The following is a 72,089-nucleotide window of genomic DNA, read 5'->3' on the forward strand; positions in this document are numbered from 1 at the left end:
TTAGGATATTCCAACACATAGGAAATAGTTAAGTATAACTTGGTCTAGTGTAGAGTTAGGTAAAGTGTGTTTCTTTATTATGTACTTTTGTAACTTACAATCCAACAGTCACGATATGTAGTGATCTGACAGTTCATTCTCTCCTCGGTATTACCGACACTTGATCCGTGGCTTAACACCCGATTGGTCCATGATATCTATTTAAAGAGAATGGAGGGTCATTTGTAGGGTAACCGTTCATGAGACAAGCTTATGTAAATTTTCATTCTTTTATTAATAAATTCCCTGAAGTGGTCGTGTTGGCTCAGGTCGTGGACTGTTTCCCTCTTTGAGGGTTTTAACCACGTCAACAATATTGGTGTATTGATTTGTGATCTGTTTGTGAGCGGTGTCCTTTGGTGTTTTGTCTGAGGAACTTACCCTGTAAATTCCTACATGGTATCAGATCCAAGTTGAGGGCTGCATCCGTTGGTGATCCAAATCTAAAGCCGGTAAAATTGCATCTGACTGCCATTTCCTAGATCTACTATTTTTGACTGCTTTCGGGCCAAGAGGACTGCTCTATTGTGTTAGGAGCATCTGTTCCAGTGAGGAATCCCTTTCATTTCAAGCGAAAATTTTTCTGGTAGCCCTAGCTACATCATTTTTAAGATCTAGAGGTATACAGTGTTTATTTGCAGTTTTTAGTTATTTTCTCTATGTTTATTTCGATTTATTTAGCTATTTGTTTTTTTATTACCGGATCTATACCTTTCATTTCTGTGTATTCTCTTTTCCCTGTGACTCTGTGCTATATGGGCAAATCAGAAATAGAAAGGAAGGATTTTTCTCATGCGTATGCTCTTTTCCACCACGCCTTAGCGTGATCTCAGAAAATCAGAAACATTGAGAAAAATATTTAGTTTCCAGCTAAAGATAACTTCAAGCCGTAAGGTTTGTTTTTTTTTTTGTATGTCTGTGTTGGATTTTCTATTTTTTGTTTTGTAGGGAAAAAGAGCTTTCTCAAGGAAGCATGCACTCCAAAGCTTCAGTGACTAAAAAAAAAAAACCCTTCCTCTTTTCCAAAAATTACTAACATTTTAATCTAGCTCACTTGGTCCAAAGCTACTTTATGAGAATGGAGGTCTTGAGTTCAAGTATTTCTTTTTGTTGAGCTAATTATATTAAGTTTGGAAAGGGGGCATATTTTTTTAAAATATAACATTATCATTCATTTATGCACATTCCCACACTTCGTCGGCATCTTCAACAACTTTTCTTCAAAAAGCCATAACTTCTTCATCCGGAAGCCGTTTTTAGAGCCATTTTTTTTTAATCAGCCTATTTTTCAAGATTTTTCCATTGGAACACTTATTTTCAGCATCTACAGCTTCAGTTTCTATTAAAATGGAAATTCCATGCCAATTTATTCTTGACAACACCAACTACTTCCAATGGTGGTCCTACATTGTGGATTTACTTAGAAGTAAAGGTCTTTACAGAATAGCCTCAGGCCAAGAAACCAAACTAAAAGATGAAGATAAGGCAACCAAATGAGAAAATAGGCAAGATCAAGCACGTGGGTTGATAGGGATGTCTATTTCTCCAAACCTTAGATTCCATATCGCAGAACTTGATACTCCTAATGAAGCAATGAAACATATCACTAAATTTTTTGGAATAAAAAATGAACTTAGAGCCCATCAACTTGAAAATGAGTTGCTTAATTGGACCCCAATAATTTTTCTTCCATTGAAGATTTTCTGTCCAAGTTCAAGACCCTTAGACTTCTCTTGGAAGGTGTTAAGGTTAAGAAAGAATATGGTAACCTTATCTATTCCATTCTTACTAAGTTGGGACCAACCTACTCTGTGTTTGTTTCCACCTTCCATTCTACAAGAGAAGTCTTCATTTCTCAAGGACAAGACTACAAGTCCCCTTCCTTTGATGCCTTTTGTGATTCTTTAATAAGAGAACAAGAAAAACTCTTACACCTTGGTATTCTTAATCTTGGAAACTCTTCTAAGAAAGCCTTAGCTGCCCAGCAGTAACCAAATTCAAAGAATCCTAAGAAGCCGTATCCTAAAAAGAATGGTCTTAAACCAAACAAGGGTCCTAAGCAATTTCAGCCTCAAAATGAGAAATCATTTCAACAAAATGATAAGGCAAATAAAAACAAAGGGAAGAAGACTGATAGACATTGCCACCTTTGTAATCGAGATGGCCACTTAGAATCCAAATGCTTTAAGAAGATGGAAGCCTTGGAAACAGCAATGAAGAAGCATAACATCCATTTGGAGCACTCTTCAACTTCAACTTCATCTTCAGGAATAGCACTTTCTGCATGTGGTTGTCAAACATCTCAGTCTGGATATGCATTAAATGTATCTTCTTCTTCTAATTCTCATGAGTGGCTCATTGATTCTGGAGCTTCTTATCACATGGCCAAAAACAAAGCCATGTTTTCTTCTTTAAATGATTGTAACACCAAAAATATATATGTTGGTGATGATAGATCTCTTAGTGTTGTAGGGACTGGAACTGTTCATATAGACAATGGTCAATTTAATGATGTATTATGTGTTCCAACCTTATCCTGCAACCTTCTATCTGTATATCAGATAACTCATTCAGGTGAAGGTAAAATCATTGAATTTTCACCTCACGATTTTGTAATTAAGGACCTAAGAGATCCTAGACAGATTTTAGCTATTGGAATTGTTGATGATTCTACAAGGTTGTATAAGTTTAACAAATTTGGGTCATTAAATCTTCCCTCGGTATTTGTTCCTCATAATGATGAAGTGAGCAAACTTTGGCATGAGCGAGTTGGTCACTTAAACTATCACTCCCTTCACAGTCTATGTAAAGAAAAAATGGTGACAGGTCTTCCAATGGTATCTTGCAGAGATGGTGTTTGTTCCAGATGTGTACTCGAAAAACATCATCAGGATATTTTTGAAAAACGTGCCTCTTGGCACGCCTCAGCCCCTTTACAGCTTGTGCATAGTGATTTATGTGGTCCACTTCCAGTTGTTTCATTCTCTGGCTACAAGTATTTCTTAACTTTCATTGATGATTTCTCCAGACACACTTGGGTAAACTTCTTAAAACTTAAGAGTGAAGTATTTAACATGTTCTTGGCTTTTAAGGCCTTTGTTGAAAAACAATATGGACATCAAATTCTTAAGCTAAGATCTGATGATGGCGGAGAATATGTTAACAACAAATTCATCAACTTTTGCACTAAGAATGGAATTCAAATGCAATATATTGTTCCATATACTCCACAACAAAATGGTGTAGCTGAAAGGAAGAATCGCACCTTAAAGGAAATGGCTAATTTTATGCTTCAATCTAAAGGACTTAGTCTTAATTTTTGGGTAGAAGCAATTAACTATGCAAATTACATAATAAATTGCACTCCTACTAAGGATTTTAAAAATATCACTCTAGAAGAAGCATGGAGCTCAATTAAACCAGATGTAAGTCACTTTCGTGTTTTTGGAAGTGAAGCATGGGCCCATATTCCAGACGAGAAACATAAAGCTTTAGAACCTAAGAGTGAAAAATGTATTTTTGTTGGATATTTTGAAGATGTCAAAGGATATAGACTTATTCCACTTAAGTCCAAAAATGTTATCATTAGAAGAGATGTAAGGTTTGCTGAAAATATATCGGCCTACGAGCCTAGTTCGGCAGATGTGCCACCTCTCTCTATCTCTTCTACTTTTGAAAATATTTCTTCTTCAGATGATGAAAGCGAGGATGACAATCCTCCCCCACCTTCTCAGGATCCTCCTTCAGCTCCTCAGCTTCCAAAATGGGTCTGTGCTACTCAGGATGTAGCAGGCACTCTTGCCGGTGATCCTACAGATCAGCGACATACACGTTCTCAGTTCAATAGAGCCTCTTCTTTACTAGCTCAAGCTTCAGCGAATTATGATCCTGACACCTTTACAGAAGCTTCAGGCCATCCAGATTGGGACACAGCTATGAACGAAGAATATCGCTCATTATTGGAAAATGATACATGGGATCTTGTTCCTCCACCAAAGGGATGAAAACTTGTTAGATGCAAATGGGTTTACAGAACCAAGTATGGACCAGATGGAAAAGTTGATAAACATAAAGCCTGTCTTGTTGCTAAGGGTTTTTCACAAGTTGAAGGCATTAACTATACTGAAACCTTCTCCCATGCTGCCAAAATGAACTCTATTTGCCTTGTTCTTTCCCTTGCTGCCTCTTTCAAATGGGAAGTCCATCAAATGGATGTTAAATCTGCCTTCTTGCATGGGGACTTGCATGAAGAAATCCATATGGAACAACCTACTGGATTTATACAAACAAACTCCAGCCTTGTATGTTAGCTTAATAAATCCTTTTATGGTCTCAAGAAAGCTCCTCAGGCTTGGTATGCTAAAATGGATAGCTTTCTTTTAGAAACTAGCTTTTCTAGGTGTCATTCTGACAACACTGTCTACACCAAGAAAGCGGGCAAATATCTTATCATTCTTGTTCTTTATATTGATGATCTTATCCTTACTGGTAATGATCCCAACCTTATAAACCATGTGAAGTCCAGCCTTAAAAATAAGTTTGAAATGACAGACTTAGGACACTTGCATTATTTTCTTGGTCTTCAAGTCTTGCAATCCAAGGAAGGTATTTCCCTTTCCCAGTCCATGTATGCCTGTGATCTTCTATGCCATTTTCACATGGAAGACTGTAAGCCAGTCCCTTCTCCCTTTCAGTCTGGAGCCAAACTTTCAGTCACTTATACTTCCCCTGAAGTTGATGCTACCTTATACTGTCAACTTGTAGGAAAACTTTTGTATCTGACCCATACTCATCCTGACCTTTCCTTTGTTGTTGTCCTTATTGCTCGGTTTATGAAAAACCCACATGAAATTCATTGGAAAGCAACTAAAAGAATGCTTTGTTATGTTCGAGGTACAGTTCAGTTTGGTATTCATTACAGTGCAGAATAATCTCCTCTATTGTTTGGTTTCATTCATTTTGATTGGGTTGGTGACCCTGATGATCAGAAGTCTACTGCAGGTTATGTGTTCACTCTTAGTTCAGGACCTATTACATGGGCTTGCAAGAAACAAAGTGCCATTTCTCTTTCTTCAACAGAAGCAGAGTATCGTGGTGTCATAGAAGCTAGTAAGGAAGCCCTGTGGCTTCGTCAGTCATCCAAATTGGATCCTAGAACACTCTCTAAGTTTTCATGAACTCTTTAAAAAATCATGTCAAGGATAAAAAGTCTTACAAAGATCAAGCTTATCGGAGATATCCTCGTAACAGTTGCAATTTGTGATCAACACGGAGCAACAAGGACCTTCGGTCAATTGCGCAGACCGTTGACCCATGGTAACACGTGTTGTCGCAAATTAGCAAAGGTATAGGCCATTTCAAGAAATGGGGGTAGTTTCTGATATTCGATTAGCCCCTAATTGCATATCCTAGGGAAAACCCCTCAGAGAAGGAAAGGTCGCAAGCACCCGGACCCGAAAAATCATAAGATGTAACAGATATCGTCCTGATTCCGTCAGAAGCAGGGTCCCACAAAAAACCGGCAGAATATCAGAAGGGCTTTGAGCAGTAAGCGGTTTCAACTGAGTCGCGCCCGATGCCACACAATGGGTGCCACGCTTCCAGCAGAAGAGAGAGAAAACCGCTCACATCGGACAGGTAAACATCATGTTACTTACCCGCCCAATATGGACGATGATCGTAGGATTTGGAGGCTCCAGATCAACGGTGGAGACGCAATCCGATAGATGACCGATTTGACGGGGTCAACAGGCAGAGTTGTATAGGATTTGAAGTCCGACGTGGACGATGCATTGGTGGAAGGTCGTGTTTCATGGGCATTCTTGGAGTTAACGGAATAAACAATCGTTTCAAGTATGTCCAAGAGAACTGACACTTAGTTCGTTATGAAATAGGTGGGCACCTCCCTGTGAGGTGTTATACAGTGATGATTACATAGAACAGAGGAATTCAAATGGACAAAGGCAGGGGAAGCGGAAAGCTGGGAAGCAAAAACGAACAGTCAGAAAGCAGATTGGTGTTAAAGCCAAGAACTGACAGAGAAAGAAGAAGGAAAGTTAAGAAATCTAAGAGCGGAGAGCAGAAACAAGAAGTCGAGCTGACTTGCTGAAGCAAAGGCAACATCGAGCCAGAGTTAAGACAGAGCCAGAGAGAGCTAGAGAGTCTGTGTACTCCAGAGAAGGCTTAAGAGGTTCAAGCGAACTCCTCTGTATATCCCTGTCATGTATTGAGTCTCAGATTGGACTCATACCATTGTGACCAATAGAGGTCAAGATTAAGTAAGGAGAGTCTGTATACTCCAGAGACGTGGGGGATCCAAGTATAGTCTTGCTGATTTATATCTGTTGTGTAAGACTCAAATTGAGCTCACTATTGTAAAAACTCTGCTTGAAAGCGTAATAGAGAGGCCACCACTGAAGGCTGGACCAGGAGACATAGCCCAGGAGTATTGGGTGAACTCCTTATTAAACTTGTTGTGTTTATATGTGTTGCATGTTATGTTTTCTTTAACTGCTTCATTTCCTGTGTATTTCGCAATCTTATTGATCAGTTGTACAAAATAACATAGGCACATCCATGCACATGAGTTTGTAGTACCTTATTTTTTGTCTTAGATCAATTACAGATCAAGTGGTATCAGAGCATCTAGGTTGTTGAGGTTAGACAATCTTGTGCTGGATTCTTTTGTTGAATGTTAACTAGATCAAAGCTTAAACTAGGAGGAGGAGAATTGGCCGAATTTAATCCAGAAATTGGTAGAGTCTATACTAGGGGGAAAATGTGAGAAGAAATTCCCTTAGAATCAGAACCTCAGTTCATGGACAATTTCTTGACCATGAGAGCCATGGTAGAGGAAATGTATAGAGAATTTAAGAAAGGTAGAGATGAAGATTCATCAAACTCCAAACAAGATAAAGGAGCAGAAGAATCTCTCCTCAATGACCATTCTAAAGGCAAAGGGAAAGAAGAAAAGCTTCCCACACCTCTTAATAGCCCTAAAAATAAAAAGAAGACATATTTGATTAAATTAGATGTTAAATTTGATTTTCCGATATATGATGGAGAGTTGAATGCAGAGAAGCTGGATAATTGGATTAGACAGATTGATGTGTATTGCAAGGTGCAGAGCATTGATTCAGACAGAAGTAAGATTCAGCTGGCTAGCCTATGCCTTGGAGGCACTGCCTTGGTATGGTGGGAAGGCAGGACACAAGCTGACATGAAGAAGCATGGTAAAATCCTTTCTGTCTGGAGTGAATTTGTTTCTGCAATTAAAAAACAATTCTATCCACTAGCTTATATGCAGCAAGCTATGATGAGTTGGCAAACTCTTCGCCAATTGAAAGGGAAAAGTGTACAAAGTTACACCCAAGAATTTAGAAAAAGAGCTTTGATTCTAGGCATTTCTTTAGACTCACCTGAAACTCTGTTGAAGTATATAGGTGGTCTACATAGTTATTTGAGACATACCATTCTCATGTTTAATCCTACTAGCATAGATGAGGTATCTGTTCAGGCTACACATCTAGAGGCTAGGGGCAAGAATGTGAACCCAGAAGTTGGGGGATCATCAAAACCCACTGCAAGCAAAAAAAGGAAAAGAGAAAGTATAAATGGAAAGAGAGGAAGGAAAATTTTGTACAAAAGACCAAACATTCGTGCACTCACTGCAATAAGGATGGGCATGATGACGAACACTGTTGGATTCTGCATCCAGAGCTAAAACCCAAGAAATATGATGGCAAAAAGAAGAAGACTGTTGCAGCTATTCAAAAGGATTTGGGGTCAGACTCAGGGGATGAAACAACAATCACAGCCACAGATATAAAAGGTTATCTACTTTAGGGAATGCATAAATCAAGAAGCAGGTACAGGAGCTGCTCGAGAAAGGGTTCATAAGACCTAACATCACCATGTGGGTCTCCAATTGTTTTGGTGAGAAAGAAATATGGCTCATGGAGAATTTGCATTGATTATCGAGCACTAAATAAGATAACGATCAAAAACCATTATCTCCTTCCTCGCATAGATGATCTGTTAGATCAGTTGAAAGAAGTAGTTTACTTTTCCAAGTTGGACTTGCATAGTGGCTACCATCAGGTCAGAGTTGCAGAGCAAGATGCATGGAAGACTGCTTTCAAAACAATGCAGGGACTGTATGAGTGGTTAGTTATGCCTTTTGGCTTAACTAATGCTCCTGCTACTTTCATGAGAGTAATGAATGATGTACTCGGGCCTTTTATTGATAATTTTGTCATTGTATATCTAGATGACATTCTTATATTTAGTAAAACATGGGAAGAACATTTGAAGCATGTAAAGCAGACTCTAGATGTTTTGAAAAGAGAAAATCTTTGTGTTAAGCTATCAAAATATGAATTTGGAAAAACATCTTTGAATTATTTGGGTCATATTGTAGGGGGTGGTGAATTGAAGATAGATCCCTCTAAGGTTACAGTCATTATAAACTAGCCTAAACCCAAATCTGCTAAAGTTAGAAGCTTCCTAGGAGCAGCATAGTATTGGAGAAAGTTTATTGCTAACTTTTCCTTGATTGCAGCTCCCATACATGCTTTAACAAGATTGAACAGGGTGTTTCAGTGGGGAGGCAAACAACAAAAAGCCTTCGACACCTTAAAAGAAAAGATTAGTATAGCACTAGTACTAGCATTGCCTGATCTTCAAAGACCATTTAAGATTGAAACCGATGCCAGTGACTATGCCATGGGAGCAGTGTTGATGCAGCACGGTAAACCCATATGTTATCATTCTGAGACATTTAATTCTGCAGTAATTAATTATCCCACATATGATAAAGAATTATATGCATTAGTACAGAGTGTGAAAAAGTGGAAACATTATCTAATGGGTAAAGAGACAGTTATACATACTGATCATCAACCACTTCAATATTTACACTCACAAACTAAGTTGCAGCAATCAAGACATTATAGGTGGATGGGTTTTCTACAACTGTTTCATCTTGTCATCAGATATAAAAAGGGCATACACAATAAAGTTGCAAATATGTTGTCCAGACTAATCATAAATGCATCTATTATACTTAAGCATAACTCAGTATTGCATAAAAGCTACATTGAACAATATGCTCAAGATATAGACTTTAAAGATGTATATGCAACTTTAAGTCATGGCAAACAAGTAGAAGAATTGGATTATCATGTTAAGGACCAACTCTTGTATCGTTTTGGAAAGTTATGCATTCCTCAAACCAAAAGAGTAAAGATAATTCAAGAAGCACACACTTCTCTAATATCAGGTCACTTTGTGTAAGTAAAACAGTTCCACAGCTGCAAAGATTTTGTTATTGGCCAAAAATGCATGAAACAGTTTCTAGATATGTAAGAGGGTGTACCATGTGTGCTAAAAGCAAGCCCAGCAATAGAAAACTAGGCTTGTACACTCCTCTACCAGTTCCTTCTCATCCTTGGGAAATTGTTTCCATGGACTTTGTTGGGGGACTGCCTAAATCTAGAAAAGGTCATGACTATTTATATGTTATTGTGGCTAGGTTCAACAAAATTTGTATTTTAATACCTTGTAACAAACAGATTACAGCTGAACAAACAACAAAGTTGTTCTTTCAGCATGTATGGGTTCATTTTGGATTACCCACTTCCATTGTATCTGATCGAGATTCCCAATTTGTTGGGAAATTTTGGTCGATTTTGTGGGAATTGGTGGACACCAGACTAAAGAAGAGCACAGCCTTTCATCCACAAACAGATGGCAAACAGAGGTGGTCAATAGGACAGTGATCCAATTTCTCAGAGGATATTGCAGCAAGCATCCCAAGCTTTTGGATGAACATTTGTGTTATGTGCAGCATGCTTATAACCGGGCTAAACATTCTTCCACACAAAGATCTCCTTTTGAGACCTGTTTTGGTTTCATACCAAGGTTTCCCTTGGATTTTGTCTTTGGTAAAGACATAGCGGTTGATGGACACAGTGATGTGGACAAGGCAACCAAGTTCATTGAACAAATCGAAGAGATTCACCAAGCAGTACAGGAACAACTCGAAAAGAGCCATGCCAAGTACAAGGCAAGGCATGATAAGCATCAGACTGAGCATAGTTTCCAAGTTGGTGATCAAGTCTGGCTGTATATTAGTAAAGACAGAATGCAAGGTGAAGGTAAGAAGTTGAAGCCAATAAGGTATGGACCTTTTAGGATACTTGAGAAAATTGGTGAAAATGCTTTTCGCCTTGATTTGCCAACTTACATGCACATCTATTCAGTAGTTAATGCAGAAAGCTTGAGACTGTTTGAACCTTCATTGATTGAAGATCCCAAAGAGCAGAGCCAATTGCCTTCTATTGATGATCTGTTGCCTGAATATCTCAATGAGTTGCAGGAAGATACAGTTCTGGACAAGAAGGTGAGAACTACGCGCAGAGGGGATGTTGAGTACCTCAGAATTGGACTCAAGGGTTCAAAACCAAGCAGTGCAAGATGGATAGAAATTGGGCAAGCGAGGAATCTATATCCTCACTTGATTGATGCTTAAAAACCAACTTTTGGTGGTCCAAAAGCTTTTTTAGTGGGAAGGCCCTGATCCAAATTATATCCTAGAAAACTCTCTAAGTTCTCATGAACTCTTTAAACATTCATGTCAAGAATTAAAAGTCTTACAAAGATCAAGCTTATCGGAGATATCCTCGTAATAGTTGCAATTTTTTATCAACGCAGAGCAACGAGGACTGTCGGTCAAGCGCGCAGACCGTCAACCCATGGTAACGCGCATTGTCGCAAATTAGCAAAGGTAGAGGCCATTTCGAGAAATGGGGGTAGTTTCTGATATGCGATTAGCCCCTAATCACATATCGTAGGGCAAACCCCTCAGAGAAGGAAAGGCCGCAAGCACCCGGACTCGTAAAATCATAAAATGTAACGGATATCGTCCTGATTCCGTCAGAAGCGGAGTCCCACAAAAAACGAAAAAACATCGGAAGGGCTTTGAGTGGTAAGCGGTTTCAACCGAGTCCCGCCCGATGCCACACAATGGGTGCCACGCGTCCAGTGGAAGAGAGAGAAAACCGCTCACATCGGATGGGTAAACATCATGTTACTTACCCGCCCGATATGGACGATGACCATAGGATTTGGAGGCTCCAGATCAATGGCGGAGACGCAATCCGATAGATGACCGGATTTGACGGGGTCAACAGGTAGAGTTGTATAGGATTTGAAGTCCGACGTGGACGATGTGTTGGCAGAAGGTCATGTTTCACGGGCATTCTTGGAGTTAATGGAATAAACGGTCATTTCGAGTATATCCAAGAGAACTGACACTCAGTTCGTTATGAAATAGGTGGCCACCTCCCTGTGAGGCGTTATACAGTGATGATTATGCATAACAGAGGAATTCAAATAGACAGAGGCAGGGGAACCGGAAAGCCGAGAAGCGAAAACGAACAGTTTGAAAGCAGATTGGCTTTAAAGCCATGAATTGATAGAGAAATAAGAAGGCAATTTAAGAAAGCTAAGAGCAGAGAGCAGAAACAAGAAGCCGAGCTGACCTATAGAAGCACAGGCAGCATCGAGCCAGAGTTAAGACAAATCTAGATAGAGCCAGAGAGTTTGTGTACTTCAGAGAAGGCTTGAGAGGTTCAAGCGAACTCCTCTGTATATGCCTATCATGTATTGAGTCTCAGATTGAACTCGTACCATTGTGACCAATAGAGGTCAAGATTCAGTGAGGAGAGTCTATGTACTCCAGAGACTTGGGGGATCCAAGTACAGTCTTTTTGATTTATATCTGTTGTGTGAGACTCAAATTGAGCTCACTATTGTAAAAACTCTGCTTGAAAACATAATATAGATGCCACCACTAAAGGCTAGACCAGGAGACGTAACCCAGGAGTATTGGGTGAACTCCTTATTAAACTTGTTGTGTTTATATGTGTTTCCTGTTATGTTTTCTTTAACTGCTTCATTGCCTATGTATTTCGCAATCTTATCAATTGGTTGCACAAAATAACATAGGCACATCCATGCACATGAGTCTGTAATACCTTATTTTTTGTCGTCGATCAATTACAGATTAGCTAGATCCTGTCAAAGTTTAGCTTTCAGCAGTAGCATCCAACTGCACTTTGGTGTGATAATCAAAGTGCCATTCAACTATGCAAAGATCCAATCCAACATCAGCGCAACAAACACATTGAACTGCACATGCACTTAATCAGAAAGCTCATTCACGACCATGTTCTTTAAGTGCAATACTGTTCAAAAGATGATCAAGTTGCAAACATCTTTACAAAGGCTCTCACAGAGGCGAAGTTTACTAAACTTCGATTTATGGTTGGAGTTCAAGAAGTTGTCACTAAGGGGGGATAGGCTCTAATGCCTCCTTCCTTCTCCTATTGTGTCATATTTGTACATCCTTCAATCCTATCCCAAGTTGTTCTTAAGGGGGAATGTTAGGATATTCCGACACATAGGAAATAGTTAAGTATAACCTGGTCTAGTGTAGAGTTAGGTAAAGTGTGTTTCTTTACCAAGTACTTTTGTAACTTACAATCCAACGGTCACGATATGTAGTGATCCGACGGTTCATTCTCTCCTTGATATTACCGACACTTGATTCATGGCTTAACACCCGATTGGTCCAAGATCTCTATTTAAAGAACATGGAGGGTCATTTGTAGGGTAACCGTTCATGAGAGAAGCTTATGTAAATTTTCATTCTTTTATTAATAAATTGCCTGAAGTGGTCACGTTGGCGCAGGTTATGGACTGTTTCCCTCTTTGAGGGTTTTAACCACATCAACAATACTAGTGTATTGATTTGTGATCTGTTTGTGAGCGGTGTCCTTTGGTGTTCTGTCTGAGGAACTTACCCTGTAAATTCCTACATTAACCTAATGATTGGTTGAATTATTTTTTAGGAACGCAGGTTTGTCACCACCGCCGATGTAATGAAAAGTCGAGCAGTCGACTCATAGTGTTGGGCGAGTCTATAAGGGCGGATTATAGAATATGAATAAATATATTCTATGACACACATTTATGAGACATATGGAACATTAACTCTTTTTTTAAATAAAATTCCTTAACATTATTTAACCAATTGGTATACTCCTTTCTCTCCTTATTTATCATGTACTCGCACAAGTAATTTGATAGACTAGGTGTGATGCCTCGCACCTCTAAGTATTTATGGAATCCATTCTACAAATTCTCATCCAAGTCATTGAAGGGAGGTCCCTCATACGGAATTGGACCAACTTCTTCTACTTCTGTCGGTTGCTTATGCTTGACAGCCATGCCCTCAATTGAAACCTTGTCAGAATATCCAGTGAAAATAAACTCAAGGAAAGGACCTCCACCTTTGGCAACAATGACTGTTAAATTCACTTGGATAGCCACTGATGTGGTATTACTTCCACTGCCTTCCTCATTGTTATTGTCACCAACATCCACGAAAAGAACTTCAACCTTGATTTCCTCATTACCATATTTCCTCCAGAGTGTAATCGTCTAAACGCCTAGCAAATCTTCTATCTCGAAGGGTATGGTGCCCTCGGGTTTGACATCTTGCGTGGGAGGGTTTGATTCAACCGTACACTGAATCTCCTCATCAAGCACTGCTAGGAGGTTTTCTTCATATTTTGACTTGGTTGTTCTTGCAGTAGTCGCTCGGCTTGGAACCCATGTTGCACCTTTCGTTATTTCTCTCCTACAACAGTTTTGAAATGCAGCCCTAAGGTCTTAATGAAATAATATTTGTTGCTTTAGGGCTCTAAAGGCCACTGATGCAAAAGATGAGGCAGCTCTGCAACCATATGGAACGTTAACTCTGTGATATGTGTAGCAACACGACTTGTATGGCTGAGATTCGTAAGGCTTGAAGCCCCTAAAATGCCATCCATCTTGGACTACTTTGAAGAAGTAAAGGTTTGGTCCTCCTCCCAGTGATTCAAGTATTCAACTAAGCACCACTATGTGACCTCATCTCTTTAAGTTGCAACTTTTGAACAAGATATTAGCGTAGACCATCAATAATTATTGCAAAATATCTTGTCACTTTGCCTTCTTATTCTTAAAATTTTTTGAAGATGTTCGGTGTTACAATTTAAGCCAGATTTATTTTGTTGTATGGCTGGTTGGCTTCACATTAAACAAGGAAGTTGTTGGTATAAATATATATACATGTATGTGCCTACACACACCTAATTGAAATGACTAAGCTATGTTAGCATTGTATCAAACATACTTTTCAAATCTTGTATAGACATACCTTGTGGAGAAAGAAAAGGCTGTGTAAATGCATTGCTTCTTGAGCAGAAGATAGATTTGGAGGTTTTCTCATTAATTTCCCAAAATTTGTGACTATCTCTGATAACTTGATATACTAATAAGGTTTGGATAAAGGTATAGGTTGTCTTTTGAAAAACAAATACTCAAGCCAATGTGATGGACAATAATATGTCTTACAAGTATCCTAGTATGATTGAGGCATTAGATTGGTAATGTGATATTCCTGCATCATAATCAACAGTATTGAAGTAGGTTGGGAAACATTATAGACCTGACAAAGGGATTCAAAGTTTGACTAGAATTACATTGGCCTTATGTTCTGGCATACTCTTGGACCATTGTTTAGTTGAAGAAGTGTACTTTGGTACAAGGACTTCTACAGATGAGGAAAAAGGCACCATTTCTCAGTTTCATTGACACGTTGACTGGTAGAAATTGAAGAGTTTTTTGAAGTTGGCTACAGTAGTGACCAGCTTGCACATCAGAGGTAATGCATCAATATTATTCTTTCAGAGTTTTCTCACAACAATGTCTTGCAGTGCTGGTATTGAGCGTCTTTGAAGCAACATTTATATATCATATGGAGAAACATTCATTTTGGAGCAATCTTCAATCTAGAGGAGCCCTAATAATCCATTTGGAGTGGCATTCATTCAATGATAATGTCAACATTATTTATGCAGAACAAGGCATTTCTAGTTATAGATCATTAATGAAATGATGACAGCTACACTAAGGACGCTTTTGCAGGCTACAAGACGTCTATAAACCCTTTCCATTGATATCAAAGGGAGATGTAAGTAGAGGTTATGGGAAAAAATGAGAAATAAATAGAGGTTATGGCGAGAAAAGATAAATTCCAGCAAGGAGAAATATTTTTCAGGACAAAAGGAGGAGGACAAATGAGTTACCATCAATGTCAAAGGGGGAGATTGTTGGTAATATTGGCATTGATGTCAAGATTAAGTTGATTGATTAATGTTGGTAAATGTTATTGATGTCACTAAGCACATTAGTGATAATTTATGTTGAATGAAAAATGTACATTAATGTTGAATGATGAATATAAAAGGTTGAAAGTGATGTGAAGTGCAAAGGCTATGCTAATCAATGTGAAAGCTAAACATTGAGACAAGAGCTGGAATACATATAATTGTTTGAATAAAAAATGTAGATAATCCAAATATGATTTGTGTTTTGTAATTATTTTTGAATGAGTTGTTAATTCAAATCTATTTTTTTTATTACAAACAATTTTCTGAACTGAAAATAAAAGGACAAGCTTGTGAGAAGTTTTGGAAGTCCAAGAGACTATGTTTCATTTCATATTCCTCCAAAGAATACAAACAGCCAAGAGGGCTTGCTTATAAAATATACAATGTGGAATGAAACTGGTGTTCTTTTTTTTTTTTATGGAAGTGGTCTACATCATAGAAAGAATGAGAAGTAGCAGAAGAGTGAAGAGAAAGAGTAGTTCAACAAAAAAATTGACATCAGAATTGGATATGAGGTAACCAACACTTATGACTTGAGAAATTTATGTTATTTTTCTATGTTGCAGCTTGAAAGATAACATGTAGCATGTTGAGGCAGGAGCCTCTTGTGGGTTGTAGCTTGCAGAAAACTAATGGGAGTTGAAGCTTCCGTTGAGGTAGAAGCCTCTTGTAGGTTGGAGCCTACAAAAATCTGATGTAAAAGAAGTAGCAACTTGCCTTCACATCACTTTCAACCTAAAGTTCGTGATTTTCTCCCTTCAGGGTTTCCACTTATATCTGGTGTCTTCATGTGTTTGATTCTTGCATGTTGTGTGAATGCTTTGAATTCTTGATAAACATATCAACAAACTGCTCTCCTTGAAATCTGCAAAAGGAATACAATAACTATTGAGCACAAACATAAATCATTAATTGCATAAGAAGAAGATTAAGTTGAGTAGAAATAAAGAATTAAATTACTAATTCACCCTCCCCCCCTCCCCCCAAGTAATTTCCCATCTTAAATATCAAAAAGTAATCCCAACAAGATGATCATAGGTTTGTATAAGGCTAGATTCAAGTGATTTTGATATTTCCTAAGGTATGTGGAAGGAAACTATGTATACATGCATGGACTCATGCGCTAATACCTGAAAGGATACGAAAAGAGGTTAGAAGGGTATTCAATCAGATGACACAACTTATGTGTTCTACATGAATTCTTTCACAACCACAGATTTACTCACCAAATGAAGTATCTTTGTGTTATTTTAAGATCATAAAATGTTAATTATTTGTTTTTTTCTAAAATATAAATATTTAGTGGCTAAAGAAAGAACTCTAATACCATATGTATTATTCCTTAACCCTTAGGCTTAAAATACAAACTAGATATATAGATATTGTAAATGCAAAAAATTAGATCCAAGAGACAAACCACATGAAATATACAATGTATACCTTGTATCAATTATTATTAGAAGAAGAAAAAATAGTTTTCACTTCCCCTTAAACTGGGATGAACATAAGTCGAAATGCAACATTACTCAATGAAAACATTTTGCAGTCTTTTTGTTCTTTAAATAGAGTCACAATAGCCAAACCTTAACTACTAGTGGTCCCATCATTAATGACTATTAACTAACTACCATAATAGTCCATGCCAAAACAAGATTACAACAATCAATTTGCTCTTTGACTATTATTAGTTACCCTTTGGCTTATAAAATGTCTTAATTTTTAACTTTAGAAACAAATATAGCCCATCGAGCTAGTCAAAGTGTGGATGTCCCGCATCTAAAGGCATTCGCCAAACAATATAAGGGGTCCTACCATGTTTGAAATTTGGTTTACTGTCTAGCAAGGTTTGTGGGTGGTTGCACCAAGTTTAGGAGTATAATGGCAATCCCATTATCTCGATCCTATGTCTCCTCAATCATAGGTGGTAGGTCTACTAATTATCTTGATGATGATGATAATAATAATAATCCTAAAAAATTATATATTAAAAAAATTACATTTTTAAAATTTTGTTAATGAATAAACTAGAAGTCTTATTACAACTTTCTCACGATATAATGTCATTTGTATTGAAGAGTACTTACCACTTTGCAATTTTAATATTTGCGTTGTGATTTATGGATACCATTTTTAATATTTTGTTGCTAATTAATAATTAATTTCATTAGTTGTGATCATTATTGTAATTTTTTTGTCAATTAATATTATTAGATGTTATTAGTTAATATGGGCACAATCTAACTAATGGACGAAATGACTTTTTTGGTTGAAATTCAACAATACTAGTATAGATCCATCTCTAGCACACTTTGAGAGGGATCAAATCTTTTTGAAACATTTTATATAATATATACATGGAATTTTTTTTTAATTATATGTAACATATACATAGTTGACATTGAAATATTTTACCTAACATGGGCAGTGAGATATTTTATTTATAAACTAGATTGTACACAATAAAATGGTTTTCAGTTATTAATATATTCATGAATACATGTTAATATGCTTTAACTTTGCATATTGAAATTTTATACTTATGACTTATATTGAATTTGTTAATTATTATTAATATTTTAAATGCAACATAATATTTTATATGAAAATTTTGAATGAAGAACGCATATCCTTTTTATTATTCTTATCAAGAAATCATTGAATATTTTTACTTTCAATTACTTTTTCAATTTGTGCATTGAAATATTTTAGTATAATCAACATTACATACACAGACACATTCTCTTTTTCTCTCTATATATAAAACCAACCTAGATCCATCTTAACTCCGGATCTATCAAGCGTCAAGAGGGATCAAATCTCTTGAGGTGCAAACCTTTTTTTTGAGTGCAAAACTTGAAGAAAGGTTTGCACCTCGAGAGATTAGATCCCTCTTGGCGCTTGATAGATCTGAAGTTAAGATGGATCTACGCTGGTTTTAGTCGTGTGCGACCAAGGAAAATATATCGGAGATATGAATAATTTTATCAATAATATGTAAATACATCTAATATTAATATAATCATTTAAAATATGTTAAAGATGTCTTTGATTAATGTGGTCATTTTAAGTTTGAATTTGCTTAGTTACCTCAGTTTGTTGAGATGATAAATATTGATAATAACTTTAATGATGAAATAAATTTTTTGAATGCAAAGTGACAATGTAATAGTATTGAATGATAGAAAATGTGAATAATAAGAATGTAGTTAATTACAAATAGTTCTCATTGTGATTAATCTCAAACTATTTTCTTATATTATTCTTATTGTCACCCTTGTTACTTTTGTCATCTTTTCATATCGATTATATGAAAAGGACAGTTGAAATCATAAACCATTAAATATTTAGCTCGAATTGTTGTAGTAAACATCATAACTTGTCTCTCTTGCTCTCCAATATTAATAGGTTGAATAACTATAACACAAAAATCAATGTACATTGTCAATAAATTTTTGTGCTTACACTGAAATCAATGCACAATGTTAATCCAGTCACTTTAAAATTAATGTATCATCGTACATCTAATTACATCAAATAAAAATCAACATCTACACTCAAATCAATGCATCTAGTGCAAGTAAGCAAATAGGATTATAAACCATCTACACTAAAATCAATGCATCTAGTGCAAGTAATCAAATAGGATTAGAAATCACCATCTACACTGAAATCAATGCATTTAGTCCAAGCAATCAAGTAGGATTAGAAATTATCTACATTGAAATCAATGCATCTAGTGCAAGCAATCAAATGTCATTAGAAATCAGCATCTACACTAAAATCAGTGCATCTAGTCCAAGCAATCAAATAGGATTAGCAATCGCCATCTATGTTAAAATCAATGCATCTAGTGCAATAAATATTCTCCCCTCTCTCCCCCTCCATCTATATCTATATCTCCCTATATCTCTCCTTCTTTGTCTCTCTATCTCACCCCCCCAAACATGCACACTCTCTCACTCCATATATCAATCTCTTTGTCCCTCTCTACCTCTCTCCCTTTCTCTCCTACCTCCCTCTCTCTTTCCCATCACTCTCTCTCTCTCTTTGCCCTCCAATCCTCTCTCTTCCCCCATCACTCTCCTCCTCTCTCTCAAGTCTTGTCTCTCGTCCTTCCTCTCTCTCCATTACTCTCCTAGTTCCCTGTCTCTTCCCCCATCACTCTCTCTCTCTCTCTTTTCCCTCCAATCCTCTCTCTCTCTCTCTCCAATCCTCTATCTTCCCCCATCATTTTCTCTCTCCTTCTGTTATGAAACCAGCTCAAGAAAAGATAGAAAAGATAGATCAACGCCTTAGAATTCAGCCTCTTCGAGGGGGCAACCTCCTTTACATTACATAAATGAACAATTCTTGGATGATACAAATGAAAAGACCTCCTTTCTATATATAGGAGTCTAAGGGGTCATAACATAATTAGAGCCGACATAACAATAATAATGTAAGGGCACAATAATAACAATAGTGGGCTTCTATGGGGCACAATAGTAACAATATGGGCACTACATGGGTACATCAATATAATAAGTGGGTTATACTAATAACAATAAGGGGTTACACTAGTAGTATAGGGGCCTAACATGCCCCTCTCCTTCAAACAATGTTGTCCTCAACGCTTGAGTAGTTCTTGGTGCTTCTGTATAAAATTCTTGTCCTCCCATGTGGAATCTTCAGCGGGTAAGTTCTTCCACTTGATGAGATACTCTGAAATTGATCGATTTCGTAGCTGTCAGGTTCTTGTTTCTGTGACTGCTCCAGGTTCCAATATGACTTTTCCTTCCTCTTCAATTGCTGGCAATATTGTTTGAATTGGGATCTTTTGCAACTTTTGAATAAGTGGCCATACTTCTTCGTCCTTCTTCCATTCATCCCTTGCTTCGTTTATCCAATCTGGTTGGATAATAGAAATAGCACAAAATAATGCTTCCACATCCTCATCCTTGAAGAGTGTTCCCATTCGGTAAGGTCACCATTTTTTAAGTGCATGTAGTATTGCCAACATTTCATTCTCATAAATAGCTTGCTTGAGATGTAGTAGTAAAGATACCCAATCACCTAAATCAAAACATTTTTTACTACGATGTTGATCTACCTGTTGTTTCATCTGATTTTGCATTGAAGTGGCGTTATCCTTTAAAAGTTGGAGAACTTGTTGTTGATGCTCGATGTGATCTTTCACTGCTTGAACCTTTTTCTTCTTGATATGTCCTTCTATATTTAGAGTTTGAGGAGTGGTAATTTCTTCCAATCCTTTACAAGATATGGTCGGATTCATTTCTTGATGCTCGATGTGATCTTTCACTTCTTGAACATTTTTCTTCTTGATATGTCCTTCTATCTTGATAGTTTGAGGAGTGGTAATTCTGACCAATGAATTACAAGATATGGTTGGATTAATTTCTTCTTTCTTGATGTGATCTTTCACTTCTTGCACCTTTTTCTTCTTGATATGTCCTATCTTGAGAGTTTAGGGAGTGGTCATTCTTGCCAATAGTTTACAAGATATGGTTTGATTCATTTCTTCTTTCTTTGGGGTGGGGTCCTGGTGTATATCTTCTTCTTTTGATGTTTCTTGATCCTTTTCTTCCTCCTCTTCATATTCTATGTAAAATAATTTCTTCTCAGCACACTTATGACCTTTAGTGCATTTGCTATCACAATTGTAACAAAGCTCTTTTTCTCTTTTTTCTTCCAATTGTTGTGGTGTAACCCTTGTAGGTTGTGGAAGGCTAGGAGAAATAACACTTCCATATTTATAGTTATGAAGGGTAGACTTCCTTGTTGCCATAATTTTACCTTCCAATATGTCACAAAGCTCTTTTACTCTTTCCAATTGTTGTGGTGTTTCTCCAAAAAATATGTTGCTCTTTGTATCCTCATAATGTGCTATCATTTCCTCCGTGAGAATTGACCACGTAACAAGTTGTTTACGAGAACAAAGCCCTTTATACCATAAAAATTGATCCGGTTCTAAATATTGAGATGAAATACATACCTTTTGTAATAGTGGTACACCATGTAGATCAAAATATTGCTCCATCTGAAGTATCCAATTTACCGGATCCTTGCCATCAAACTTCCTCATCTTGCTTTTTCTTGATTTTAGGAGCTTGATCTTGAAATGACTGTAACTTTGTACTTTCGGATCTTTAAGTTCTGAAATTAGTACTGTAGCAGCCCTCTGTGTCCTCTTTCCAATGCCACTAGTCTGATCCAAATTGGATTCTCCAAGAAAAATTTATGAACAATCTCCCAAGATGACCTGATTATAGACCTTTCCAGAAGAGCGAACTTGTATGAAGTTCCACGTGTACAATTTTCAATCTTTGGTTCTGAAAAAGATATACAAGAAACTACAGTCCGTCCTCTTTCTGTACCTTCTTACGAAATTTCAATCTGATTCCCAGAGAGAAAGTTATGACAATTTTCCCCAGGTCACCTCTTTTGAATGTAATTCAGGAGTCTGCAAAAAGACCAACTTCCTCAGATCATATCTCCTTAAATATCGCGGGAAAAGTTCTAAAATTCGGACCCAAGGTTCAGCGTGATTTCTTCTCAAATGGGATTTTTTGTGACTTCTGAAACGTCACAGAAAAAAGTTATAGCGAAAATTCCACGATGACCTGTTTGGAGCAGCGAAACCCTAGAATCCAAAGCTCTAATACCAAATGTTATGAAACCAACTCAAGAAAAAGATAGAAAAGATAAATCAACACCTTATAATTCAGCCTCTTCGAGGGGGCAACCTCCTTTACATTACATAAATGAACAATTCTTGGATGATACAAATGAAAAGACCTCCTTTCTATATATAGGAGTCTAAGGGGTCATAATATAATTAGAGCCGACATAACAATAATAATGTAAGGGCACAATAATAACAATAGTGGGCTTCTATGGGGCACAATAGTAACAATATGGGCACTACATGGGTACATCAATATAATAAGTGGGTTATACTAATAAAAATAAGGGGTTACACTAGTAGTATAGGGGCCTAACATTCTCTCCCTCTCTCCCCCCTTCTCTCCATCTCTCCTTCTTTGTCTCTTTATCTCACCTCTAAACATACACCCTCTCTCGCTATCTCTCCCTTTTCACTCCCTCTCTCTCTCCACTTCTTACTATCTATGTCTTCCTTCTTCCCTCCCTCTCCCTCCTACCCCAACTCCATATCTCTATCCCTCCCTCTCTTCCTCTCTCTCCCTTTCTCTCCTGCCTCCCTCTCTCTTCCTCCATCTCTCTCTCTCTCTCTCTCTCTGTGCGACCTGCAATCCTCTCACTATCTCCCTCCCTCTCTCCTTCTCTCTCTCCCCCCTCCATCTTTGTGTCTTCCTATCTGTCTATTACCCTTCTCTACCTCTCTCACTCCTCTCTCTCTCTCTCTTCATTCCTCCTCTCCCCTCTCCTTCAGTTTATCTTTATATCTCCCTTGTCACTCCCTCTATCTGTCCACCTCTATCACTCTATGTCTTTGTTCTTACCTTCCATATGTATCTAGAGTTAATATATATCATGATATATTATAATATAACAAATTTAATATTGTATTAATCCAAAGTTATTAAATTTAATAATATTAATATTATAATATATTAATATTAGGATCTCTGATTGTGAGAGCTTTGATAAGGAGAGATCCCATCTCCTTAATGTCTTTGTGGAGAATGGATATAGTAGGCGCCTAGGTCAGAAGGCTTTCCGTAAAGCCTCTAAAAATGTGTTAATTAAGAAAGAGCCAAAAGAGCGTCGTCTAGGTGTCCATCTTCCCTATGTCCAAGGAACCACGGACAAGATTGCTCGGATCCTTAAAAGGTATGATATTCCCTCAACCTTTAGGCCCCTCAGCACCATTTGCAATTCCCTTCGATCGGTGAAGGATCCTGTTAACCCTAAGGACATGAAGGGTGTCTACTTGATCCCTTGTTCATGTGGGACCCCCTATATTGGGGAAACAGGACGCTCCATCCATCAAAGGATCTGTGAACATGCGGCCGACCTAAGACATGGGAGATCCAAGTCTTCAGCATTGGCAGAGCACGTGGAAAAGACCAAGCATCAGGTGTGTATTGAAGAGGCCAAGGTTGTTGCCAAAGTTGCTCAGTTCCATCATCATAAATTTAGGGAAGCTATTGAGATTGAAAAGAGGCCGAGCAATCTCAATAGAGATGATGGCTGGAAAATCAGTAGGTGTTGGATTCCAACACTCTCTTCTTAGTCGGTTTTTCTGCCTCCTCCTTGTTTTTGAACTCTTATTATATATATATATATATATAATTTTTATTTTATTATTTTATTTTTATTTTTTTTAAAGACTAATTTCTATTAATATATATAATATATTACTAATATTATTAATATATTAATATCAAGACTATATTATTAATATATAATAATAAATAATTTAATTAAATTAAATAAATAACCTTTTCTAACTAACCATAAATTATTTTAGTTATTTATATATTTTGAACCCTAACTTTATGATTTTAATTAATATATATATATATATGAGATTATTAATAAATAAATTAACAAATTACTTGTATTTTTGTCCCTACATCCTATTATTATAATTTAAAATATATATGTGTATAATATTAATCACGCTAAAGCTAGATTGGTTTTCAACTTGTCCTGACGATGAACCACACTGGTTGGTTCGAAACGCGTCGACAAAAGATTCGTTATGTGATTTTGCCGAAGATTTTCTTACAATATTATGGATCACAGAAGTCTAAATTCCTCATTAACAATAATTATTAAACCATTTAAATAAATAAGTAAATTATCTTTTTAAAATTTTATTTATTATTTTTTAATCCTAACTTTTATCTTAATAACCTAATATTATAACTTTAATATATATATATATATATAATTTAAATAAATAAGTAAATTATCTTCTTAAACTAACCACTAAAAGTATTTTATTTGTTTTTAATCCTAACTTTTATCTTAAAAGCCTAATATTATAACTTTAATATATATATATATATATATATATATTTTTAAAACTAATCATTAAAAAAAATATTTTATGTATTAATATTAAAAATAATAATAATATTAAATTAATGAATAATAATTTGCCCTGGGTCCTAAAGTCAAAATTAGCCGTTGGTAGATTTAGCTGTTGGAGTCTCTGCTCAGATTATTTAACAAGCTAAGCTGCATCTATTTCTTCAACTTGTCCTAACGATGAACCACACTTGTTGGTTCGAAACGCGTGGACAAATGTCTGTCTACATGTGATTTACGCCGAAGTTATTCTTTCAACTATTATGGATCACAGAAGCCTCAATTCAACTAATAATATTAATCTTTTAATATTATATTAAAGTTAATAATGGTTTTTTTTGCATGGTATTGAATAATTTGGCCCATAGATTTCACCTAAAAAAACTCTTTTTTAAGTGTTAAGTATAAAGAGGTTTATGGAATAAATATAAAAAGAGATTTTATTTATTTGCCATACCTCTAGTTTATTTATATTTTTATTTATTTATCCTATCTCTTTTATTTATCATAGTATTTGGCCCATAGGCTTAGTATATAATTAGATGTTTATTTCTAATCCTATTTGATATATTTTTATTTATTTACCATACCTCTTTATACCTCTTTTATATTTATTTATTTACAATACCTCTTTTATAAATATGGTATTTGGCACATGGTATTAATAATAATTTGTCCCATGGTAATTGGCTCATAGGCTTCACCTAAATAAAACCTCTTTTTTGAGATTTGTAAATATAAAAAGGTTTATGGAGTAAATATAAAAAGAGGTTTTATTTATTTACTATATCTCTAGTTTATTTATATTTGTATTTATTTACCATACCTCAAATAAGTATAAAAAGAGGTCTTAGTACCTCTGGGTTTATTTATATTTTTATTTATTTACCATACTTCTTTTAGTGTTCATAAACTTCTTTATATTTTAAATTTATATTGTGTTTATATATAATAATAATTAGATTGATTTTTAAATAGGGTCGAGATTAGATTAAAAATGTTAAATGTTAAACATTACATATCCCATCTTGGGTTGTAGAGCGGCGCAATTAATATTAATATAAATTAATTTGCATTGGTATTCAAAAAACTTATTTAAGTTTTGCATTGAAATATTTTATAAAAAAATACATTATCAAAAGTTTTATTTTTATTTTTAATTACTTTATTTTTTCTAATTTTGTTATAAAATTATGTTACTTCATTTGGATATGGAAATATTTTATTTTTATTTTAAAAAGGACATGTGTTAACTCGAGCTTGAGAACTGAATCACATATAACTCTCACACAACCATTTCTAGGAAGATTGTGATTCTTGTTGTTTAAAATGCACTTTTGAATACATAAATGGATTTAGCAACTTAGAAAACTCAGAGGCACTAGGACTTTGCCGATTAGACAACTTAAACTTATGATTTTTATGATTTTTAAAAATCTCTATTACATTTTGGGCAAAATTGATCAAAGAAAATACTCTGTAATTACCTTTATTTAATAAAACCACATGAAAATCAAACGCTCTGCAACCAAAAACCTAATGGCGGCAAGGCGGTAAAACCCTCGGGGAGGAGCGAAGGATCGACTAGGGTGCAGACACCAGAGTGATATAGCAGAAGAAAAGGCTGAAATCTGAGAGACAAAAGGCATGACAGAAGACGTTAGGAGGGGAGAGATCCCCTCCTATCGGGATACTGTGACAGGAGACAGTCAGAACAGTCAGGCGACAAAGTAGAAAAAGCATTGGACCAATGCTGGGAGCAACCTGACAAGCCGGCCGAAGGGGAAGATGCTTGCCATGTGCAGAGGAGAGACCCAGGTTCGTGATTCCATCGAATAAACTGGAAGGGTACAGAAGTTATATGAAGGATCGTGCCCTTATCTGCAAGTTCATGAGAGTTTGGCCGTCAGAAAGAGAACTTACCAAGTGGATTCAGCAAAAATGGCAGCCCCAAGGCCACATTGAGCTCAAGCTGGGAGCGAAGGGCTTCTTTATGGTAATCTTCTCAAACCTAAAAGATAAGGAAAAAGTTTTTGAAAATGGCCCCTATTTCTATTATAATGCTGGTCTGTTTATGCATTATTGGGAGGAATGCTACAACCCTGATAAGGAAAAATTTCTAGCAGTGCCAATCTGGGTTCGATTATTTGGGCTACCTATAGATTTCTGGGATCCAGAAATATTGGAGGGGATAGGAAACTCAATAGGAAGTTTTGTGAAAATAGCAGAAACCACAAAGAAGGGAAGGTACACCTTGTTCGCTAGGATATGTGTCTATATGAACTTAGCAAACCCCATCCCAGATTCTGTGGAACTAGAGTATCATGAAGAAGTCTGGCAGCAAAACTTAGACTACGAGCACATACCATTTAGATGCCGTAGGTGCCATGAACATGGCCATTTGGCTAAGGAATGTCTGATTACACGGGAAGAAGAAGAAAGGAGAAGTAACTTGCAAAAGAGAGGGCCAGTTGACCAAGAAGGATTCCAAGAGGTGAAAAGTAAATGGAAAATGAACAAAGAAATCTCCAAGGAAGACAGGAAGGAAAAACAATCAACCCCAGAGAAATCAAACAGCTTTGAAATATTACAGGAAGAGGGCGAAGAGGAGGACCAAACCATGGAAAATCAAGAGGATAAGGAGTCAAAAAATAGCGCGAGTAGTGAAAGAAACCACACAAAAAGGAAAGCCCCAAGTGAGACCATGGACAAAGGTAAGGAACAGGAAGAACTAACAGAACAGATGGAGATGGACTTGGAAAAAAACAGGGAAGATTTAAGTCAAGAGGAAGAAGTCCTAAGAAAACTACTGAATGAATGGAGGAACTTGGATGAGAGGTTTATCCTGGAAGATCAGAAGAGGTTGTACGCGGAAACCTTTCAGCAGTATAAGGCTAAACTGGAAAAAGGTAAAGCTACGCCAGAAGAATATCAAGAGAGCCAGAGGGAAAGTAGAACAAATCAACCAGGTCAAGGAAAGGGGGGGGAAAGAGAAAGGAAAAATCTTAAGGATTCCATCCAATTAATGGGAGAAATGCTGGTGAATACAGGGAGAGTGGTACCGCTGTCAGCGGTGTTTCAAAACCTATCCCAAATTAATCAATGATTTTGACATCATGGAATATTAGAGGCCTAAACAGCAGAGGGAAACAGAGACATTTAGCGGCAAGACTGAGGAAGGACAAACCCCAAATCATGCTTATTCAAGAAACTAAAATTTCAGGTCAGAAGATGGAGGAAATTCTTAATAAAATAAAACCAAGATATGAACAAGTTACCATAGATGCCAAAGGAAGTGCAGGTGGGATAGCAGTTATTTGGAATCCAGCAGAAGTCCTATCAAATTGGTGGATAAGAATGCCAAGAATCCTAACTGGAAGATTCTGACTCATTGAGCAAAGTGAATGGGTGGCGGTGTCAGCTGTCTACGGATCCCATACCCAGGCTAATAGAGGCCTATTCCTGACCCATTTAGAAAAAATTAAAAACATGCACCAGGAGCAGAGATGGATTATCGCAGGGGACTTTAACCTGATAACGTCAAGAGAAGAGAAAAAAGGAGGAATAAGTAGAGAAGATCCAGAGATGGAAAGATTCAGAGATGTCCAAACAGAATTAAGGTTGGTAGATATCCCCACTATAAATGGGAAATTCACCTGGAACAATAGAAGAGGGGGGGCCAAACAAATCGCATCAAGATTAGATAGATTCCTAGTCTCGGAGCACATAATAGGGCTGGATATCTTCTATGAAGCCTCTATCCTACCCTCTATAGGGTCCGATCACTGGCCAATCAAGCTAGAAATAGCTTTGAATGATCAGAATAAAAAGAGACCCTTTCGTTTTGAATCCTTTTGGCTCAGAGCTCCAGATTTCTTGGACAAAGTAAAGAACTGGTGGCAGGAGAGTAAGATGGGAACGGAAGGCCGGAACAAAATGCATTCATTCCAGCTCAGACTTAAGGAAATAAAGAGCAAAATCAAGAAATGGAATAGGGAAGAATTTGGCAATATACAGCAGGAGAAAGGTAAACTTCAAACTAGATTGGAAGAAATGCAACAACAAATCATTAACGATGGAAGGAATGAGGAGGTAGTTGAGGAGGAAGGCAGAGTAATCAATCAACTGGAGGAAAGACGCAAACAGGAAGAAATTATGTGGAAACAGAAATCTCGTCCAATGGCTAAGAGAGGGAGAAAAGAATTCCAAATTCTTCCACAAAGCGATGTTGAATCACCGGCATCACAACAAAATCTTCTCCTTGAAAGATAGTCAAGGAAACAGAGTGATGAAGCAGAAAGATATGGAAAGGCTCCTGGTGGAGCATTTCAAAGGCATCCTAATAGAACCAAACATTAACAGAACAGAGGATATAGACAGGGTCTGCCAACATATCCCTAAGAAAGTTACCAGAGAACAAAACATGGCTCTGCTCAGGGTAATCACCAAGGATGAATTAGAGGAAGTGGTTAAAAAAATGGCAAAGAATAAGGCTCCGGGCCATGATGGCTTTACCATTGAGTTTTACCAAGCAGCCTCGAGTTTTATAGGAAACGACTTGCTGGACTTGGTGGAGGAATCAAGGTGCTCTAAACGAATGCACCAGGGACTGAATGCCACTTTCTTAGCCTTGATCCCGAAGAACGATAGTTCAGATGAACCGCAGAGATTTAGGCCCATATCCCTGTGTAATGTAGTGTATAAAATCTTAGCTTCAATTATGGTAAATATACTCAAGCCAATTTTGCGGAGCTCATAGCGCAAGAACAAACAGGTTTCGTCAAAGGGCGGCAGATTATGGACTGAATCATAGTGGCCCAGGAAGTGATTCCTTCCCTGAAAAATTCTCGAAACCCAGGTATTCTTATCAAATTAGACTTGGATAAGGCGTACGACCGCATTATCTAGAGATTCTTGGAAAGCATTCTCAAAGCCCACGGATTTGATCAAAGATAGGTAAATTGGATCCTGTCAATGGTAAGTACCCCAGTAATGTCAGTCTTGATGAACGGTACCCCCTCCGAAGCCTTCAACCCATCACGTTGATTAAGGCAGGGAGATCCCCTGTCTCCTTTCCTTTTTATCCTGGCCGTGGAAGGTTTGGGTAGGCTGGTCAAATCCCAAGTCGCCAGGGATCAGATAAAGGGGCTACGAATATGTGGGAATGATCTCCCTGTTTCGCACCAACAATTCGTCGACGATGTTATGTTATATGGCTAGGCCACGCTCAAGGAGGCCCAGAAGATTGTTAAAACATTATCTGAATTTAATCAAGCTTCCAAGACAGAGATTAATAAGGAGAAATCTGAAGTTTTCTTCTTTAACACCCAGCTAGCGATCCAAATATTCTTGGCGCGCACCATGGGGTTCAGAATTGGAACCTTCCCGACAAAATACCTGGGCATTATGTTGAATGAGCACCAATACAGGGTCGTTAACTGGGAACCCTTAATTAAAAAAATCAGGAACAAGATGGAAAATTGGACCTTTCGCTCGTTGAATGCCCCTAGCCGGCTAATTCTATTAAAAGTTGTTCTGCAGGCTATCCCAATCTACCAGATTTCGTGTCAAGCTATCCCCAAGTCCATTAGTCAAAAGATGGTCGCCATGTTCAAGAAATTTCTTTGGCAGGGAACCAGCAAGACTAGAAAATGGGCCTTAATTTCGTGGGAATGGCTAAGTAGGCTATCCAAAGACGGAGGTTTAGGATTAAGGGACCCCTTCGTTCTTAACCAAGTGATGGGGGCGAAGCTTTGGTGGAGGTGGACTCAGGGCAGCCAAGATCTGTGGAAAGTGATATGGGAAAGGAAATATGAGGTAACAGGGGAACCCGAAGACAAAATGAGAAGCCAGACAGAGGCTAGAGGCTCCGCAATTTGGAACCTGGCAAGGGGTAACAAAGAACTGATAAGAGATTATAGATTTTGGGAGATAAGAGCTGGAGATAAAGCCAGGGTTTTGGAGGAATCATGGAAGCAACGTGAAAGGCTCATCCACAAGGAAATCCTTCAAGCCATCCATGATTTCACGTCCCAGACAGAGGAGAAGGTTGTAGGCAAATTTTGGAAACCAGGGGTAGGAGGATATTGGCGTAACTAGAAGTAGAAAGAAGACTGGGAAAGGGCCCCTGACACAGACAGATGGCAAGATTATTACAAAGAGATGGCATCTCGAAAACTGGCGAGGAAAACTAGGCCAGATATTCTAAGATGGGGCACCTGAATTCAAGGCACTTTCTCAATAACAGAAGGATATTATCACACATCTAAACAGAATCAACAGGCAAAGAAAAAAAAATGGAAAAATCTATGGAAAATTAAACATTAGCTGAAAGTGTCCTTCTTTGTCTGGACTATGCTACATGGCAGGGCACTTACCTGGGACCAAATACAGAGGAAGGGGCGGCAAGGACCATCTCGTTGTGCGCTCTGTAATTCACAGGAGGAGACTATGGAGCACTTGATGAACCAATGCATAGTCAGCAACACCCTGTGGGAAAACCATTTCAAATTGTTTGAGTGCTATCACAGAAATTATCAAAACATCATTAATACCATAGAAAACTGGCCGAGGAAACCTTACCAAAACCTGGTGGTAAATCGTGCATGGCTGCTCTCCGCTGGGTTCTTGATCTGGAACATATGGAAGGCACGGAATAGTGTTATTTTCAAGGCAGAAAACCAAGCTCCAGCAGACATATGGGAGAAAACCCTCAAGAATATGAGAGAAACGACTTTAATGGAGAGTTGGAAGGACGAGGACTGGCAGACGTCGCAACTGGAGGAGAAAATCATGAAGATACTAGAGGTAAACCAGAGGATGGTAAGCGGGAGTGTCCAAAGAAAAGCTCAAGTCAGAGAGGTGGCAGAAATTACAAAGTACAGACAACCACCACAGGGATTTACAAAACTATATTTTTACGGTGTTTCCAAACACAACCCTAGAGTAGCAGGTATTGGGGGAGTCTTTAGAAATGATTGTGGTAACACCCTGAGAATATTTGCAATGGACTGCGGGGAGGCAACTAATAATGAAGTGGAACTGCATGCTCTGAAGCGAGGCCTGGAAATTGCGATACAGGTAAAAATTAAGAGTCTCCAAATTGAGGGAGACTCAAAATTGGTGGTGGACATGGTAAGGCAATTACAACAACAAAAACCAGTGGAAAAAATCAGTAAGAGCTGGCGAACGGCGTGGCTCATTGGAGAAATAGGGAAACTCCTGACCAAAATTGACTATCTCATCCCTTCCCATGTAAGGCGCTCGGGCAATAAACCAGCTGACTGGTTGGTGAACTGGGGCAGTCGGAATAGGGGCAAGTCGATTGACAATGAAGGAATGGATATGCTGCTCCCGGAGGAGCGCGACAGATTACAGCAATTACTTGACGACGATAAGGGTGGTAATGGTAATCTCGAGGCGAACGACCAAAATCAGATAGGACGTAACAGTTGCGGGGAAAGATTGCAGCGGGTAGGAACAGACAACATATTCGTAAGAAAGGACAGGAGCGAAATAAGTGACGGAGCAGGGCAGATGATGGGGCAAGGGCCACTTAACGGGGAAGTAGAGAGAACCGAGGCATCATTAAGGAAAGATCTGGAGGGAGTGTGGGAAGTCGGGATAAATGGAAGAGGAAGGACGACAGGTGGCATCAGGGGTACAGAAAGGGTACGACAGGAGCAGCCGGGAGAATGTAGGAGTAATGAAGAATAAAGGAGGACAGACAGGTATCGCCAAATCCCAAGGAAGGGATGCGGGGATGAGAGTCGGGCAATCAATTGGCCAAGTGGAGGTCAGGATGAAAGGACAAAGGAGAGTTTACAAGCAAAGGCCTGAGGTGGCAACTAGAATGTTCATGCAGCATAGCACGAAGAATGAAGGATCGGCGAAAGGTGGCAGCAAGGCTCAACGTCCAGCCCTCATCTCAGGTCTTGGCGAAGAAAGGTGGTATGTTTCCTTAAGCCCCCGTCTTTCAGACCTTGTGTTAGATAGAGGTAGAATCGCCTGTTCTTTAACGAGAATGTCCAGAAAAAGGGAGCCTTTAACCAGTAGACGGATAGGAGGTGGTCATCCTGGCCACGGGACGAATAACCTTTGCCCCATCAGAGATGAGGAGAGTTTTGCTGGAGAAATCCGTGGCCCCCGGAGATGGGTTCAATTCATGACCAGAAAGGAGAGGTGGGAGGGGAGGGTGGCCTTGTCGGGTCTTGTTGAGATCCATGTTGGGTACTGGTACCTTAACTTTGTCGGCTGCCCGGATAATCCCCGAAAGGCTATGCACAGAAATCCTTTGGGCCACTGGGGGGTAATAAGCCTTCCCCATCAGATGGGAAGCCGAGGGAGGATTGCTCTGTTTGCCGAGACCAGCCATGCTGGTCAGCGCGGGGATTTCAGGGAAGTAGAGAGAGGGGGGAGGGTCTCGGGCTGCATAGCAGGCAAAGTTGTGAGGTGGCCCAGGACTGCCAGCCAGAAGCATCGGCAGGCCCTTCAGGCCAAGGCTGGGAGGGTAAGTGATTGGAATTCCGCAGAACTTCAAATTAAAGGCATTGACTTGTGGTTTGTTGTCTTGATAGGTAGACAAGCCACAATAAATTCAAGGTTTCAGGACCGCAGCAAGATGGCTCCGAAGAAGGCAAAACAAGCTCGAACCAGGGAAGAAGGCACAAGCAACAATCCGAAGCGGAGAGGAAGGCAGCCAGACTCAGAGAAAAGCATGTTCATGATAAACACATATATGGCTGGGAACTCCCTGGAAACACGCGCTCAAATCCATGGGTGGGAACGGGAGCTGAGGTCCATTAGCGAGAACAAGGAAATTCCCAGAGGGGAATGGGAGGAGCTGATTCCAGACCCCAGAAATACTAGGAGCAGAAATTCTCTGTTTAATAAGACGTTACAACAATATTAGATAATGAAACACGTGGTCGCCCAGGCTATGAAAATGAACCAGGCTGTCCGAGAAGAAGAGGAGGAAGACTGAAAGCAAAGAGAGGATCAGGAAAAAGCCAAACAAGGGAGGAAACAGAAAATCTAAAGGCTACCCTCCTGAAAGAGATTGTGGTCGTCCAAGTCCAAACAGCGAGAAACCACGTGATGTTGCGGAAGATGGAACAAATGTTGCAGGAAATGAAATGGGCTATGGAACAGAAGAAGGTGAAACCTGGGAGCAGCGCCACGGTGCCTGCCCCGGTCAACTCGTCAGATGAGGAATGACAGAGATGAGTCTCTGGATATTTTGTTTAAAATGATGTTAAAAAAGAACTGTGCCTGGTTACTATGTTATGGTCGTGTAGTTAGTTTAGTTAGCAGTAGTCAAAAACTTGGTTATGACAGTATGAAGGAGAAAAACATTTTTAAATTTTGGTCTGGTTATAATGTTGATAGGTGGCGGTCTGGTTTCCTACGGGCAGACTAGCCACCTAAACATTAGTTTGTTGTAAGTTTCTATTATTGTAATATAGAAAGAGGAATGCCTAAGTTTACAAAAAAAAAACACACACATTAAAATCTATAAAAAAAACTATGAGTCAACTATATGATCATAAAAAAGTTTTAATCAAATTACCATTTGAAATTATTTTATCTATATTTTCTTCTAGAATGATCTCATCTTTATTTTCTTATTTTCTCTATATCACTATTTTTTTTTGGATAACTTAAAATTAACATACATTTATATTCAAACTTATTTATAGGTATTACATTACATACAGAAATAAGTGTTATACATCAAATAATCCTATATTTCTGGATATATTAAATAATCCCATATTACTTATTTAATAGGTAAAATAGAGAGCTTAAGATATTAGATTATAGTGTTTGTACCAATTATTTGTAGTCTCACGATAATGAGTATCACCTATCAAGTGAATTAACCTCCCACTTAGCAATGGGATTGCCTTTCTTTCTCATTCCTTCGGCCACTGAAGAGTAATGAGCCTGTGATGCTCCTATTTATGAGACAATTTTGATAAACTGTAACTAAGTAGAGTTTAGATCAATGCGGGAAGTTAAAATTACTCAGTTTGAAACGAATCATGTAAAAATCGTACGCATTCCTTTCTGCACAATGGAATGACGATGGTGGATAGTCAGACTTTTATCAGTGGAGATAATATAACTTTTGGCATTTCATTCGGATTCAAATAAAAATACACAAACAATATTTGATTCTCAAAATGAGAGCAAGGTAGAGAGCCGAGGCATAAAAATTTATCAGGATGAATCCTCATTGCAACCAAAATATCAGAAATGCCCCTTTACCAGCACTGATCCATTTCCCAACTCCTTCCTTTATGCGAACAATCATGTGCCTCCCTCCAGTAGGACGAATTGTCCCACATTGACTGTGCAACGGGCACCCGCATTTGGGCCAAAATCTGGCGATCATATTGCGCGCGGTCACATGGATCCAAGAGAGTCTCATATGCATTGTGTATCCTCAAGAACATCTGGGCACTCTTGTTTTTCTCCTGAGGCGAAGCCGCGTGATCAGGATGGAATTCCCTTGCCAGCTTTCTGTAAGCTCTCTTTATATCCTTTACAGTCGCGGCGGGGCTTATCTCCAGTACTTCATACAAATTCTTTGATTTCATGTGGTCGGGCACTAAAACAGAGTTTTTTGTAGACGCTTGAAGTGCTCTTGGCGCAACGGAAGGGCGTAGTGCGATACAAGGACGATGAGAACATGATTGTAATGAATTCTTGAACAATAAAACTCGATTGCAGATTAAGAGGGCCGTGGAATCCATGGTTTTTCAGTGAGAAATTACTGAAAGAATGCTTCCATTAAGTCGTGGCTGTGAATTGAAATGTAATAAGCGAATGAGTACAGGAATGAAAGTGACGTGACAGGTAAGGTTGGCGGAGGCGGTTGGTTGCTAAAGTCGGACTCGTAAAGACGGTGAGGTCCTGTGCTCAAACCTGAGTGAGGGCATTGACTAGTCGCGGGGATACTTGCCTGGGCCAAGCCCGCTCACCTTTTGGTCAAACTAAGGAAGGAAAGAGAGAGGAAGAGCAGAAGATCGAAAGACTAGGATTGAGGGTTTCTGCGCGCATTTTTCTCCATGGACGGTGGTCGAGGAGGGAGCTCCACTCCCTCCTTCAAAGAGGTAGTGGTTAACAAGGGCAAGACTCCCCCAGAACCAGGTAGAAGTAACAAGATGGAAGGAGGAAAAAATAGGGAAGAGGAAACAGAATGTAACAAGAAGAAGGAAAATGAAGGCACAAAAGACAAGGAAGAAAATGACAAAAAACAAGGAACAAAAGATAGGAAACAAAAGGGACCGTGAAAACCTAAAGCTGAAATCACTCCTAGAGTAATCTTAAATAATCCAGAGTTGCAGGCCCACATGGAGCACATGCAGACTTATGCAATCATATGCAAATTCATGGGACTATGGCCCACCGAAAAGGCTTTACAAACATGGATCAGATACCATTGGAAGCCTAAAGGAAGCATCGATCTTCATCTAGGATCCAAGGGTTTTTTCACTGTGGTGTTTGCAAACATTGAGGACAAAGACAGAGTGTTTGAAGGAGGGCCCTACTTCTATGCAGTAGCAAGGATCTACATGCGGCCGTAGATGATGAACTTCGTGTCAGAGCGGGAAACCTTTACCTCAGTCCCGGTTTGGGTAAGACTCTATTTGCTACCTCTGGATTATTGGCAAATAGAATCACTAACAGCCATAGGCAATAAATTAGGGAGGTATGTCAAAACTTTTGAAGTTACAAGAAGGGGTAAATACACCTCCTTTGCAAGGATCTGTGTAGAGATAGACCTATCTAGAGCACTTCCGAACGCGGTCATACTGGAGGTTCATGATGAGGAATGGGTGCAGACTGTTGACTACAAGCATATTCCATTTAGATGTCGAAAATGCCATGAACACGGACACCTTCTTAGAGACTGCCCTCTTAGCAAGGTAGAGAATAAAAGCAAACCTAACACAATGAAAGAAACAGATGGATTTTACAAGGTAGCTCACAAAGGAAAAAATGGAAAAAAAGGGCCAAATCAACACCCAAGAGAAGACCTAAAAGGGAGGTCGAATCAGTTCCATGTCCTTGAAGAGGAGGAAGATAGAGCAGTTGAAAATCAAGTAATGAAAGAGGGATATGATAAGCAGGAAAAGGAAAAAGAACAGGATCAGGAACAGGTAAAGGAAAAACAGAAAGGGATCATGATGAGTGAAACAGAGATGGATATGGATCAGGAAATGACTCAGAGCGAGATGGAACTGGAAGACAATGAGTTGCAAGAGATTCTTGATATAGAAAACCTAGATCTAGAAGGGTTCTTGAGTAAGGGAACAATGGGTGGGGTAGAATCTCTACCTCAAGAAGAATGCAATCGAATAAAGCAGTTATTCTTATGGAAAACACAGGAAAAGAGCTTGGTAGAAGATAACAGCATTGAAAAACCGGGAAATCATGGAATGAAAGTAGTAAAGGCAACTCCAGGATTAGCTCCAAGAAACCCGGGAAAAAAGGGGCAGAAAAAAGCAGAACAAGCTTTTAATGGAATGTGGAAAGCTCATGATAGACTCAGGTAAGATGAAAGATCTAACCAGTTACTCCTTTACCAATTTTTAATTATGAAGTTTACAACTTGGAACGTAAGAGGTCTAGGAAGCAAAAGAAAACAGAGAATGTTGAATAATAGAATGAAACAGGTAGCTCCGGATATAATTTTTGTCCAAGAAATGAAATGCTTTGTTCAAAAGATAAGACAAATCCATAGTAGGTGGCTCAGCAGATATGAGTTTATAGAAGTCAAAGCATAAAACATAGCAGGGGGTATCCTCATCCTCTGGAATCCCCAAAAAATAGGTACTATTGATGCGGAGGCATCAAGAAATTATTTATCAATTGTTATTCAACCTGTAGGAGACAGGGACACATATCTTGTAACGAATGTTTATGGCCCTCAAAGGTTAGATGAAAAAATCAAGTTTATTGATTCCTTAGTGGACCTTCGGAGCAGATTCGCAAGGTTACCGTGGGTTATAGGAGGAGATTTCAACATGATCAGATCTCTCTCGGAGAAAAAAGGGGGCATAAGAGCACTAAACAAAAATTCCTCAACTTTCCATTATTTTTCAGAAAACATGAAGCTGGTGGACATTGAGACAAACAATGGTCTGTGCACATGGAACAACAAAAGAGGAGGGGATTCCCAGGTAGCTTCCAAGCTAGACAGATTCATGATCTCTGAAGAGCTCCTACTTCTAGACAAGGAAATAATAGCAGATATTCTTCCTTTTGGAGGCTCAGATCATTGGCCGATTCAAATGGAGATCAAGGGCATTGGCACCCCAAGAAACAAACCGTTTAGGATAGAAAATATGTGGCTTTCACACCTGGATTTCATCAGCAACATTGGAAAATGGTGGGCCGAAGACCTACAGATTCAGGGGTCAACTATGTTCCTACTACATAAAAGATTAAAACACATCAAGCAAAAGCTAAAGGAATGGAACCAGAAGGAATTTGGCAATATTTTCACAAGTAAAAAAATCATGGAAATCAAAATCCTAGAGCTCAATCAAGCTTTGATCAAGAATGGCTTTGACAAAGACAAAAATGATCAAGCAGAGAAATACCACCAAGAATGGGAAAGGTTGTGCAAACAAGAAGAAATTTTTTGGAAACAAAAATCTAGAGTTCTATGGCTAAAAGAAGGAGAACGCAATACTAAATTTTTCCACAGATCTACCATTGCGAACAGAACTCACAACAGAATCTCTTCGATCAAGGACAGGAATGGCCAAATTGATCAAGCCCATGAGGAGATAGAAGCAGTGTTAGTAAAGCATTTTCGGGACATTGCCAAGGAAAACTTTTCAGGAAGAGAACCTTTCATTAAGAATTTAATTAAACACATACCTAAATTGGTATCCAGAGAGGATAATGGTAATCTCAACAAACCTGTAACTGAAAAGGAGATCAGTGAGGTCCTCAAGGAAATGCAAAATGGCAAGGCACCAGGCCCGGATGGATTTAATGTGGATTTCTTTAAAGCCTGTTGGAATATTGTTAAAAGGGATATTGTAGAGATAGTAGAAGACTCCGGGAGGAGCAAGACCATTTTTAAAGCTCTCAATACTTATTTTATTGCCCTTATTCCAAAACAGGATAATGCTCAAACACCAGAGAGATATAGGCCCATCGCCTTATGCAATGTTGTCTACAAAATAATCTCCAAGGTGGTGGCCAATAGACTCAAACCCCTGCTGCCCACGCTTATCTCCGGGGAACAAACAGGGTATATTGAAGGAAGAAAAATTCTGGACAATATAATTCAACCTCACGAGGTAGTTCACTCGTTAACTGGCAATAAGAGAGCGAGAATGATCATGCAACTGGATATAGCCAAATCATATGACAAAGTGAATTGGATATACATCAAAAAAGTGCTCACAGCGTTTGGTTTTGATCATAATTGGGTCAGATGGGTCATGGCCCTTCTAACTTCATCTAGCTTTTCAACTTTAGTGAATGGCTCTCCTTCTGAGCTTTTTCTCCCTTCCAGGGGTCTAAGATAGGGAGATCCGCTCTCTCCCTTTCTCTTCATCCTCATGATGGAAGGGCTAGGGCGGTCCATCAAGCATGCTAGAGTAATAGGAAGAATTCAAGGACTCCAAATTACGAAGAGTGGGCAAGTTCTGACTCATCAACAGTTTGTAGATGATACCATGTTACAAGGAATTCCTACAGTCAAAGAAGCTCTTGCTTACAAACAGATTTTGTACGACTTCGCGAAAGCCATAGGTATGGAAGTTAACCTAGCCAAATCAAAAGTATTTTTCTTTAACACTCTATTGCCCTCCAGAGAAATGTCTCCATAATTTTAGGCTTTCAAAGAGAATCTCTTCCCTCCAAGTATTTGGGAGTTCCACTTACAGCTAAACCCCAACACAAGCATATATGGGATCCTTTAATAAATAAAATGCAAAACAAGGTCATGAAATGGACAATTAGATCTTTAAATTTAGCTGGTAGACTGGTTCTCACTAAAGCAGTTCTCCAGGCTATCCCAACCTTCATGCTATCAGCCCTCCCAGCTCCTATAGGAGTCTTGCAGCAATTTCGCAATATTCAACGAGACTCTCTGTGGGGAAAGGAGGAAACAAAGAAAAAATGGGCTTTAGTCTCTTGGGAAAATATCTGCAAAACCAAGAACTAAGGAGGCTTGGGTTTAGACAACCCAGAGATTCTCAACAAGGCTCTAGGAGCCAAACTTTGGTGGAGGTGGGTTAAGGATCCTAAAGCTCAATGGGCAAGCATCTGGAAGGAAAAATATGCCAATGCCTGGCCGGATTCGGATATCATACGTATGACAGGAACAGTGAAAGGCTCCCCCATATGGAACAAGGCCTGGGAGAACAGAGAAGTGGTGCAAAAAAATAGTTTCTGGGAAATCAGAGAGGGAGATCTGGCACTTTTCTAGGAAGACAAATGGCAACAGGAACCAAATCTACTAAAGGAAGAATTTTTAGGCCTCAAGCAAGAGACTGACAATCAAGGATTAGTAAAAGTGAAAGACTTTTGGGAGAACTCACATAATGCAGGAAAGTGGAGAATCTGGAAAAAAATTGAGGGCAGAGAGGATAGAACCCTCAACAGTAAAGCAGAATCCCTTAAGAGACTGTTGGATCAGAGAATAATTTTAGTAACAGAAGGGCAGGACCAACTGAGATGGGGTAACAACAAAGAGGGCAACTTTAATATCAAGGAAGCTAAAGGTTTTCTCCTTGATCTGGAACCCCAAGCTCCTAATAAAACTTGGTAGAAGCTTTGGAAGCACAAAGGCTGGATGAAAATCAAACTTTTCATGTGGTTAGTTCACCACAGGAAAATTTTAACCTGGGACAACCTTAAAAAAAGGGGCATGTTGGGACCCTCCAGATGTCAACTCTGTGAGACCCAAGAGGAGACTATAGAGCATCTTCTCAACAACTGTATTTTCACCAACATGATATGGGAATTTTTTACCAACATCTTCAAATTTGATAGAGACAAAGAAAGTGTTGCCAACACTCTAAACAACTGGAGGAATAATTTTTCAGATAATGAAATTCTCAACTGTGTCTGGAATCTTCTGTCGAGTTTCATTATTTGGAATGTGTGGAAGGAAAGGAACAAAAGAATATTCAAAGAGGAAAAGTCTGCCTCACTTAGCCTGGTGGAGCTGATCGTAAAACAACTAAAGGAGACAGTGGGCACCATGGTTAGGAATCTCCCCAAAAATCCTCCCTCAGTTGGAGAGTTAAGAATCCTCCAGCTGTTAGACTTGCAGGGGCTTATTCCTCAAGGTCTAGACAGGATAGCAAGCATGAGAGAAAAGGTGGAGGAATTCTGGCATCCCCCCTGAAGGTTTTTTAAAGTACAACATTGATGGAGCTTCCAAAGGAAACTCGGGGGATGCTGGTTTTGGGGGAGTTCTAAGGGATGATACAGGTAGCATAATCTCCCTCTTCCATGGTCACTTAGGAAAAGCCACTAACAACATGGCAGAACTAATGGCTTTGGAACAATGCTTAGAATTTTTGATACAGAGCAATTGCCAAAATGTCATAATAGAAGCGGATTCAGAGTTAGTCATAAACGCTGCCAAGAGAATCAGTAATGGAACAGGGCTGGAAAAGGTCACAAAACGCTGGAGGTTAACTAGAGTCCTTCAGAGAATTCAAGTGCATCTACAGGAACTTCGTACTCTCAGATTTATTCATGTGAGGAGAAAGGCCAACAAATTGGCTGACATTCTAGCCAACCAAGGTGTCAGCAGCAAGGACAGCGCAATCTTAAGGAGGTGGAATACAATGGCGCAGAGTAACCTGAAAAAACTCTGCCATAACCAGGCGGAGGAGGACAAAGAAGAGTACAGAAGCAAAATGACAGAACCCAATTAGTGATGGTCAGCGGTCAGAGGGCTACACCAAGTGGGACAAAAAGGTGCACAATGAAAGGTAAGCCAAGGTTAGAGGTAAAGTGGACCACGATCAGGACTATTCTCAGTGACGGGCGTCAGAGCTTCCTGGACCGAAGAAAGCAGCATTAGAAACTTCCGCATCATCCTAATTTTTCAGTGACAGAAGTCAAAACTGCCTCTGGGTGGTTTCATAGCGATCGCACCGCTCTCTTGTTAAAAGTGGTTTCAGATTTTTGGCAGCGATGCCATAGAAAACATGCCACGTGGTGGAGGGCCCGGTCCAAAAACCACTCTCCCCGCGCCCTAAAGGTCGATGACTTTGGGCGCGCGATTTTCTGCTCTGTTGTCCGTTTGTGCAAGGTAAATCAATGCTCTGGATCCATCGAGCAGTTTGGTGGGGCCCGAGGGTTTGGTGGGGTTGGCGGTTTCGTAGCGATCGCACCGCTTTCTTGTTAAAAGTGGTTTTAGTTTTTTGGCAGCGATGCCATAGAAAACATGACACGTGGTGGAGGGCCCGGTCCAAAAACCACTCTCCCCGCGCCCTAAAGGTCGATGACTTCGGGCGCGCGATTTTCTGCTCAGTCGTCCGATGGCGCAAGGTAAATCAACGCTCTGGATTCATCGAGCAGTTTGGTGGGGCCCGAGGGTTTGGTGGGGTTCGAGGATTCATCGAGCAGTTTTGGTGGTGCGATACTTCGGGGTGTCGTCCGTTTTTGTGGGGATGTATTTACCGTCAGATCTGTTGGTGCTTTTTTAGTGGGGCCACGTGTCTTGACGGGCTTTTCGCTTGAGTTACGTGGTTGTTTGTTTGCCGTAGATCAGGCTTTTGTTTTGAATGGTTCATCCTAAAGTATGTAATGAAAGATTTTGCTGTTTGTTGTAGCGGGGTGATGCTTTACTTTGGCATCATGCCCTTTGTTTCCCTGTCACCTCTTGGAGTTCAGGGTTTTTGTATATTCTGTAAATTTTTTCTCGATATTATGAAATAGAAGGAACTACTCTTGCTTTAGCAAAAAAAGAAGAAAGTGACGTGACAGGTTTCCCGAAAACCCACTTTTCTAGAATTACCGTGACCCGTTGTCGGTTTTGATTAAAGTTAATACGACATTTTACCGGAATGGATGGGTGGGGTAGATGTCGCTGTTGGTTTGCCATTTCATGATGCACCCTTTTCCAGCGGCGTTTTCTGAGGACCTGCATTGACTTTACTTTTTGTTTTTTACGATATTCTAAACACACTGGGAAAATTATAGAAATATGGTAAGATTTTGATAAAATTTAGCAGGGATTTTTGTAAATTCAGGTTATTACTTCAAGATTTTCGGCGTGTGGGAGATTTTTAGTTTAAGATTTTGAGTATATCAAAGGTTTTTAATGGTGTTAAATGTATTTCCACAATGATTCAAATCAAGCTACTGTAAGATTTAAAAAAAAAAATTACCCAAATTCCAAATACTTATTAAAGCCACATAAATAAAAATGATATCACCTTGTGAGATGAGTTTCATCAACCCATAATCTAGACATCACAAGTTTATCCCACGCTCAATGCCCTCTCCAACGAGGAAAGATATATTTAAATATTTTATTTATTTTTTATTTTATTTTATTGAAATTTAAATATATTTTTAATAAAATCATGCATTTTTATTAATTAAAATGTGGATTTATATATTAATTGAATTTTAAGTAAAATTAATTGAATTAAAAATGGAAATGAAATCACATTGTAAGATGGCATTTGTCACCGCAGAATCCAGAGACCACGGGTTTATCCCATATATTTAAACATTTTATTTATTTTCCATTATTTTATCTCTATAATACATGTTAAAAAACAAAAATGTAAAATAATATTTCCACTCAAATTCAATTGTTAAATAAATTCAAAAATATAAAAATCTCTTCAATGAATATAAGCCTTAAGATTCATAACATTATAAAATGATTTAACTATTTAGATTTAACAACATAGTTTTTCATATAAAGTTTTCTTATTATCTTTTAATTTGAAGTTATGGTGTTTCTTTATACTTAAATATACATGTAAATGGTTTTGAATAAAAGATTTCTATAAAAATAAAATATAAAACAAGTTTTCTTATTATCTTTTAATATGAGGTTATGGTGTTTTTTTATCCTTAAATATACATGTAAACGGTTCTGGATAAAAAAAATTCTATAAAAATAAAATATAAAACAATTTTGTAAAGTGATTTAATAAAGCGTCTTTCTACTTCATTCAATAAATCCTCTTATGAGGGAATTGCTAACCTAAATCTTCTTTCAACTTCATTCAATAAATCCTCTTACGAGGGAATTGCTAAACAAGACATAAGACTTGCGTTCCTTAATAATAGACCAAATACCATTTTATTACTAACCAATGTATACACATACTCACTCTTATATACACATTCTCATTCTTACTAGGCTTAAGATAGGTAAGGCTTTCTTGGTCTATATTAAACCATACTTGGAAAAGAGAATTTACTAGTTTAGAAGAAGATATAGAGAAAAATGAAACAAGAAAAATAGAATAGGAGAGAGATAAGGAATGTGAAATGAAGTCTCATATTATTGACCTTTCCCTTACTTCACTCCGAAGGGAATTTCTCCCTATCTCTTTTCGTTGATTTCACTCTCAAGGGAATTTATGCTAACAAAGAGAGGAAGGGTCCTAAAGAGCTGAGCATTGCATTGGACTAGAGATTCCCCAAATGAAAATTGAACCATCACTACAGACTGGTTTTCCCATTTGGATTTTCAGGGTAAACACCATGTCTTGTGCTGGAATTTCTCTATAGTTGTGACATTTCCCACCAGTGAAATGATTCTCTCAACTTTGTTAATGATTTACAATGATGAATGTCTCTATGGCCATGTTTAATGATGAATGTCTCAACATGGCGTATGAGATTATTGGTATTCTTAGCTATGTTCAATGCTCCTTGTAGTTGAATTTCTGATGAATGTAAAGAATAATCTACTGTATTTCCTTCAACAACACTCAGAAATTCTCTTCCCATTCATTTTCTATGAAAGCCAACAACTACGTGGTGATCTTCATCCATTTAATGGAGCTCCTGAGATGGATAGATATAATAACAAGGTCGTTGTGAATTTTGGGTTGAATATCTATTATCGGGCTCATTAATTTAGCAATTCATCGTTCACACACCATTTGGCATAAGAGGAATGACGTAGAAATTTTCCATCCATTTGATGAATGAACTCCACTCTGTTACACCGGAAAAACTAAATATGTAATTGTCTGATTGTGCCATACAACGCATTCAGAGGTTGATTGATAATTGTCGGTGTCCCTACAAGCTGTACGTTGGTCGCACAGACCATACACACTTTGTGTGCACTGCCTCTTATTCCCTTGGTTGATTTATTTATTGCTGGTCAATTTCATCTCCCCTCAATGGATGGGCTTCTGCTGGCCTGCATTTGATTCATAAACCATTCATGCAATTGCTAATATAAGGTTGGGCTTAAAATTGAAGCACACAAACAACTCTTCTTTATAAATGCCATAGCCTTCTCCTTTCTTTACTTTAAGGTCGGCCTTTCCTTTGTTCATGTAGAAGAGGTTCTTTCAATAATTCCCTTGGCCGTTTATTGACTCCAATAGCGAGAATCAATTTGCCCATTCGAAGCAATGCCCATGCCTCTCGTGTTTCATGTTGAAATGAGGTGTCGTTTTGGACCATTTATTTTCCATAAGTGAGGAAAAATTGTTGGAAAATTATATATACATGAGAATAACAGTTCTAATGGGTTGGAATTGAAAAAACAAGAGGTGTAGATTTGTCCGGTATTGGAAACAGTGACAATCCACATACAATACAATTGGTATTAGAATAAGAACAGGCTAATTAATTCTCCCATTCTTGGCACATTACTTGTATACCCAGGAACAGGGTTTGTGGAGCTGAGCTGCATATCAAATTTGGGGTGACAAGAAGAACCGAATAAATGTGAACGGTGACTGGCTTCTTGATTGTAATAGCCTCTGAGATGCCTCACATCAAACACTTGTCATCCAACAATTAGAACACAATTTAAGACGAGGTCTGAACTTAGGGAAGGTCTCTCCGACCTTACATGAATAGAGGTTGTTCATCATCAAGGGAACAAATAGTCTCCATGGGATTTTGTAGACAAGCGTGAAGCTAGAAAGCACTGGAATCCATGACATTACCCTGAACACTCATGAAGAGCCCTTATCAAGTAATTAGATTCTGTTTCTCATGTCAAGAACAAGAACAGAACCTAGGAACAAGAAGCGACAAGTTAACATTTATTATCTTTCTAATATGGTTTTGAATGACAAGTACACAAGAGAAACAGTTTTCTTGTCTATTTGGTTTCAAGGATATCCTGGTTTAGATTATTCAATTACTTACTAGCGCGGCCACCAAAATTGCAGCTGTCAAATGCTGATAGGCCTGTCAAGCTTTAAATAACATTTCTGTGTTCATTGGAGTTTAATCATTCCTGTCTTATTTAGGGTTTAAAATTTTAAAATTTTAACCTACATATTTACAGGATGCCATTTTTTATTGAATAGTTTGTATGGTAATTTCATAATTGGATTAGGTAAATGTGAAAAAATTTAATCCATGTATTCACAGAATGGCATTTGTTATTTGATAATTTACATGGTAATTTCATAATTATATTAGGTTAATATGAAAAAGTAAACATGGATTTAGAGATTCGAGGTAGATAATATTTGAAATTCTATCCTTTGATGTAGAATAGATGACAAGAATATGCTAGCATATTTCATTTATTACCACAAGATAAAGATTTAGATTAAAAGAAAGATTAATCTTCCAACATTCAATAGGGACGAAGTGTATCCACATAACAAAATGTAGTTAATCACTAAGTTTGGACTAAAATTCAAGATCATAGTTTGAATCCTCCTAAAATTGAGCTGTGGAGGTAGTAGAGGTATACATTGTCTTGCCGGCAATTGAAGCACACTGCACTCAAATTTGTCCTTGAGCATTGGCCTTGTCACCTTAGCAATAAAACCAAGTTTTGAAGCCAACAAATATTCGATCCTCACGTCCTTGCAAAACGATATAGCACAAAGGTAGTAGATGGTTGTTTACATACAAACTACACTAAGAATAGAGGACTCACATAGCATTAGTATCTAGTCACTACCTTCAGAGTAATTGCAGAGCATTGTTTGTTATTGACCTGATTGACATTGTGTTGCCAGCAAGTTGTTCTCTGCAAGTTACACTCTAGACAAAAGTGGGCTATTAGTTGGGATGTTGTATGCTTTACAGCCATCAAAAGAATAGAGAGAAGAAAGATTGGAATTTTTTTTGCACAATATCCATGTTGGTGAAGCGAAGTCCCTCATTTATGAATCATAACGGCTATTAGTTGGGATGTTGTATGCTTTACAGCCATCAAAAGAATAGAGAGAGAAGAAAGATTGGAATTTTTTTTGCACAATATCCATGTTGGTGAATCATTGATTGGGAAGTAGCTGCATAAACATTCCAGGCCTCAGCATGGGTAAAGGAAATAGAAAGAGGTTGGAAGGCTTCAGGGCCACCAATGCCTAACTCCAAGAAGAGAATAATTGCTTGAAAGAGAAGGATTGGATGTATGACCAACAAGATAGACAATAGGCTAATGCTAAGGGAAGCCACAATGCCATTGTTGTTTCCGATATTGCATCTGAAGAACCCATTTTTGAAGATATGTCGAAGATTGATGCACAAACATCAATGACCTTAACGCCGAGTTTTTGAGAACTCCATGATGTGCTTGCAAGCATGTATAGACACCAAAGAGTTGTTTCCGTGTAGAGAAGCAACTAATCTTAGTAGAAGAATGCGGAACACACTTCTCTTGTCGAATTGTTACATGATGGCAGTATGCTAGGGTCATGCTGAACAAACAAATCAGCATTCAACTTGGCTTCATTGACTGCCATGATACTCTCCAAGTCTGAGAAAGAGATGGGAACAAGTGTTGATTGCAAAGTTCAGATCTAGAGATTGCTCAGAGCTGAGATCAGTGAGCAAACTTATGCACTACATGAACAAACGAGCCAGAATCATAACTAGAGCCATAGCCAGGAGTAGAGCCATTAGCAAGAGCCATGAGGAAGTACCAGAACTAGAACCAAAAGGCTTCTCAGTGGTGAAGTGTGATTCAAAATGGATCTGAACCAACGAATGGTTGTAAGACTAAGTACCTGCAAGCCAATTCAATACTATATGAAGGTTAGCAAACCATGAAAATCAATGCAAATGTAAAAAGTGAATAAAGGCAAAAGCAAAAAGAAAAAATTGGGAATTAAATGAAAGGAGAAACATAGAATAGGAGAAGGTTGAGGAATGGGAAATGAAGGTTCATACCTGTTGGCCTTCCCCTTAACCCCAGTTCTACCTATTTCTTCTATTGTTTTCACTCTCAAAGAGATTTTAACTAGCCAAGAGGCATAGAGAGTCAAAAGCTGAATTGTACCAAAGATTATTGGAATGAGAACCGAACGATCATCCATAGTTGGTTTCCAATTTGGATTTCAAGGGTAAACATTGTTTCTTGCGTTTGGCTTTCTCTATAGTCGTGGAATTTCTTGCGTGTGGAATGCTTCTCTTAGCTTTGTTAATGATTTAGAATAATGAATGTCTGTATGCCTGTGTTAAATATGGAGCATTAGATTATTGGTGTTCTTAGTTATGTTCAATGTGCTTCGTGTAGTTCGCCCATCAGGGGCATCCCAAGTAGTTGGGACTCACAGTGCCACCCACCTCAGTTCAAATATTGGCTTGGTATGGTTTGCGAGCTATAGTATCGAGCCAGGGAATTTTTCTTGGCAGTGGCACTGTGATCTTTGGTGGCAGCAATGATTGTATGTTCAAGTTATTGCTTCCCCCTAATACAAAAAATTGTGTGCTCTTTGTAGCTGAATTCTAATACAAAAAAATTGTGTGCTCTTTGTAGCTGAATTCTTGATGGAAATGAAAAATTATCTATTGTGTTTCTGTTAGCAACATTCTCAAATTTTCTTCCTATTCATTTTTTGTGAAAGCCAACAACCATGTGAGGATCTTCGTCCATTTAATGGAGCCCCTAAGATCAACGGATATAATAACAAAGCTGTTGTGAATTTTGGGCTGAGTTTCTATTATTGAGTTCATTAATTTAGCAAAGTAAGCATTCATAGACCATTTTGCATTGAAGGAAGGATGTGGGCATTTTCCATCCATTTGAGGAATAACCTCCACTCTGTTACACCTGCAAGTAAAGATTTAATTCTGAGTGTGCCATAAAGAGTATTCAGAGGTCGATTGAGAACTATGGGTGTCCCTACAAGTTGTATGTTGGTCAGATATGCCATAAACACTTTGTGTTAACTACCTCCTGCTCCCTGGGCCAATTTACTCATTGCTGATCGATTTCATCTCCCTTTAATGGATGAGCATTTGCTGAACTACACTTGATTCATAAATTGTTCATGCAATTGTTCAGACGAAGTTGGGTTTACAATTAAAGTGCATAAACAACTCTTCTTTGTAAACGCCATAGCATTCTCCTTTTGTTTACTTGAAGGTTGTTCTTTCCTTTGTTCATGGAAGCGAGGTGATTCTCTCGGTTGCTTATTCACTCCAACATCGAGAATCAATTTTCCCATTTGAAGCATTGCTCATGCCTCTATTGTTTCATGTTAAAATGAGGCTTCATTCTGGACCATAGCTTTGTGATTGTTTCTTTCCTCTAGATGAGGATAAAATGTTGGAAGAATTATATATATTTGATAGTTCTTAATTGGTTGGAATTGAAAGAAGAACAAGAGGTGTAGTTTTGTTGGGCATTGGTGAAAATCACAATCCACAAACCATACAATTGGTATTAGAATAAGAATATTTTTTTTTACTCTCTCATTCTTGGCATTTATATTACTTGTATGCCCAAGAACAGGCTTTGAAGAGCTGAGTTCCGTATTGAATTTGGGGTGGCAAGAAAAACACAAAGTCTATCTTGATAGTGACAAACTTATCGATTTTAATAGCAAGTTAGATACCTCCTGTCAAACACTTGTTATCCAACAATTAGAACAAGGGGTTAAGAGAAGGTATGAACGGAGGGAAGGTCTCTCTAATCCTGCATAAATAGAGGTTGTTCATAGAAAACATTAGAGTCCATGCCACTTACTGTAATATTCCCTTTTCTTGATATGGTCCAAGTGGATGGAATCTGCTCATGGTATTTACCATGGTATTCGCCCATGGTATTTGCCTTTGCTTTTTGAAGAAAAACAATAAAATAAGGTTTCTAGAGAGTCCATCAAGCCAATAAAAGGGGATAGGGGCCAGACATTGGGATCATCCTGAGTTTATCTATCTTATTGTGTTTTCGTGAGAACTTGGCATGGCCAGTTCCAGTTTGATCCCAGGGATGAAAACCCCGTGGGTGTGATTTGTCTAGTGGATCCATCCAGGGTCCACGATTGTGCTTCAGTCTTTTGTTTTCTCTTTTGATGAGCAGCCATGCATGCCATTGCAGGGGCTCCGATATTTTTGTATGGGCATGTACTATTTTCTTCAGTTAATAATATAAATAAAAGCTGCATTTCTTTTAGATCCCTTGTGTTCTATGTTGGCTTGTCAGTATTTCAATTAGAACACTAAAATATTCCAGATTTGTTGATTATTTAGCCATTTGGGATCTTACAGTGGTATCAGAGTTGTGCATCCTACCAGCCTGAGGGTTTATTGTAGATTGATTGAGGATTTCAGGAGAAACTACTTTCGGTGATCCTCCATCATAATCACCCTAGCTAGAATCTCGTCAATTTCGGTGGTTCTCTTTAGCCACCCTAGTTGGCTTATTATTATGAAGATTTTCCAATGTTGAAGAGAAATCTATTGCAATTGCAGGAATATTTTCTTGAAGTTCAAGATCTGCCAGATCTAGAGACTGATTGTCTCATTTAGGAAGCTATTTACTGTTCGAGATTTTTTTGATATATTTCAGAGAATAAATTTGGGCCAAGATCATAAAATCCATTGCCGGAGAAGTCTTGGAGAGAAGACCATGAACTTAGATCTGTAAGAGGCCGAGGTTGCTTTCTTCCAATTCAATCATTTAAGGAGGCCTGGATTTGCTACCATAACATTTGCCAGAAGGCCAAGATTTGATCTTCTCAGGGATTGGGTGTATTTCAGTTCAAGAGATTGAGATTCATGTTTTTCCCAGAGATTAAATCCATTCCTAACTCGAGCAGTTAAAGAAAATTATCATGAATTTAAATGGCGGTATTTAAAAGATCTCCCTCTAAAAGCATTTGATACACGTAATGACAGCCGTCTTTACAAATGCCATGAAACCTATGGTAAAACCCAGTGTATGGTATAAAACTTGAATGGTGGTCATTTAAGGACCACTGTTGATATACGTTTCCACAACGGCGATAAATGTTGTCCTCTGTAATAGACTATTAGCAGCAGTCTTTTGACGCCCATTAGCGAAAACAGTCTCAACAGGGCCACCTAATGAATGTCAGGGTTTCACTTTTAATGGCAAGCCCTGGGTGTCTGCTATAGCTTTTAAAAGCTAAAACTGGTGTTTTATCACAAGCACATGCATGCGTTTAGATATAAAAGCTCAACGCCGATGGTAAGATATTTTGTACTCCTTTCAAATGGCACTACCAATAATCCCCACATGAACACAACCCATCTTTGAAATGGTGAAAGCGGTTGGTATCCCGCATGACAATTTCTCGTCCAACAATTTTGGAAATGAACTTTATAGCAGAATGGCAATCCCCACAAATTCGAAGGTTTTTGCTTATTCGAATAGTTGTACCAGGCACTGTGCTGACAAGGCCAAATGCAAGAGCCAGCTTCTCACTGTGGTAGGACAGAAGCTGTTCTTTTTGCTCCTCCTCAACATCGTGTAGCACGAAGTTTGTGTCAGGCACGTATCCTGCATCTTTCATTTGCTCACCCAATTGTTCCAACATCGCATAAATCTCACTTGTTTGGGGATGTAGTCTATCTTCTACTACAAATGTGTGCACCTCATTTTTTACCTCAATCCAGCTTTGACCAAGCTGCTTTTTCAATCCTTTGCCTTTCATCAATTTCCTAACATTGGCTGCATCATCCCACCTGCCACTTGCAGCATAGATGTTAGCCAGAAGCACATGTGTCCCAGTGCAGTCAGGTTCCAACTCAAGGAGGCACGTGGCTGCACGTTTTGCTATCTCAATATTTCCATGGACCCTGCAGGCACCAAGCAAAGCTCCCCAGACAACAGCATCAGGTTTATAAGGCATTTTGTTAATGATATCCTCAGCCTCTTCAAGGCATCCAACACGGCCAAGAAGGTCAACCATGCAAGCATAGTGGTCCAGTCCTGGTCTAATACAATGATCACGGCTCATGGAATCGAAGTAATGACGACCTTCATCTACTAGGGCTGCATGCCTGCATGCAGTGAGAACACCTACGAAGGTGACATGGTCTGGCTTCATGCCCATTCGCCACATTTGTTCAAAGATGCAAAGGGCCTCTTCACCAAACCCATGTTGTGCATATCCCAGAACCATCACAGTCCAGGTGACGACATTTCGACTTGGCATATTATCGAACACCTTGCGTGCATTATCGATGCTCCCACATTTGGCATACATGTCAACAAGACTACTTCCCACAACAACATCAAACTCAGAACCAGTTTTAACAATAAGGTCGTGAATCTGCTTACCCTGTTCTAAGGCTGCAAGGCTGCCACATGCTTTTAGAGCACTGGCAAAGACGAATGAGTCTGGCTCTATGCCTTCCTGTCGCATTTGGTCAACGAGCTCTAAGGCTTCCTCGTAGTGCCCCTGTTGTACAAATCCTGAAAGCATCGCAGTCCAGGAGATTATGTCTCGCTTGGGCATTCTGTCAAACCCAGTGCGTGCATCCTCTATACTCCCACACCTGATATACATGGTGACGAGGGAATTCCCAACAGAAACGTGCTGTTCAAACTCAGCTCTAATGACACAGGCATGAATTTGCTTTCCATGTTCAAGAGTTGTTAGGCAAGCAGCCACGCCTAAAACAGTGGCAAAGATAAAATGGTCCGGTTCCATGCCTTCCACTTGCATTTGTCTGAAGAGTTTCAGAGCCTCCTCACCATGCTCACACTGAGCATATCCTGCAATTATAGTAGTCCATGACACCATGTTCCTTTCATGTATTTTGTCAAACACTTGCTGTGCTTCATCTATGTTCCCACATTTTGCATACATGGCAACAAGTGAATTACTATTAGAAACATTGCAGTCAAAACCAGTTATAATAATGTGGCCATGAATCTGCTTGCCCTGTTCCTGGGCTGCTAAGCTTGTGCACGCCCTCAGCATATTGCCGAGAATGAATGCATCAATCTTCGTTCCCGTTTGCTGCATTTCACAAAACAGACTCAAAGCTCTCTCGCTCTGCCCTTGCTGCACATATCCCGAGATCATGGTCGTCCAAGAAACAACATTTCGTTCAGGCATTTTGTCAAACAGATGCCATGCATCCTCTATTCTCCCACATTTGGTATACATGTCAACAAGGGCACTCCCCACAAAGACATCTAAATCACACCCAGATCGAACAATCAAGCCATGGAGCTGCTGCCCCCGTTCCAGAGAAGCGGAAACCCCGCAAGCCCGGAGAAGGCTTGCGAAATTGAACTGAATAGACAACACTCCAATTCGATGCACTTGCGAGAACAACTCAATAGCATCTTCCCCGTGTCCACCCTGTACAAGGCCAGCTATAATCATGGAATACGAGAACTCATTCCGCTCATGCATTTTGTCAAACACTTGGCGTGCGTCCTCGAGACTTCCACATTTTATATACATATTGATCAGCATGTTTCCCATATACACATTGGGTTCAAACCCAACTCTTGCCATGTGAGACTGAACCCTCTTACCCGCTGCAAGAGATTTTACTTCAGCACAACCCTTTAAAAGACAGGCATATGTATTGTGATCTGCTGCAATGCCACGGAGTTCAACAATGTCCAATGCCTCATTCAATCTTCCTTGACTACACATTGTGTTTACACCACCATAAAGCGTGTTTGAGAGCTTATTGGATCCATTGGAATCCAAAGGAATGTTAGAGGTGCAGTTGCCAATAATCTTGACTGTACTCTGATATCCAACAGAGAGATTTCTCTCAGATAAAAATTTAAATCCGGAGATTCTGAGTATGTATGTTATACCTGGTTTTAGCTTGTTCATGCTTATATTCCTGAGATGGCATAAATATGCGCATGTATTGTATTTAGCGGAAGCCCAGGAGATAAAAGTCTGTCAAAACCCCCGCCTTCGTCCTTACACATTGTGACTTTAAGAACTGAATCGCAGCAATTACGCTCTGACTGTAATTGACTTGCCATGCCTTATCAAAGTAATCAGCAACCAGAACAAGACTCAAGTTGGCTGCACCAGGTAATAAATAATATGATTTCGAATTAAACTTAAAAAAGGGAAAGAGGTGGACTGATATTTATGGCCACAAAAGCAATTTCACAGTTCACAGAGGCGTGTATTCTGCTTGAAAAATGGGTATTTTCAGAGGAAGCGTTCGAGTAATAATAATGATAGGCGTTGGCTACATAGAAACAATTTTGTCCGGACTATCACTTCTCATCGGAATCTGGTCAGCTTTTCAAAAACACCTTGTCACCGACTGCCCGAAGAAACAATTTTGTCCATACAATCATTTTTCATTAGAATCTCGTCCGTTTTTCAAAAAAAATTGATTTTAGAAGTGTTTGAATTGTGTTTTTCATTCGAATCTCGTCCGTCGAAATAAAGGGTTACATTTTCTCTTACTCATAAAGGAATTTCTTAATTTTTTTTATTATAATTTTATTTTAAAATTGTGTTTTACATGATTTTTAAGAATCTGGTCTGTTTTTCAAAAACAAAAATGGATGGCAGAAGTTTTTGAATTATGTTTTTACCATGGAAATAAGGAGTTACATTTTCTTTTACTCATGAAGGAATTTTTTTAATTTTTTTAATTATAATTTTATTTTTAAATTGTGTTTCATATTTTTAGAATCTGGTCCGTTTTTCAAAAACAGAATTGATGGCAGAAGTGTTTGAATTGTGTTTTTACGGTGGAAATGAAGGGATACATTTTCTCTTACTTATAAGGAATTTTTTAATTATTTTTATTATAGTTTAATTTTTAAATTGTGTTTTATATGATTTTTAATATTTATTTTTATTTTGTCCAATATTTTTCATATTTTATATAAAAATATAATCAATAAAATTTTATTGTATTTTATATTAGAAATAGGTTTATAGGAAGTTGACTAATTATTATATTTTTTAGTTTTTCTAGTTATTTTATTATTAAAATTATGTGAGTAAAAATTGTCTAGATTTCAATTTTGTGTTATCTGTTTTCAATACGTAAATGGATTCAGTGTCATTAAGAACCCCCAAGGGTAATGTCAGAGTTGTGTGAAGAGTCCCAAAGCTAGCCATGATTAAATTCATCCTTGTTAATTCATAGCCTTAGCTCAAGGATAGCCTTTGTTGCAAAAATATTAAGTACAACAAGAAGCCTATGGTTCGGTGGAGCATTCTTCTACAACGAGGTAGTGGTTATCACATGTACAAGGAATCGATACTTGCAAAAATTTAAGAGTACAAGAACAAAGTGTGTACTCCCAATGTACTAATCTCAATGTTTACATAAAACGATATCAAGACAGAGAGCAAGAACAAAGACAAATAAAAAAACCTGACAAAGACCAATGATATTTTTGTACTAGATAGTTCAAAATATCGATCACTACACTTCTTTTGTTCCTATGCAAAAGCATAAGGGTCAAGTGGAGAAATCTGACTCTAGCCCAAAAGACAAATGTGTTTCAATAACAATTGTCAATTCAATGTATGATTATTACAATTCTAATCAGCAAAATAGAAGTAAAACAATCATCAACAGTAGAAAAGAACTTGATAAGGGTGCTCCTATCACAGGCAAAGACAAGGGAAGCTGGTAGCAAGAACCAACAATAACCATTAAAGCATATGACAAGGAAAATCCAAATAAAGGATAACCAAAGTAGTTGAACAACATGAAGCCAACAGGCACCAAATTCATAAAAGAAAGACAACAGAAGAAAAGGGTTCCACTACCATAAGAATTACACGATAAGTAACAATCGCTAGTAGTTGTTCTGATTTGTGATGCCCATACTATGAAATTTTAACCAGTAAAGCCTTAACTATGAAATTTTAACTAGATAGTGATTGAAATTGTAGAAGAATACCTGGAATCAGCTAAAGGTGTCTTGGACTGTGGTTGTTTCGGTTTCTATAGTTACCAAACCACCATTTTACCTCCTAACCTATCTGGGGTCCACCTGCATGGTCCCGAGATCCAGAAGACAAATATTCTGACCCCTGTGCCCAAAACCCCAAGAACAATCAAGCTTAAAATCTGTGACTTTGTTAGAAATTTCTTGTCTCTTTGTAAAACTCACCAAAATCCCATTCTCTAAAGAAAACTTTTTTTTTCCTCTTATCTCGACGAAATTCCTCCTTAAATCTCTGAGGTTCCTCAATGCCCCCTCCTTTTCCGCCTTCAATTAGGTATTTTCTTTTTGGAAATTTGCAAAGGCGGTCACCGTCTTTTCTTGACATGGTGAATTGATAGTGTATGGTCACCTTTTCCTTTTGACAACGAGACTTCACGAATGTCTCAATTGATTATTTTAATTTGTTTGTATTTTATTACCTTTAATTATTATATTATAATTTCTATTGAATACCAAATTAATATATTTATCTAATTCCAATTTATAATACATATGATAAATTTCCATATACCTATGTTATATTAGACATGTCCCTTAATATATTTTGGTTATTTGTTGTTGACACAATTATATTTCCCAAATTCTTTTATATTATAATTAATGGAAAATGTATGATTTCATTATTATACTTAATAGCTAACAATAACATGTTATAGTTCTTATTTAGTTAGTATAATTCATATTATTATAGCTCCCTTTTATTTGTATAATACTTTGTATTTACTTTTATTCAGGATAATATGTTAATGGTGGTTTACATAGTAAGTAACCCATCTTAACGTATACATTATAACATGTCAAGTTTTGGTATTTGCTTAGCATCTCAATAATTCATTTATTAGACTTTTCATAATTAATTAACACGTATACTAGTGCAGTGCATGCGATGCATATATATGTAGCTATCATATGCATGTTAATATTCAGATTGTGTTTATAATTGTTTGAGGGTCATTACATACATTCCCCCTTCAGAAAACTTCATTCTGAAGTTAGGGTTTATGTAGTATATCAGTACTTATTTAGCGATTAGTATAATTATGTAGGATTTGTGTTTTGAACATTTATAGTTCTACAATGTTAACAATTATACTCTGCCCCAATTGAGCTCCCAAGCTATTCTATAATCACCCCATCCTTCCTAATCTCTTCCACTCTCATCCTATTTGTTCTCTACTGGAGTATGTCATGGCGTCAATTATACTGACCTAACCATTCATAGACTCTAAAGATGACGACGTCGACTTTATCAACCTGATTTCCCAGTAGGCATCCAACAATCATCATCACACATCTAGGGGAACGTGACTCGCACAGTCCTCCCATGACTCCAAGTTTTTGGAGGATAAATGGTGGGCAATACCTCAACCCTTCTTAGTGGGACTAGGGTCAACACCCTATCATTGAATCTCATTGAGTCTTATTGTTCTTGGAGTTTTGTCATCATGTGGGTCGATTTGGTAACGATACTATCTACAATGTAAACACTTATCTACATATTATAACATATGCATCAATATATCCAAAATCGATTGTATTCAAATAACAATTTCTATGTGTTCAAAATATGTTGTTATCTATGATATTTATCATTGAGTTCATATAGCATATTTGAATATGTCTAGCCAATATATCTGTAAGTTGGTTTTCACATGAGGTAGTCATGAATAGTCATTCTTGATTATTTCCATCTCATAATAAATTAATATTATAGACATCATAATTCATATTAGTAGCATGTATCAGCAATGTTAGGCAAATAATAGAATTCATATTGGTATCCATGTACTGATAATGTTAAGAAAATAACACATTTCATATTGGTATCCATGTACCAGTAATGTTAAACAAATAATATACTTTATATGGAGGCATTCCAATTGAGTTGTGGTAGGTGTTATTGTATGCAAATTCAACCAAGGGAAAGTATTTTTCCCAATGTGTTTGTTGATCCATAACGTACATCCTTAGCATATCTTTTAGTACTTGGTTCACCCTTTCTGTTTGTCCATCAGTCTCAAGATGATAAGCTGTACTTAAATTTAGTTGAGTTCCTAAGGTTGATTGCATAAGTGTCTAAAACCTTGAAGTGAATCGTGAATCCCTATTTGATATAATTTTCTTAAGGACTCCATGAAATCTAATGATTTCATTTATAAATACTCGAGCTACGTCAACAACTTCATAAGTACCTCTTACGAGAATAAAATGGGCGCTCTTTGATAGTTTATCCACGACAACCAGAATGGCATTGTGCCTTTGTGGGGTAAGAGGTAGCCCGACCACAAAATCCAATGAAATTACCTCCCATTTAGTCATAGGAATGTCATGAGGTTGTAGGATACTTGCTGGGTGGCGATGGTCAACCTTCACTTGTTGACATTCAAGACATTTTGTGATAAATTGGACAATATCACGCTTCATGTCTTCACAATATAAGAGTTTCTTTGTGTCAACATACATTTTATTTACACCAGGATGCGCAAAATACAGTGCTTTGTGGAACTCTCTAAGAATGGTGTTTTGGAGATCCCCACTATCAAGAATGTACATCTTTCCATGGAATCACAAAATTCCATCATCCTCTAGTTCATATCCTTCAAACTTAAGTTCTTTTGGATTTTTACTATCAAGCCCGAACCTCACTTTTAAATACCAATTGTCTCCTAAGAGATGTTCTAGTACTCGCTTCCTCAAGTCTACTTTGATAGGTATGAGGGAAAATATTTGTGGTCTTCTACTTAGAGCATCTGCCACTACATTCTCTTTTCCTTTAATGTATGAAATTCCAAAGTCATACTCACTTAAGAATTCACTCCATCGCCTTTGTTTGGCATTCAAGTCTCTTTGGGTAAACAAATATTGTAAACTTTGGTGGTCACTTTTGAGCATAAAGTTTCTCCCTACTAGATAGTGTCTCCATATCTTTAAAGCTAGTACTACAATTGCTAACTATAAATCGTGTGTAGTGTAGAGTTCTTCATGAGGCTTTAACTTCCTTGAGGCATACGCTATTACTCCTCTGTCCTGCATTAATACTGCACCTAATCCTTGCTCGGATGCATCAATACACAGTGAAATCTTTGTCCATATTAGGTACTTGAAAGATTGGTGCATTGGTCAACAATCTTTTAAGTTCAAAGAATGCTCTATGACATTCTTCAGTCCATTCATATCTAACTCCTTTATGTTGGAGAATTGTGATACGCTTTGCAATTTTGGAGAACCCTACAAACCTTTGATAGTATCCAACTAAACCCATAAAATTTTGCACTTCATGTGCATTCTTCGATATCGACCACTCTATGATTTATTTTACCTTCCCAAGATCTACTAAGATCCCTTCACCAGATATAATATGACCTAGGTAATGAATCTTTTTCTGAAAGAAGGAACACTTGGATAAATTTCCATATAATTGGTGATCCCTAGGGCAAGATAATACTATCCACAAATATTCTTCATGCTCTTTCTCATTTTTGGAGTAGATGAGAATATTTGTACAAATTGATTGAGATATATGCGGAAAACATTATTCATAAGGTTCATGAACATTGTTGGTGCATTGGTCAACCCAAATGGTACCACAATGAACTCATAATGCCCGAAGCGTGTTCGGAATGCAGTCTTAGAGATATCACTTTCCTTAATTCTTAGTTGATGATAACCTAATTGTAGATCGATTTTTGAAAAGACAACAACTCCTTTCATTTGGTCGAAGAGGTCATCAATTCGAGGCATTGGATACCTATTCTTTACTGTAGCTTGATTTAAGTCTCGATAATCTATGCATAACCGCAAAGAACCATCCTTCTTCTTAATAAAAATTACAGGACCCCAAGGTGAAATACTGGGTCGAATGTGTTGTATATCCAATAATTCTTTCAACTGAATTTGTAATTCTTGAAGTTTTGGAGCTATCATTCTGTTAGGTTTTTTAAAAATTAGTCATTCAGATATTGCTCTAAGGACAGTCCTTTCTCCTTGCTTACTTCTTGAACTGCATATAACTAAAAATATTTTATTAAGCAACACTTCATTTGCATTATTGAGATGAAACGTAAAGACACTTTCCTCTTTATACATTGGATTTGGCTTGTCTCTCCTTTATCATTTCTACAGATAATTGTTTTCACGTAATAGTCTACCCATGCTTGATGAGCTTCTAACCAATCCATCCCTATAACGTGGTCATAAGTTCCTGGGGCTGTGATATAAACTTTTAACTTAGTCAAACAGATCCTTAGATCAAATTTGCATTCCTCAACACTTAAATCTACAGATTGAAGTTCTCCTGAAGCCATTCCCACTTGTTTGAAATCGTTTTTCCTACAGGCTGCCAACCCACATTTATTTAATGCATATGATGAAATGACTCTATCAGTAGCACCAATATCAAATAATATTTTGAGATTTATGCCATTAATAATACCTGAGGATTCCACTACAGTGGATTGAAGTTCTGCCTGGTTGTTGTTGACTACAACATGGATCCTATGATTGCCTTGGGTATTCGATGATGGCTCTTTTCCTACTCTATGCATTATACTTGACAAGGCTCCCGTACAATCACGTTGCAATTCAGTCCTCCACATCCCCAACAATTAACTCGGGATGATCCCCTTGAGTCAGATCATGAGTTTCTAGAAAAGGAGCTCCACCCTCTTGTGCTACTTTCTTAGGCCCCTATACTACTAGTGTAACCCCTTATTGTTATTAGTACAACCCACTTATTATATTGATGTACCCATGTAGTGCCCATATTGTTACTATTGTGCCCCATAGAAGCCCACCATTGTTATTATTGTGCCCTTACATTATTATTGTTATGTCGGCTCTGATTATGTTATGACCCCTTAGACTCCTATATATAGAAAGGAGGTCTTTTCATTTGTATCATTCAAGAATTGTTCATTTATGTAATGTAAATGAGTTTTCCCCCTCAAAGAGGCTAAATTATAAGGCGTTGATCTATCTTTTCTATCTTTTTCTTGAGCTAGTTTCATAACATTTGGTATCAGAGCTTTGGATTCTAGGGTTTCGCTGCTCCAAACAGGTCATCGTCGAATTTTCGCTATAACTTTTTTTTCTGCGATGTTTCAGAAGCTGCAAAAAAAAACCATTTGAGAAGAAATCGCACTGAACCTCGGGTCCGAATTTCAGATCTTTTCACGCTATATTTGCGGAGATATGATCTGAGGAAGTTGGTCTTTTTGCAGATTCCTGAATTACATTCCAAACAGGTGACCTGGGGAAATCGTCATAACTTTCTATCTGGGGATCGGATTGAAATTTCGTAAGAAGGTACAGAAAGAGGCCATACTATAGTTTCTTGTATGCATTTTTCAGATCCAAAGGTCGAAACAGTGACTCGTGGCACGTAGTACAAGTTCGCTCTACTGAACTAGTCTATAATCAAGTCACTGTGGGAGATTTCGCATAACTCTTCTTTGGAGAATCCAATTTGGGTCAGACGAGTGGCATTGAAAAGAGGACATAGAGGGCTACTACAGGTCGCAATTTCAAAACTTAAAGATCCGAAAGTACAGAGTTACAGTCGTTTCAAGATCAAGCTCCTAAAATCAAGAAAAAGCAAGATGAGGAAGTTTGATGGCAAGGATCCAGTAAATTGGATACTTCAGATGGAGCAATATTTTGATCTACATGGTGTACCACTGTTACAAAAGGTATGTATTGCATCTTCATATTTAGAACCGGATCAATTTTTATGGTATGAAGGGCTTTGTTCTCGTAAACAACTTGTTACGTGGTCAATTTTCACGGAGGAAATGATAGCACATTATGAGGATACAAAGAGAAACACCTTCTTTAGAGCAACACCACAACAATTGTAAATAGTAAAAGGGATTTGTGACATAGTGGAAAGAAAAATTATGGAAACCAGGAAGCATACCCCTCACAACTATAAAGATGGAAGTGTTGTTTCTCCTAGCCTTCCACAACCTACAAGGGTTACACCACAACAATTGGAAGAAAAAAGAGAAAAGGGGCTTTGTTACAATTGTGATAGCAAATGCACTAAAGGTCATAAGTGTGCTGAGAAGAAATTATTTTACATAGAATATGAAGAGGAGGAAGAAAAGGATCAAGAAACATCAAAAGAAGAAGATATACGCCAGGACCCCACCCCAGAAAAAGAAGAAATGAATCAGACCATATCTTGTAAAACATTGGCAAGAATTACCACTCCTCAAACTCTCAATATAGAAGGACATATCAAGAAGAAAAAGGTGAAAGAAGTGAAAGATCAAATCAAGAAGGAAGAAATGAATCCAACCATATCTTGTAATTCATTGGTCGAAATTACCACTCCTCAAACTATCAAGATAGAAGGACATATCAAGAAGAAAAATGTTCAAGAAGTGAAAGATCACATCAAGCATCAAGAAATGAATTCGACCATATCTTGTAAAGGATTGGAAGAAATTACCACTCCTCAAACTCTAGAGATAAAAAGGACATATCAAGAAGAAAAAGGTTCAAGCAGTGAAAGATCACATCGAGCATCAACAACAAGTTCTCCAACTTTTAAAGGATAACCCCACTTCGGTGCAAAATTAAACAAAACAACAGGTAGATCAACATCGTAGTGAAAAATGTTTTGATGTAGGTGATTGGGTATTTTTACTGCTACATCTCAAGCAAGCTATTTATGAGAAGGAAATGTTGGCAATACTACATGCACTTAAAAAAAGGCAACCTTACCGAATGGGAAGACTCTTCAAGGATGAGGATGTGGAAGCATTGTTTTGTGCTATTTCTATGATCCAACCAGATTGGATAAACGAAGCAAGGGATGAATGGAAGAAGGATGAAGAAGTATGGCCACTTATTCAAAAGTTGCAAAAGATGCCAATTCAAACAATATTGCCAGAAGTTGAAGAGGAAGGAAAAATCATATTGGAACCTGGATTAGTCACAAAAACAAGAACCCGACAGCTACGAATCGATCAATTTCAGAGTATCTCATCAAGTGGAAGAATTTACCCTCTGAAGATTCCACATGGGAGGACAAGAATTTTATACAGAAGCATCAAGAACTACTCAAGCGTTGAGGACAACGCTTTTTGAAGGAGAGGGGCATGTTAGGCCCCTATACTATTAGTGTAACCCCTTATTGTTATTAGTACAACCCACTTATTATATTGATGTACCCATGTAGTGCCCATATTGTTACTATTGTGCCCCATAGAAGCCCACCATTGTTATTATTGTGCCCTTACATTATTATTGTTATGTCAACTCTGATTATGTTATGACCCCTTAGACTCCTATATATAGAAAGGAGGTATTTTCATTTGTATCATCCAAGAATTGTTCATTTATGTAATGTAAAGGAGGTTTCCCCCTCGAAGAGGCTTAATTCTAAGGCGTTGATCTATATTTTCTATCTTTTCTTGAGCTGGTTTCATAACATACTTCCTCTCACGCTTCTTCCTCTATTATTAGTTCCTCAAGATTTTCACTAAATTGTGTTTAATGGTTCAACAACTATAGTATTAATTGTCATGGGAGCTCTTGCTCCTACTCCTCTTGGGGTAAATCTATTACCATAAGGAGGTGGTCTTGAGATACTCCCCCTGAAGACGTTCTGGGGCGTCTTCCCTGGAAATCTTGGTTGTGGGGGTCTTGTTGATTCGACATCTCTTTTGATTCCTAGATGTTCCTCTACATAATGGGCACATTCAACTACCTATATTATTTATAATGGCTTCCACATTCTGACCATGGCCCTGATTCGAGGATTTAGTCCATACACAAAGTGCTCAACTTGACGTTCATCAGTATCAAGATAAGGAACGTATTTCACAAGCTCCATAAATATTATTTCATATTATTCCAATGTTTTGTTAGCTTGGAATAACATATGGAAAACTCCAGCTTGTTTCTCTTGAAAGTAAGGTGGCAAGTATTTAGGGCGGAACCTTTCCTCGAACAAATCCCAAGGGACATTATCCATTGTGAGGTGTAATTTTTTTTCCATATTTCCCCACCAAATCAAGGCACTTTCCCTTAACTGAAATATGGAAATCTTTGTCTTGGAGATAGAAGAGTACTCTCTTAGCATAAAACATTTGTTCATTCCTTCTAACCATGCTTCAACACGTTCTCTAGCTCGCCCTCCTGAAAATTCTGAGAGTTTAATCTTCTGCATCTCCCTAGAAATATCACCCTTTGATTGTTTATAATCAGAACCCTTGGGCTCCTCTGAGTTTCTTTCCCCAATGTAAGGTTGCTCTTCCTTGGTATTAGTTATTGGCGACACTTTTAATGTTTCCAAAATGGCTTCCAATGAGAGCATTATAACGTTTAGCTTAGGTAATGATGATGGTCTCAGTGGTGACGATGGCGATGGTGATGACGACGGTGGTGGCACTAGTGATGGCGATGTTGCCCGATGGCATCGTCATCATTGATATGTCTTTACCATTGCAACTTTTTCCTGTAGGTAGGTCTTACTAGTATTGAGGTCAAGGAAGGTGGCTTCACTACCTCCTTGTCCTAATGCATGGTGTTCTATCATGATGTGTAATAATACTTATTAAAAAGCATGGGCCTTCATGGTTCATTAAGGTATTTTAATTGTTTAGGATCAATGTTTCTAGTATCTAACAAACGTTTTCGAGTTATAATTTATCCATATTAAAAGTCTAATAACATACACTTTCTCATTCTAGCAAGTACAACGGTTGAAATTCACACTAAGTTAAAATAATTCACTTAAAAGTGTGAATGACCATTCCATACTAGTACAAAGATAGAGTGGAATACCTATGATAAGGAGATTATTAAAATTGTATATTATTACTTGTTGAAATAATGGTACACTCACAGGCGATGTAAGTCTAAAAACCTTATAATTCTGCATAGTTTTTTTTTAAGCTAAATTTGTTTCGAGGGTCTCCATGTCAGACATTCATATTTTCATGTCTTTCGTATCCCATGTCAACATGTCATGTGACTTAGCCTAGCACAAATTCAAACATCCAAGCGGGAATAATAGGGTACCATGTGAAGGACTATGGATATTATGGAAAAAAAAAGAAATAAGCACTTCTTCAAATGAAAACTGAGAACACTCTGTTTGAAGTACAACTCATGGCATCTTTTGTCATTACACAGGTTTCAATTCTCAATTAGAATGAACTGGGATGAGGATGATCACATAAATTTTCTTCTGGTTTACTTCAAGAATGCAACACATCAGTGTACTTACAGGAGGACAGGAGGAGGGAGAACTCAAGATGAAAGATGACCTCTATCAGATAAAATATCTTGTGATCTTGGCTAGGATAAAATAAAAAATAGAAACTGGGTTAAAGTAGGTAACAATGGTTGGCCAATTCAGCTCAACGAATGGTTGCCTTAGATGAAGAAGTAACCATAACTAGGAACTTCCTTCCCTTAGATCATCACAATCCCTGAAGATATTTAATCTTGCAACAGAAATCAATAGCCTGAACAAGAATTAAGAGAACTAGTTCCTATGTCTCAATTTTTTATTTGTTGTTAGAGGATGAAAAATATTTTTAGTTTTGATATAGTCATGAGACTGGTCTCTTTTTCTTTTTTTTACTGCAAAATGTTAGTTCAAATAATCAGATTCTATGGTTTTTGTTGAAAATAGAATATAGCAACTAAGAATTTATATAAGGCAATAAATAGCTACTTTGTCTGTTAAGTGTGTTGTTAATTAAGTCGAAATGTTAAGTCGATATTTCAATCTGAACTAAATATATTATAATGTCTTACACTCAGATTAAACTACCAAGTAATTACATTACATAATAAATAACAAAGAAAGAAAATGTATTATATTAATTTTAATAAATTTAATTATTGAAAGAAAGAAAGAGGAGATAATCATAGGCAACCCTTATGAACTTTTGTGTTACGGCAAATTAATTGAGTGTTGACCCAAAAACTTTGGCTCTACCTACAGAAATCCTTGTTGTTAAATATCAGATTGTTGGGTTAAACCTTCAACATTAATTTTATTATATTGAGTTGCTGGTACAAGACAAGGCTTCAGTGTTGTGCATTTCTATGTAACAAGCAATGAATTATCTAATTGAATGTTGGGTATTCTATATCACAAAACTGAGACATACTTCAGTTATGCATTAACCATATAAGAGGTTCTTCTTTGTATGGTTATAAATTCCTTCAAATGGTGAATTAAGTGTTGACTATGTAGAAATTCTACAAATCTCGCTCTAAGACCATGTAGAAAATCTGACTGTAGATTAACCCGATAATGCAATATAACTAAAGCAAAATACTATAACCTACTTCTACTATTAATTTGCTTTGCGAAAGCTTAAAGATTGAGCAAGATCAAGCTGAACACATATAACCAGAAGAAGAATCAATACACAATACACATGAAAATACTTTGGTGAAAGCCTCAGCTAAAAAACCCCACTATCTGTATTATCATACAAGGTGGAAATACATCAGAATAATACAAAGCCTTAGCTCTCACAGCTAACCAACTCTCAATACAATCCTCCTGGATGCTCACAAGGAATCAAAGCTTCTCACAAGCCTTCTCCTCTACCCTCCAAGCTCTTATTTCCTTGCACAGTTTCTCCTGGGTGATCCTCCTGTTACCAAGTGGAACACTGATCTCACACATTGCTCTAACACATTGTCAGAACTGCGCAATCCTCAAGGAACCTTACCTTGACTACATGCATGAATTTCCTTTATAGGAAAACACATGCAACTGATAGTACGTTGTCCTTGACATTTAGCTCAACTGGGTCTTTCTCTGAATAGACATGCATGAGTTTCTGATGAGGGAATCTTCATTTATATAGAGTACACTAGTTGAGTGCATGCATGCATCAACTGACTGATAACTCACAATTAGTTCCTCAAACATTTTGGAACTAACTAATTTAACTGGACTTAACTCAGTAAACTGAGCTAATTAATTACAACTCAAATATAACTCAATCTTATCTCCTTAATTAAGGGATAATCTCCTTAATTTAAGGGATAACTCTTGCATGACTTCAGAAAAACTTCTAACTTGAATTTCTCCAACTAATTAATCCATAATGAATGAATTAATTAATTCCAAGCAGCTGGTGAGACTAAAATCGATTTTAATTCAAGGACAAATTAAAATTGGAATATCTGGATTCTATTTATATAATTTCTTGTTGCTATTTTCAACACTCCTTCTAAACAAGAAAGGAATTCAACTCGATCCCGATCGTGAAGCTTTGGAATGTTATTCATGCGACACTTCTCTCTAGTGTTTTTGCTCCAACAATTCCCAAAACAAAAAAAAACATCCAACCTGAATCAGTATGATGCATCGATCATCAAAGTCTTTGACTGCTATTGCCTCTGGCAACTAAAAACTTTGCGCTTCTGCTGACTCTGCCTTTCTGCACTGTTGTCAGTCCTTCTCTGTGCTCTTCAATATCTGACTGCTCTAGCCTTTGTCACTTTGATCTCTGACTAAATCAATCCCGTTGATTCCTCCCGCTACTATGTACTTTGGGCTCCCGTAGCAAGGTACGATCCATGAGATAAAACCTCTCAATGGACCCTACCCAATTTCAGCCTTCTTGGGACTATCACTTCACATCGCCCCACCTCACACCTGGAGGTATGGCTACATGTGATCCCTCTTCCCACTTGTCCAATTGTGGCTCCTCCACAATTGTCTGAGACTTCTTCTAGGGTTGCATGTTGAGAGGTAATTTACTCTCCCTCTCAACCACCAAGTCTCTAACATTTTCCTTGCTCCTCAAGGATTTGCATGCATCTTGAACCTCAAGAGCATATAGGTTCTTAACTCGTGAACCGATCTGTTTCACCTATCTTGTGGTGATGTGTCTAAGGAAAACCTTTCCCTTATTAAAGACAACATCGTAGCCTTTTTCCTCCAACATCGCGATTGATACCAAGTTCTTCTTCTGTCCAGGCACATACTTCACATCTGTCAAGGTGATAGGAGGTCCATGCTCCCTCTCAAAAGCAACCGTGCCCACTCTTGAAACACTATACCTTCCGTCGTCACCCATCTCTATGCGCATCTTGAGGTATTTCTCCTCCAAGGTACTGAATAAACTTTTATCGTTGGTCATGTGGAATGAGGCTCCACTGTCAAGATACCGAACACAACCCATCATCGATGACACCATGCATGCGTTGAGGGTAAAGTCCATTTCGAATTGAGAGGCTAATGCCTCACCTTCCGATCCTTCTGAGGATCCCTTCTTGGACTTCTTTGATGGGCAATTAGTCGCATAATGACCCATCTCGTGAAAATTAAAGCATCTCACTTTAGACTTGTTACCCTTCTTCCCTCCATGAAAAGAATTCGATTTGGAATGGGATGCCTTCCCCTTCCCTTTGCTTGCCTCACTTGCTAAGGCCATATTTTCTTCATCATCATCCTTTGATGAAGAGCCATCTTGTGTGCTCCTCCTGATCTCCTCCTGCATCAGATCCGACCACAGTAGTTCCCAATCTGATATTTTCTCCCTTCCATTCACAAAGTCCTGGTAGCTATTCCAGCTCTTTGGAAGACCAAGGAGAGTGAGGCTCACCATATCATCATCGACAGTAATTATTCCCACACTACCAAGTTCATCTCTGCAAGTGGTGAGCTTGTTAAGATATGTGGAAATAGTATCGCCCTTGTCCATCTTGATTCTTAGAAGCTTATCCTTGAGTGTCAATTTCCTATGGTCGCTACTATTCTGGTAGAGGTCCTTCAATGTCTTCCACATTGAATATGGAGTATCCTTCCCATGGAAACTCGAGACAATATGGTCTCGAACTCCCTCAAGGATGATCTGTCTCGCCCTCGCCACACACTTCTTCCACTCAACCAACTCTTGTGCATTAGTTGACCCTGGATTTGGGATTTCATGATCAATGAAATCCTTCAAGACGTTGTCTTCTAATATAGCCTCCATGCGATCTCCCCATGCTATGTAATTTGGGCTGCCTTCCAAGGCATACTCGAGTCTCAAGCCATAGAACGCCATTGGCCAGATTTGCACCTACAACCCCAAACTTCAAACTTCGAATTCTCTTCTCCGTATACTGCTCACAGCTCCGATAAACTTGGCTCCGATACCATGTACAAATTCTGCAAATTCTCTACAAATCTCGTTGTAAGACCATGTAGAAAATATGACTGTAGATTAACCCGATAATGCAATATAACTAAAGAAAAATACTATAACCTACTTCTACTATCAATTTTCTTTGCAGAAGCTTAAAGATTGAGCAAGATCGAGTTGAACACATATAACCAGAAGAAGAATCAATGCACAATACACATGAAAATACTTTGGGGAAAGCCTCAACTAAAAAACCCAACTATCTGTTTTATCATACAAGGTGGAAATACATCAGAATTATACAAAGCCTTAGCTCTCACAACTAGCCATCTCTCAGTACAATCCTCTTGGATTCTCCTAGGCAATCAAAGCTTCTCACAAGCCTTCTCCTCTACCCTCCAAGCTCCTATTTCCTTGCACAGTTTCTCCTGGGTGATCCTCCTGTTACCAAGTGGAACACTGATCTCACACACTACTCTAACACACTGTCAGAACTGCGCAATCCTCAAGGAACCTTACCTTGACTACATGCATGAATTTCCTTTATAGGAAAACACATGCAACTGATAGTACACTATCCTTTACATTTAGCTCAACTGGGTCTTTCTCAGAATGAACATGCATGAGTTTCTGATGAGGGAATCTTCAGTTATTTGGAGTACACTAGTTGAGTGTATGCATGCATCAACTGACTAATAACTCACAATTAGTTCCTCAAACAGTTTTGAACTAATTTAACTGGACTTAACTTAGTAAATTGAGCTAACTAATTACAACTCAAATATAACTCAATCTTATCTCCTTAATTAATGGATAATCTCCTTAATTTAAGGGATAACTCTTGCCTGACTTCAGAAAGACTTCTAACTTGAATTTCTCCAACTAATTAATCCATAATGAATTAATTAATTAATTCCAAGCAGCTGGTGAGACTAAATTCGATTTTAATTCACAATTCTAATTCAAGGACAAATTAAAATTGGAATATCTGGTTTCTATTCTTATCATTTCTTGTTGCTATTTTCAACAGACTAGAGATTTGATTCAAGTATAAATAGGAATGCAACAAATTATAGATATAACCATAAATACAAAGATGCAGTAGAAATAATACTTCATTTCATTAATATCAAATACTAAAATATGCTTACAAATATAAATGGAAATAAGATTAACTCAGGGGATGGTGGCTTATCTTTGAGAAGAGATGTGGCGGCTACATGCCTCTGAACTGAGTTACAATGAGGCTCAAGGGCCTTTTTATTATTGAACAATAAGAGAAAACCCTAAACAACCAAAACCTTAACCCGAGGAGATGTGACACTAAGAATTTATGGGCCCCGTTGGGGTTAGTTGGCCAGCTAACTTCCCGGGGTCATAACTTGGTCATATTATCTCTGTTTGACGTGTATGAACCTTGTTGGAAAGAGATCTCTGAGGAATACGACTATTGATGTATTGAATTTGTAATCGCCAAGCAATGTTTCCAAAAAGAACGTCGTTTAGGGCCTCAAAATGGCTCCAAAAGTTCAGGACTCGAAAAACTGCCGAAAATAGTAAATTGTGCTACAATTAAGGAAACATATGAAACGAATGGAGGGGTCTAGGTGGAATAGGCATTTGGCCACCAATATCCACCTGGAACATTCTCCCCCCCTTAAGAATCAATGGTCCCCATTGTGTGCAGAGCCTCCATGAGGTGAGGGAATTTATATTGAATCTAGTCCCTGGTGAACCACTTGCCCTGGTGAAGGAGTTGGCCTACTTTGACAACTCGATATAGTTGTATCCTCTGTTGTCAAGTGTTCTTGATCTATGTGTCCATGATCTGATTAGTTGTGACATGTTCCATGCAGTCTGGGTTGAGCTTTGTTGGTGTGAGTTGTTTTGCAATGTCAAATGTGTCCAACAATGGTGGAAAGTAAGGTCGAAGGCGATCTACATTGAACACTGGGTGCCAACCAAGGAATGGTGGGATGATGAGCTCGAAGGCATTGTCATTGATGGCCTTGGTGATGGTGTATGGACCATATCAGGGTGGGCGAAGCTTGATGTGGGGTTAAGTAAGGCGCTCCTTCTGTAAATGAAGCCAAACTTTGTTGCCCACCTAGAACTTGTGCGACACCCGATGTTGATCATGTCACTACTTGTACTTGGAATTTTCCACAATGGAGTGGTGATATATCGACCCATTGGGTAGAGGTGCTCTGGGAGTCAGATCAAACGAATGCTTGACCTGACAGTGCAACAGTACCCCTATGGGTGAGGAGAAGATGTCCCTATATTCTTTCATGACCATATCCACCTGCTTCTGTTGCGTGGAGGAACCCTTCCCAGGGGCCATGGATGTGGCTACAATCTTCCCCTTACTTTGAGAGTGAACCAAAAAGAAAATAAATTTCCTAGTTTGGGAGATGATCTTACTGCATTTCTTAGCAGAGATCAAAGAGGTGGCGGTAGGTGGGGCTACCTCTGGTATCTTGTATAATGTATTACCCAAAGAAATAATAATAGAGCAAGGTTTAGACTCATATACAACATGTCACTTCCACAAGTATGGTTTTCCTAATAATACATCACAAACGTCGAGAGGAGCAACATCACACAATACCTCATCTGTGAAGGGCTTGATGTTGTAGGGAAGGCGGCACTGTTGGCTGACTTGGAGATCTCGTCCTTGGTGAAGCCACCTGATGATGTATGGTTGCAGGTGTGGTATGGTCAGTAGGCCCTGTTGCTTCACGACCTATGTTGAAATGAGGTTCTTTTGGCTACCACTATCGATAATGAATTGCAGTGGCAAACCCTTCACCTACATTTGTGAGTGGAAAAGACACTCCCCTTCCTCTGGATCTCCGGGCTCATTCTTCTGGATCTTGGCGGTGGAAATAGTGGTGTTGGGCTCCACATCAATAATCTGCTTCCCTTTGTCATGTCTCTTGTCAAGTTTTGACTCAGGGTCTGAACATGCATCTTCTTTTGAAGCCTTCAACTTGGCCACTAGTGACTGCTTGGCCCGACACTCACTTGTGTTGTGATTGGGACTCTTATGGATCTCACACCACTTTCTTGTGTCCTTCTTTGACTTCGTGGTGGTGTTCTTTTCTTGTAGCTTCGACGGGTTGTCTTGGGTCACCCCGCCTTGGCTTTGTCCTTTGTTCTTAGGATTCGCAGATCCAAAGTCTCGCTTCTTTTGTTAAAATTTCTGCTCAATCTTGACAACATATCGGTGCATCGTGCTAAGCGAGGAAATGTCCAGGAACTCCATCTCATCCTGGATGTACCTATGTAGGCAACCTCAGT

The 72,089-nt window shown here is 38.2% G+C and overlaps 1 protein-coding gene and 2 pseudogenes across 1 annotated transcript; all 3 read right to left on the reverse strand.

Moving 5' to 3' along the window:
- Window positions 1-13,059: 13,059 nt before the first annotated feature.
- On the reverse strand, window positions 13,060-14,020 carry LOC149172903 (uncharacterized protein At2g39795, mitochondrial-like; annotated as a pseudogene).
- A 20,583-nt stretch (window positions 14,021-34,603) lies between these two features.
- LOC149172904 (chaperone protein dnaJ 11, chloroplastic-like) lies at window positions 34,604-34,939 on the reverse strand. The gene has a single exon (XM_089426505.1). It carries the CDS (start codon window positions 34,937-34,939, stop codon window positions 34,604-34,606), a length of 336 nt encoding a protein of 111 aa, XP_089282631.1.
- An 11,279-nt stretch (window positions 34,940-46,218) lies between these two features.
- Window positions 46,219-53,948, reverse strand: LOC149172905 (putative pentatricopeptide repeat-containing protein At3g13770, mitochondrial pseudogene; annotated as a pseudogene).
- Between the last annotated feature and the right edge of the window lie 18,141 nt (window positions 53,949-72,089).

This window comes from Pinus tabuliformis, chromosome 4_2, assembly GCF_031772625.1.
Source record: "Pinus tabuliformis cultivar Carrire ecotype Pingquan chromosome 4_2, CPIR1, whole genome shotgun sequence".
NCBI lineage: Eukaryota > Viridiplantae > Streptophyta > Pinopsida > Pinales > Pinaceae > Pinus > Pinus tabuliformis.

Coding starts and splice junctions, on each gene's coding strand:
- LOC149172904 (XM_089426505.1), bottom strand. CDS start 34,939: ATGAAATCAAAGAATTTGTATGAAGTACTGGAGATAAGCCCCGCCGCG.